Below are 71,046 nucleotides of genomic sequence, written 5' to 3'. Positions count from 1 at the left end.
GTTTTCTCGTGTCATTGAAAAGGGGGCGCTTTAGTTTGTAGAGTTAAACTCTCGTTTTTTAATTTCAGACAGTTTTCCTAATCAAGATGGGGTATTTGAGTTACTGTTTTTCTGGTTGTTGGTATGGGTCACTTGACAGTTGAGGACACTGAAGCCTAGGCAGGTGTACTTGCTTACTAGTTTTCACCCCCAAGCACGTAGGTTTCCTGAATAATTTCTGCCATAATGTCCTTGTTCCCTTTGGTGCAAGACTAGACTGATAAAAGATTGATTTGGAAGAACTCTGCAGGTTTTGGAAGGACACTTGTAGTATTGACTTACTATCTGAATTTAGTGTTGGTAACGGAAAACGACCTGTAAAACAAGAACCAGATACCCTGGAAGCCACCTTGCAGTGGGCAAGACTGGGTTTGGCTTCAGCTGTGCAACTTGGAGCGTTTTAGCTTTGTAACATAGATCCCCTTTAAGGTGAGTATTGGCTCTGAAATTTGGGTTGTACTGTTGCTGCTAGTAAGGTAAAATGATCAATGGTCTCAGACCAAAAGTTGATATAAAGTATATTTAAAAAATGCACTTGAATAACAAGGTTTAGCCTTAACTGAGATGTTACAGATTCTATCAGTGGAAACACATGGGTTGTAAGAACTTAGAGATTTTTGTTAGGCTGCTTCGAATGTTGAATTTTATTGATGGATTGGGGTTGTATCATTTGGGGAATAAAGTTTGATCTGGATAAGATAACTGCTTAATCACTACAGAGAGACTGCTGTTGGTAATCTTGGTCAATTCAGTCTTTGAATGGGATCTACTTTGCAGTATGGGCGTGAACAGGCATTTCATCTGTTATCACCCAGAGGTGGTCTTAAGTTTTAAATTCTGTATTAACGGTTGTTTTCTTTTCAGACTGCAAAATTCAAAATGGGGCTCAAGGTATTCGTTTCATCTACACCAGAGAAGGCAGACCGAGTGGAGAGGCTTTTGTTGAACTCGAATCAGAAGAGGACGTCAAATTGGCCCTGAAAAAAGACAGAGAAACTATGGGACACAGATATGTTGAAGGTTTGATTTATGTTACCCTAGTAACAGTAAAAACGTGAAACAGAGAGATTTATTTTACCCCTTCTGAATTTTAGGTATTTGACCGCATGGAAATGGTCACCTAAGGGAGTTTGTGGCAGCTCTTCCTAGATTATCTAAAGACCCAGGAAGTCTGAACTTTGTTCTCTAACTTTCCAAAATTGACTAATTCTAAGCACCTCTTTCAGTATTCAAGTCAAACAACGTTGAAATGGATTGGGTGTTGAAGCATACTGGTCCAATAGTCCTGACACGGCCAATGATGGCTTTGTGCGGCTTAGAGGACTCCCCTTTGGATGTAGCAAGGAAGAAATTGTTCAGTTCTTCTCAGGTATGTAGTCGTGTTTGTTGCTGAGCAGTGAATTTTGGCTAGCTCTGGCAACATGATTTAATAGACCTTAAAGTTGAATAGCTTAGATACTGAAATAGGTTGTAAGTATATACAGATGAATTAATGTTTTCTTCTTCCTGGAGACCTTCAAATAATTTATGCCCATCTTAATGGTGGAAATTAAATACTTCCAAAATGCTAACCTTGCCTATATTTAGAGTTGTAGTTCAGGGTAGATTTTTGAGGATTGTCCTAAACAGGTTAACTACTTTCCTCACAATGCCATTCAGCAAAGTACTTCAAGGTAAAGGTAAGATCCCTTAATATTAATTAGATCAGTGTGAGTTAGGTGATGTAGTTTGTTCCTGGCAGGTGTCTGTAATGTTAAGACACATTGAGTCCTGGGACTAGAAATGTCTCTAATGGTCTAATTTTCATGCAGAAAAACTGAAGGCAGCATCTGGTTTAGCCAGAGAATTCTAAACTTAATTGAAAGTCAAAGATCAGGTTGGATGTATAGTCTTAGTATCTGAAATACAGAAAGTATTTTAAAGTTATTCTGGGCCTAAAGTATTTGAATGTTTTTATGCTGAAGAGCTGGTAAAATTGTATGTCTAGTAGAATGTTCAGTAGTATATCTTAAGTACTATTACTTGATATTCATAATGTGATAAACTGAAATTAAGAACAAGAAATCTTTTCATGGTTTAGGGCAGTATGTATTAAAATTCTGACTGTTAGATATTTATCAAGTCCTAATATTTTGCCAGAATTTTTGAAATAAAGTTTGTTTTGATTGTTTTGTCTAAGTTGGTGAGAATTTAATGCTGTCAACGTTAAATATGAACATAATTTCATATCTTCTAGGAAAGTGCTTTAAGCCCTTTTTGTAAGCTTGGGAATGTATCCACGGAAAGGATTTTTCATAGACGGAATTTCCAGAAGTGAATCATGCTACTGTTAGAGCATAAGCTGCATGCCTGTGCTGTCTAGAGCAGTTGTTTGTTGCAAGTTTAGATCATGTTTGTCGATGATATATACTTAAGCAATGTTTCAATTTGTGTATAAAATGTTTAAATGTGTAAATTTAATAATTTTGAAGTTCCACTAACTTAAAACATTGAACTATAAATATAAAGTAAGGTAAAAGGTGTTTCTTGAATTTAGTAAAACTGTTGTATTTAATGCTTAAAACTTTCTTAAATTCTTGTATAACTTTCAACATTTAGATAAAAGTGTTTGTAATTGTTGAATTCTTGATGCATCCTGTGTTGAGCAAGTTTTTTTCTTAAATACTGTGCCATAAGGGTGTGTTAAGAATTGTTATACTTAGTAATAATGGAACTTCATATTACTGCAATGCATATTTTAAAAAGTACTTGTTGAAAGCATACCATTCACCTAAAGTTAAAATTCTGGTTTATTTAAAGCTATAAGAAGAATCATTTCTGGGCTTGTGATGTTAATATTGCCCCCCTACTGGGGTTATTTGTCCTTGGGTTGAAGGGTTGGAAATCGTGCCAAATGGGATAACATTGCCGGTGGACTTCCAGGGGAGGAGTACGGGGGAGGCCTTCGTGCAGTTTGCTTCACAGGAAATAGCTGAAAAGGCTCTAAAGAAACACAAGGAAAGAATAGGGCACAGGTGGGGATGGATGGTTGGTTGGATTTGTCACTTTTCTTATGGTAAACAATTAAATCCATATTCTCTCTGCTTAGAAGAAATTAATCTATTTTCTGGTCCTAATTAATTGATGTTTGGCCACAATTGTAAAAGTTTACCTATGTCAAAGTCCTGAAACGCATTCAGATTACATTTTAGGTTTTGAAATTGTCCTCAGTGAATTTGGTCTACTTCAATAATTCCTTCTTTAACCCCATGAATTTGGTCTACTTCAGTTTTATATAATTCCTTCTTAACCCCAGTCAATTGAGTTGAGAGACTATGGCTTTAAAAAAAAAATGTAATGCAAATGTGGCTTTAGCTGTAATAACACCCACATAGTAAATTAATATTACCATAAGAAAATGTGATACTTTCTGATCTTGTTTTTAAAGTTGAAATGCAACAATCTTTCTTGCTGTATAAATATTCTGCATATGTATTAATAAGCATAGCTTTCAAGAAATTGTCACAAAAGGTTTTATTATTCTCTTTGCTTGTGACTATTTTTCATTGAAGCATGCGCTTACCTATGCTGATTCCTACTAAAAGCATAGGCTCTGGGGTATTTATTGGCGAAAGGAAATGTGTAGTGTGGGCTAGACTGTTGGCGGAGGCTGACTTTTTAGCCTACTTGCTATACATGCTGCCAAAGGATTTTAAGACATGAAATGTTGAAAGTTGAGTGGAATTCTTTCCCTCCTAAAACATTTACAGTACTCCTCTCTTACCCCTAAGGGTGGGCTCTCTGCCACAGAGGAGTGAGTTTTCTATAAAGTTTACATGAAATCTTACAATTGAGTGAATTTTTGGTCATTGCCTATGCAAATATAAGAAATCTGGCTTTAAATATTAGTCAGTTTAATGGCTATGACTACATTGTTTTCTTGTGTAACTAAATACCTGTATGAGCAAACTAACGTTTTCTCTCCCCTCCCCATTCCCTCCCCTCGTGAACAATGCTTTAGGTATATCGAAATCTTTAAGAGCAGTCGAGCTGAAGTTAGAACTCACTATGATCCACCACGAAAACTTATGGCCATGCAGCGGCCAGGTCCCTATGACAGACCTGGGGCTGGCAGAGGGTATAACAGCATTGGCAGAGGAGCTGGCTTTGAAAGGATGAGACGTGGTGCTTATGGTGGAGGTATGTGAGAATATGCAGGTGTCACGGGGGTGGTTCTTTGTGATTTTTATTTGGTTTGATTGTGCTTTTTGTCTTTCAGGTTACGGAGGCTATGATGATTACAATGGCTATAATGATGGCTATGGTTTTGGGTCGGATAGATTTGGAAGAGGTAAGGTAAGAATTGAATTTCCAACTGAAGGATACTTACACTCTTTTTCATCTAGACCTCAATTATTGTTTTTCAGGAATGTCTGACCACAGATACGGGGATGGTGGCTCTACTTTCCAGAGCACAACTGGACACTGTGTACACATGCGGGGATTACCTTACAGAGCTACTGAAAATGACATTTATAATGTAAGTTAAATTCACAAGCTGGCTATTGGCATAGCAGTAAAAACTACGTCCTTATACTACTGTTCAAGTGAAATAGCATGTTACAGAAGAAATTTGTAACATTAGAAAGTTGACTTGATTCTCTGAAATACCTTGTATTTAGTTTTTTTCACCGCTCAACCCTGTGAGAGTACATATTGAAATTGGTCCTGATGGCAGAGTAACTGGTGAAGCAGATGTCGAGTTTGCAACTCATGAAGATGCTGTGGCAGCTATGTCAAAAGACAAAGCAAATATGCGTAAGTGTGATTTAAATTATCTTGGGGACTCTAATGGACTTGAGAGAGATAGACACGTCTCATTTGTTGTTTGACTTACTGATGCGTCCAGTGGTTGATTCTCATATGTGCCCTGACTGGGGATTGATCTTGCAACCTTGGTGTATCGGGACAGTGTTATAACTAACTGAGCTCTACCGAGCCTGGCCTTTTGGGGACTCTTTACAGGTGGTCAAGTGACTAACATTTATGATAGAGGAATAGTAAAGATGTGTGAGAAACGTTTCCTGATAATAGGTTAGCTCCTTGAGATGTGTTTAAAATTTTTTGGTGGATTTTTAAAATTACTTGACTGAAAAGGATTTGTGATACAAACATTGACTTGAATCATATACTTGAAAAATTTAAAGCAACTTAAGTGAATGTTTAAAACAAAAGGTTACTTTTTGGAAAAGCTGTATAGGTAATCACCCGAGTGAAGCAGCTAGTCTCTAATTAACCAAAAAAGTATTTGAAGTTCAGGTCTTGTTTAAGAATTTAGTGCTTATCTTTTTGTCTTTCACCAACAAACATTTTCAAACTTTTTTTTTCTCATTTCAGAACACAGATATGTAGAACTCTTCTTGAATTCTACAGCAGGAGCAAGCGGTGGTGCTTACGGTAGCCAAATGCTAGGAGGCATGGGTTTGTGTAAATATCACTTTAGTGTCTTTTTTTTTTTAAGCTAACCTTGTATACCTTTTCTCTCATTTCAGAACACAGATATGTAGAACTCTTCTTGAATTCTACAGCAGGAGCAAGCGGTGGTGCTTATGGTAGCCAAATGATGGGAGGCATGGGCTTGTGTAAATATCGTTAGTTTTTTTAAAAACCAAAACATTTGTATAAGTCAATTATATGTTAATTTATATTAATGTTTAGCATAATTAAGCAAAGAAAAGTTATTTGAATTTTGTGTCAGTTAAATCTTTGAGTTACATGAAACTGCTTAGAACAGATAACTAAATTAGTTTTTAAGTACTTTTGGGGGGAGGGATTACAGAACAAAACTAGTTGGGTTGTCTATATAAATCTAAACAGAAAGCACAGAATCAAAAAAAACTTAAATTTCTGGACAATAATTAGTTGGGCATAAATTAGGTGTACAGTGAATACCTGTGTATTGACATAGCTTTAATATACCAGATTATGGGGAACAACCCCACTAAATCCAGTTAAGTAGTTTCATAACGTTTTCTCAGAATGCCTCTGGAATGTGGATTTAGTCCTGCTGATGTGTATACTGTTGGCCAGTTGGTTTATAAATGTTTGACTAGTTGAAGTGATGGATAGAAAGGTAGTGTGTTCATAGAAAATAGGCAAAGGTTATAGTATAAGATTAAGACTGAAAATTGTAGATTTAGAACTACAAGCCCGGTACCACCAGGTACCACATTACATAGCAGATAAGATTCTAATGTTCTCTTAACTTGACAGCAAACCAGTCCAGTTACGGTGGCCCAGCCAGCCAGCAGCTGAGCGGTGGTTATGGAGGCGGCTATGGTGGCCAGAGCAGCATGAGTGGATATGGTAAGTGTGTACTTAATATACTTACAATAAGTTTTAGGTAGATTTCCTTAGTTGGGGGAATATGTAGGCTCTCCTTTTTTGTGAAATTGGGTTAAGTGTATGCTTTTGATCCTATTATAAAATCGGTTTTTAATAGTTTAATTTTCAGAACCAGTCATTGGGAGGGGGAAGTGTTCTATAAATTTAATATGCAACTTGGAATAATGTCAATCTGGAAAACATCTGCCTCCACTTATTAAAACACTATGTTGCTTTTTTTCTGCATTTTGGTTAGCATTAAATCCATTTTAGATGGAGGGAGAATTTAAAAGAGTAAAATGGTGGTTGGGTTTAGGACCGTATTTACTAGTCAGTTAACCTAGGATTGGTTTTATTTTTTTCAATTGGTCTAAAGAATGGTGATTTTGGTATTATAGTCTTACCCTACAAAATCCTTTTGCAGACCAAGTTTTACAGGAAAACTCCAGTGATTTTCAATCAAACATTGCATAGGTAAATATTTCCTCAAAAAATGTAATTTAAATTCCCAGTAGCAAATACTGATATGTTGTGCTAACACTATTTTCATAGCAGTCAATGGCTGTGACTTAACTCCATGGAGGCTGCCATTTGGGCACAGTGAGTTGCCGTTAGCCCCACGTTGTGTCTCACTCCTGCCCACCATGAATAGGGGAAGCAAGACACTGACTGCCCATGCTCCCTGTTCACACACATGCCATTTGACAGACACGTTGTGAATGTTTAAGTGCCTTGTTTAGTTTTAAAAATACGTAATTTTGCAATTTTTGAAAAACACTAGTTTTCCTTTAAACTTAATTTTCCATGTTGATCCTGAAGCATCTGTTCTAAATGGTAGCACAAGAGTCTGGCAAGTTGGTACTACAGAGAGAAGGGATTAATTGAGACTTGTTTGGAGTCGGGAGTCCCTTTTCCCAAACATGCTTCTCGCCACTTGGACGGCAGCCATTTGTACTCGTATATTTTTTAAAACTTTTTTCTGGAATATGCTGTATTTTATTTACTTGACTGATTATGTGGTACTTATCCTGACTTGTCAAAATGGTCTCTTTGCAGGCAGCCAAGGAGCAGTGAACAGCAGCTACTACAGTAACGGAAGCCGTGCATCTGTGGGAGTGAACGGAATGGGAGGGATGTCTAGCATGTCCAGTATGAGTGGTGGATGGGGAATGTAATCGATCCTTGTCGCTGACTCTTGGTCAATATTACTTTAATGGGGGAAAAAAACATGAAACAAGTTTAACAGTTTTGCGATACCAGCTTGTGATTTATGCTTTGAGTGGAAATCAGGATTGTTTTAAACTTAAGGTTCAGTATTTTTGAACACAAATATCATCTAGGATGTAACAACTAAGTTGAGTAAACTATAACTGTTAAACAATTTTTAGCTTTTCTCAAGTTAGTTCTATTGTAGGGTGTACTTAAGCAGTAAGTATATTTAGGTTAAAGCAGTTGAATTATGTTAAATGTTGCTCTTACATCACATTACCCTGGACACTGTTTGGAAGCATGTTGAAAGACATGCTTTTTTTGTAAAACTCAATATAGGAGCTGTCTCAACAATTAAAAGTGAAACATTTGGCATGTTTGTTAATTCTAGTTTTCATTTAATAACTTCTAAGGCACGTAAGGTTAAGCCTTTTTTTTTTTTCTTTTCTTTTTTAAGTTAATGGGGAAAATTTGAGACGCAATACCAGTACTTTAGGATTTTGGTCTTGGTGTTTGTATGAAATTCCAAGGCCTTGATTTAAGTCTTTCATTGCATTGTGAGTTCCTTTTAGGTGTATTGCGCTAAGTGAAACTTGTCAAATAAATCTTCCTTTAAAAACTGCACTTTGTCTTGTCTGTGCTTCAGTGTCATGTGGACTGTTCTTGGTGCTCTATTCCTGCCTGGGGGCGTAGGTGACATGGCTCAAGTCTCTGGCTGTGGCAGGAGAGGCTGTTGTGTAGATGTCTTCAGACCTCCCTCCAATACAACTGAAGGTAATTGTAGCTTTGGGTCCTGGCTGAGCCAACACTGGATAATGTATGCACCGCCCTTGACTGGCTAAGCACTTGGAAAGAGCAAAGGTGGACGTTGCCCTCACTGCATGCTGCATGTCCAGTGGAGGCCTTCCAGCATGGCTGAGCTGCGAGTGTTGCAGGCAAAGGGTGGCTGGAGCTGCCCTTCCCAGTTGGGTGTGGCTTTTTTTTTTTTTCTTTTTTTTTTTTAAGTGGTTTAAGAGAAACATTGATTTGTTGTTTCACTGGTTGATTTCTTGCATGTTCCCTGATAGGTTATCAGACCCACACAACCTTGGGGTGCTTTAACCAACTGAGTGCCTAGCCAGGGCTTCAATGACATCTTTTGAGTTCTAATACGAAGTGTCCCCTGGGAGCTAGATTTTTTTTTTTTTTTTAAGGGAGGGAGAAAAATAATGTGTGGTTGCCCTCTTGAGACACTCCCTATTGGGGACTTGGCCCCCAACCCAGGCATGTGCCCTGACTGGGAATCGAACTGGCAACTCTGGTTTGTAGGCCAGCACTCAGTCCACTGGGCCACACCAGCCTGGGCAGATGTTTTTATATTTTTGCTTCATTCCTAAAAATCCAATACCACTTAAGAGCAAAATTTCTTACAAAGTTCTGATTCTGAGGTGGAATACCACATATTTCTAAGTAAAAGTGACTATTTTAAGTCATTAAATATAATCTAGATTAGATTTCATATTGGTATTTGCTAGAAAATTAGTTTAAAGCCAAAAGTAGTTCAGAAAAAACCTTCCACAAGTACTTTCACTGCAGGTGAGACCCTCCATCTAGACGAGTGGTTTTCAGCCTTTTCCATCTCATGGCACATAGAACTAATTACTAAGATGTGCAGCACACCAAAATACAGAACTACCTGACAAAAGACAATTTGATTTATAAGAATAATGGTAATTACCATTTTGCTCCAAAGTGACTTAATCGGTTGCCTATGCTTGTATGTAAGGATTTCTAGATACCAAGAATAACCAGCAGATGCAAACTTACCTGAAACAACCAATAAGATACAACTCTCAATATGACATTTATGGTTCAAGAGAATGGGGTACTCATATTAGATAGCTGTTTAATTTGACAACCTAAGGAAAAAGAAGTTACTGCCCTTTGATGAATCTAGTATTGCATGTTACAAAATGGCATGTTACCAAGATTCATTGTTGGACTGAGGGTTTCAGCAGCATTGTCTAGGCTCACGCTGTGGATGTCTGGTGTTGCGTGCCTTGCTATGACAGTGCAGAAAGGTTTCTTCTTTGTCCTGGGTGAGGTCAGCATGGTGGGGCTACTCACTCCTGAGTCTGTGTGATGACACTGAAGGACATTGGTGCCTGCAGGCCCTGTGCCTCCTGCCGTGCTGCATGCCGCTGCTGGTGCTGAGATTCTCCACGCTGTCAGGACAGCCCTGTCGGTGCCAGGTGTTGTACTTGGAATGGATCGTGTTGCTTGTTTGGCAGTTTTCGGAGATGAATTAATTTTAGTGTGAGCACTGGTGTTCAGCTACAATCTAACTCTAGTGTGGCGCCTGTGATCTTGGCTGAGTTTTTAAACATCCATGGGTTGGAGACACTTGGTGTTGAGGAGTTTGAAGGAAGGCTCCTTCCCTGAGTCTTTCTCTAACTTGTTTTACATCAGGAACATTTTTGTTGAAAGACAAGGGGAAGGGAAGGCAGGGGACTAGAGCTAGAAACGTGGGGTAAGCTAATAAGCAAGCTAACCCAGCTAACCCAGAACATTCTGGTTCTTAGGAGCCTTGTGTTCTGTGGACTAGAACCCTGGGAGCTTGTTAGGGATGACCAGAGCCTCCAGGCACTGCACCTGCGTTTTAACACCAGCCCCTACCTCAACCGCAGGTAACGAACCCCTGCACTTACCCTTGCACATTCCCCTTGAGAAGGAAGCACTGTCTTAGAGCATTTGCCATCATTGCCCACGATGGGGAGGGTTTGTCTGGTTTGTTGGGTAAAAATTTGTGTTCTGTGCAGCTAAATATTGGACACTGGCAGAAGGATACTTTGTGAATGATGCTTGCTGAACCTTTGTTGCTTGGGAGTGGGGTAGGGGATGTGGTTGGGGGAGGAAATAGGTGTGATAAAGGGAAGAACGCTGAGTGTGGCACACTGGTGAGCAAGCCCTATACTCAGATGAGCATTGAGAGCAGTTCCAAAGTGTTTCCTTTTGTATGTGCAGATGCCCACTGAGGCTCAGAAGTGCAAGTGACGTGCCTAAGGGTCCCCACAAGCTGAGTCTAAACGGGTGCAGTGAAGACAAGGTACCTGTGTTTTAATGCCAGACGGACCAGTTGGACAGTGCAGCAAATGCCTCAGGAGGGTTGGTCCCTGATAGACTTTGAAGACCTGTAGCTTGAGAAAACAAGGCCGTGGAGTTTGGCTGCACGCATCCTGGGATCTAACCTCACGGTTCTCCTGTCTCCCACCCGTAACAAACATGTATTTAAGGGAGCAGCTGATTTGGAACCTGAGCCAGGCTGTGGGTGAGCCTTCTGCAGGGAAAGCCATCCCGGGAAAGGAGAGCCAGGGCCTCCGGCAAGGGCTGGCCAGCGGAGAGCAGTCTGGAGGGGCTGGTAGGAGATGGCAGGCAGGCAGTTGAGTAGAGTAGGTGAGTCCACCAAGGGTTGAGACCTAGACCAGGAATGGACGGGGTGCCTCTATCACTGTTCTTAGAACATCTGAGCCATTACCGCTGCATGTACTCTGAGGACAGCTATAAGCCCTTTGTCACAGCTCATGCCCTGACCTACCTGCCCCTGGAATTCAAAGCCCTGGGTGTCTCCATCTGTCTTTACCTGTATCACCAGCCCCTTAGTATGTAAAGGGGAACAACTTCTGAGCTTTGCTGAGAAGTTGCTTAAGGTCACTTCCTGTGCCACTAATGGACTTAGCTCACCTGGGCAGAGCATAGCCTGTATCCCAGAACCAACCCAGCAGGCTCCTGGGCTGTCACCCCAAACATAGCCACAAAAGGCCTTTTGTCCTAGAATGGGGGTTGCTCTGAGGCGCCCTCCAGAGGCCAACTCAAGTTGACACAAGTTCCTTCGATTTTTGCATGCAGGTGAAAAATCAGTGATTTTATTGCAGGGCCAACAGGGACAGACGCTCACAAGGGTGTGAAATGGCCCATTTCTTGACTCAAGCAGGGAAGGCACACAGGGCAGTGGGAGAGGAACCGAATGCTCACTACACTGGTATGACTGCTGCAAAATAGGTTAATTTTTGGAAAAGTGAAAAATGATAGTAGCAAAACCACCAAGTTAATCTGACCCTAAACCGGTGATGCAGCCCAGTGCCAGGGAAGTCTGGATCCAGAGTTCATACCGTCAAGCTCCGAAGGTGATGGGGCTCTCTGTCCCACAGCCAGTGGCCACGTGGGCGCAGTCCAAGGCCTCAGGAGCTGGTGGAGGAGGAACAGCGCTGCAGGAGCAGGGTGTGGCAGCTGTCGCACACGCGTACCGGCTTCGGGTAGGAGGGCAGGGCCAGCTCGTTGCCAGAGCAGGTGCTGCAGAAGATGTGGCCGCAGTTCCGGCAGTGGTGCTAGGGGACAGAGAGGGCTCTGGGGTGTGCTGCCTCTCACACTGCTTGCTCCCTGGCTGCACCCCAACTGAGATGCCTAGCCTTTCAGAGTTCACTTACTGTTTCTAGAGAATGGGCCAATTTGGGCCTTCAGTTTTACACGTTGGGTCCTGTAAAACCTGCAGGCGAGTGTGGGCCTAGGGGTGTGTACTCTGCCATGAGGTTCTCTCTAAGGCTCTGTTTCACCAGGCAACTTCCTGCGATCCTGGTGCTCTTCCTTTGTAAACAGAGCTGCCCCTCCCAGCTCTACACCACTAGTGCCAACTCGCACAGCCCATCAAGCTAGGAGGTGGGCCCCAACCTGGGGCCTGGAGGGCCTGGCCTGTGGAGCCCCACTCTCGAGCAGCAGCTTCAGGGTGGCTGCTGCTCATTCTGACAAGGATTTAGGGGTTTTGCTTATTTTCCAGAGAGGGTTTTAAGGAGGCAGATGAGAATGTGCACCCACATGGCAGCAGGGAAAGGGGAGGTGGCAGGTGCCCCCTGCCCCCGCCCAAGTAAGGACTCCCAGTTGTGCATGGGGTCTGTACCCTGTGCCTGTTCTGCCCAATTGGTCATTTAACGGTACTGTCAATCCTGGACCAATTTCTTAGAATCTGGAGGAAGGGCACAGGCAGAGGAGCAGGTTAGCTGGGGGCAGCCCCCAGTGGGCAAGTGCCCTGCCCAGGAGGCCTGTGAGCTGCTGATGCTACCAGGATACCTGCCCTAAGACCTGCTGCCATGTTTCCCCATAGATCCTGTTTCTTACTAACTTGGCCAGACTTCGGTCCTGTTGGATACAAAGAATTTTCAATGATGCATTCATGACCAGTTTTGTATGCAAGCAGCCCACCTCTCAAAGGAATGTACCAGCATAGAAAAGACCTTTGGGGACAAGGCCTATGACTGACTGACTAGCAGGGCGCCCCTAGCATGAGCGGTCTGTATGGGCTGGCACACCAGCAAGTGATCCCACAGTGCAGTGGGCCTAGTCCCAAACACTTCCCAGAACCTGAGGGGAGTCCCCACAGGGCACAGCCAGCCTCTGGGCGTGTGCTGCAGGCTCACCCACATACCTTCCTCCTTGAAATGGAGAACTCCTTCTCACACTGCTTGCAACGTGTGGCTTCGTCATCTTTCAGCCACGTGTGGCCCTAGGAGGAAAGAACGTGGATGGCTGGCTTCTGATGAACCTATAGCTCTTCCGGCTGCCCAGCGTCCTTTCAAGGGACCGGCTCACAGCTGGAACTCTGCTGCAGACCCTGCCTGCCCTCTGGCTCTGGCTTCCCAGCCTTTGCACACTGTCCCCTGGGCCTCAAGCCGGATTGTCCAGCCTCCCCTTAACCTCCTTTCGGCTGACGCCCTCTGGCTCAGGGTCTGGTGCTGGTGACCCCAGCCCTGACTGAAGCCCTCTAAGCCAGTGGACGGGAGAGGACCAACCCTGTCAGCCAGACAAAGAATTGGCCACACTGATGGGAAGTGGGACCCCCACATGCTCCCCAACCCTGATCCTCAGAATACTGCAGAGGTGGCACTTGAGGCTTTGAAATAGGCTCTCAGGTCCCAAGTCACCATTCTGGTGCTTTTTATCCCCTTTCTGGTGCTTAGCTTGAAAGCAGTGCAGGGGACAGACAGCTGCAGCAGTTATACACAAGCTTGTGACCCTTTGCCGCCTCTGACTAGCACGCCCTGGAGCTGAGATGCCCAGTTGTCAGACTTCTACGGCAGTGGACAGCAGACGGTCCCTTGAGCAGGCTGCCGGGCACTGCTGTCACCGCCACCAGTGGGCTGCCCCTTCTGCTCTGAACTGCTCTGGAAGGGGGAGGCAGTTGGGAGCATCTGCCCCTCCTCTCTCACTGTCCCCATGCCAGTAGGCCAGCCTGACACCTGCACTGGGGCACCTGGTCCACATGCTCCTGTTCAAGGGGTGTGTCATTTTGTTCTCCCCCAAAATGGTCCAGGTACTTGCCCCGTTCGGGATTTCAGTGGTCCCGACATGGCTTGGGCACTGCAGGGGTGCAGGGTGGCGTCTGGTCCCTCACTTGGAGGAGAAGGTCTCACTGTTACTGTCAAAAAACCAACCAACCAACCAGAAACCCCTGGCCCTAGCTGGAGCACCGTCGCCTGCACCACAGGTTGCAGGTTTGCTGGCCGGTCAGGGTGCACGCTGGTTGGTGGGTCCCATCCCCAATCAGGACGTGTGAGTACAGGAGGCACGTGATCAGTGTTTCTGTTAGTGGCACTGCTCCTCCCTTTCTCCTCCCCACCCCCCTCTCTAAAAATCAACAAACATCCGCAGGTGAGGACTAAAGAAAAAACCCCTGGACCTCTTTTGGCTACCTTTCCCTTCCTTCATCAGGGCACCTGTGGTGTAGGCCAACTGTCAGGCACAGCTGGTGGCAGAGGGATGGAAACTGCCGGCCTCGGTTCCAGCCAGGGCCTGTTGCTGCTCAGCACTGCTGCCTCAGGGGAGTGGCCTGGCTCCGAGCAGGGTCCGCTCTTTAGTAAATGAGTGATGACCACCTCGCCATACACTTCTCACGGGCTGTTGGGGGAAAGCCCAAGGAGCACGCAGTGTGAGCTAAGAGTCACAGGGGTGGCTCTCATGCTAGTACCTTCAGTGCCTTATTCACTTCTTTGATGTCTTCCATCTTCAGCTTGGACCTGAAAAGGAAAGATCATTCACAGCAGTGAGAAAGGCTCTGAAACGAATAAAGCAAACCCACAGGGTCTGGCTTTGCGAGGGGGATGACTCAGGAGTATAGTAACATAAGTTGTTAGAAAACTCTTTCCACCTTCCTTTTTTTGTTTGTCTTTCCACCTTCCTACAATCCTGGAGCCACCTCACTCCTGGATCACACAAGTCGAGGTCTGAGGCCAAGTCTGCGGCCCCAAAACAGACCACTGAGCCACAAGTGTTGAAGATGAGTTTGAAATCATTATAGTCATTTAAAAATTGAAAAGTATCCCACAGAAGCCCATGTTTCTGGCTTCTCGGGCAAACATTTTCCCACACATGTCTGGCATGTGTGTGGGGGTGCTCCTCTACCAAGTGGGGCTCCCTCCACCCCCAGGCAGGAGCCCACATCTGCAGGGCTCTCCCTGGCCTCTTTGCTGCCTGCAGGTTTACAGGGCACTCATTTGTTCTTGCTCCATTTTTGTTATAGTTTAAGAACAATTCTTAGATGTCCCCATAAGACACAACTGAAGATAGTCTAAAGTGAAACTAGAAAAAATAAAACACTATACTTTGGGGAGAATTGTCTGAGCCATTTCTTATAAGCTGAGATTAGCATAAACCAGCAATTTTTAACTAGTGCACTGCAAGAATTTTTAAAGGGTAGGGGCTCGAGGCAGTCCTGAGAGATGCCAGTGTTGGACATCCTGGTCAAGATGGCAGCCTGAGCACACAAGGGCTTCCCTGGGAAATACAACTCAGGAAGAATGCAGATGTCTCCACAGTAAATGGGTAACTGTCTGTAGCAGGTGGAGGGTCTGAGGACCAGCTCTCCCTGGTGTGGGCTTGCAACAAGAAAAAAGGGAGGAGACAGCACATGCCCTGCTCATGCCATGCGGCCTGGCTGCTGGCCAGGCAGGAACTGTGTGAGGCTGCCGAGTGCAGGGCTTTGCTCCCCATCCGGATCAGGGCCCATCTATGGGTCTGTGGCCTGAAGCCCCTAAAATAGGAGGGTGCTCTCTTGATTGCTTATGATCTGTCCAATGTGAGGAGGGCAGGCAGAGAGAAGAGGGTGCTAGCCACCTGAGAAGGGGTATGCAGGGGCACAGCAGGCTCTACCCAAGCTGTCCTTCCCACCTGCTCTCTGAGCACCAAAGAACCAGCTGTAAAGCAGCCTCCACCTCTGGTGCTTGTTACTCTCCTGGATATTCTCAGAGCTGCCTGTGCTCCAAGTGCAGGGTGGATACCACTGTTGCCCCCTGCCCAGGAGTGCCCTCAGGTTGGATAGGGCAAGTAGTGGCTGGGAGAGAGCAGTGCAGGGGACTCAGTAGAGAGGTGGCAGGCAGGCCTCTGGGTGGAAGGGATGATCAGCTGCCCTGAGTTGGTCCAGAAAAATAGGACAATTAGGGTAGAATCTGTGCCTCACATTCCCACTACAGCCATAACATTTCCCTCTTTACTTTTCTTTATACTATTGTGGGCCAGCCCAGAGCACTGCCTTATGTAGACTCGGCAACTTTCTAGACTGAGAAAACCCTAAGGTGGTGCCTGTCTGCGTCCTGCTTCAGTGTGTTTACAGTTCATTCTCATGTTGGTCCCACCTCTGGAGCTGTGGGGTCACAGCATGTTCGGTACTGGGCCTGAGCCTGGGGTGCTGGTCACAGGCCCTGTCTCTTTGGTGACTGTGCTGGTGTGAGGACTCAGGTGGGAACAGTGAGTCGACCTGGGGTCTCTGTGGGGATGCTGGAGGAGGGACTGAGTGTCAGTCTGCCCCAGTGGGCGCCAGGCCCACCCGTGAGTTGAGTGGCAGGATGGCAGAGGTGGAAGGCAGAGACTGATTCCTGACGGCCTTTTTTGCTTAGGCCAGTTTGAGTTGGATTTCTGTCACTTGCAACCAACTCCTGATTCATAAGGGGACAAAGCTGTCCCCTTGGGTTTGGAAATGTAAATTATCACACAAGTGGACAAGCCCCATGGTTTGCAGTGTGAGCCATCACTGTCCCACAGGAAAGGACACCAGGGAGAAAGGTTAAGTCAAAGAGGAGACAGAATCCCCAGGGTGTGCACCTCTGCAGCACCGCCCAGTGGGGACAGAGGGGCTCTGGTGGGCGTGAGGGATCCCCCTGGGGAAAGCAGTGCAGCCTGGCGGGCTAGGATGCTCTACTCCAGGGCTTCCTGGGATCTGACTGCAGCTGCGTTGATCAGACCTCTCAGCGCCCCTCATGCTCCCTGGGGACACGGATACTGCGTTAGTAAACGGGAGGGCTCTGTGCCCCCCCAAGGCCTGACTGCTGGGGCCTGCCCTGACTGTCTCTGCCTCTTCTGACAACAGGACACAGGTGTGGGACTCAGCCCTGTGGTGGGCAGGCCGGTGTGACTCTTCCTGGGGGCGGGGCGGGTTCTTACTGGCTGAGGTGAAGCCCCATTTCCTGGAGGGCTTGTTCTTGCTCTTTGCAAACCTTCTGGAGCTCCGTCTTCTCGTCCTGGAGCTCTCGCAGCTCCTAAAGCGAACAGAGCAGACACCGGGCACAGAAGTCAAAACCCTCCTTCATGAGGTTTAGTAATCACGGCAGCAAGCAGATAAGAATGGTTTTCAAGAGTAAAAGGCATTTTTGTTGTGTTAATCTCCTTCAAAACAGGGTGATTTCATGGGTTACCCTTCTTTGGCTTACTTCTCCAGAACTGGCAAATGGAAGGCGAGGAGCTGGCTCCGTGTGGGGACAGCAACATGGGACAGGAAGCAGCTCCTTTCATGAGGCACATTCAAAACAGTCACCCTCACAGGGCAAAGAAGGCTCTGCCTACCTAAGTTTCTATTAAAAGACTTAAAAATTTACAACTACCTCAGAAAATACACAGATGAACTCTGAACAAAATTATAGGAAGCTTGCAGTAGTGAATGCTCATTTGAACAAACTCTTTTTGGAAAGGGTTGGTCCAATTTCCTAAGAACACATAAGGCTAACGAAGGCTGAGCTCTGGAGGCTCATCATAGCTGGAGCACAGCCAGACTGCTGAGGGCCCCGACACTCCTTGAGGGAGCTATGCATGTGGGGGTGTGGCTCGTGAGGGGACAGCCTTGATGATGTGTGCCATTTGGGGCCTGTGCACCTGAATGACACAGGCTGATGAGAGCCAAAGACCCAGAAGAGTAACGTGGGCCTACCCCTGATCAGTGCGTGTGGCCCTGCAGTCGTCTCTGGGCTTTCGGTCCCAGAGCCTGGGGACATGGGCTTGCTGGCAATTTTGTTTCTTTGTGTGTGGGGGGTGGGGGGGCGGGGGGGGCGGGTGGAATTTAAAACTTTAAAAGTATTTTGAAGTGGAGTAAAAGAGGTATGTTTCATGACACAGAACTTTCTAGAAGTCCTATTTGCCCTTTGTTGTCTCTCTTCCCCTCTCTGAGTGGCTCTTAAAGAACCTCTCCCCTCCCTAATGATTCCCACCCCTGGCTTGACGGGCTTTGTCACAGAGGGTCTAGGCCAGAGGTGTCGAACTCATTTTCACTGGGGGCCACATCAGCCTCGAGGTTGCCTTCAAAGGGCCGAATGTGATTTTAGGACTGTATAAATGTAACTACCGTATTTTTTAGGACTATAAAACGCACCTAGGTTTTAGAGGAGGAAAATAGGAAAAAAAATTTTTGAAGCAAAAACATGTGGTAAAATATTTAATAACCTGTGACCCCGCTCCACCGCTCCCCTCAGCCCCCAGTGAGCCAGGTAAGCTACACTCGGACTATAAGACACACCCCCATTTTCCTCCCAAATTTGGGTGGGGGGAAGGAAAAAAATGCATCTTATAGTCTAAAAAACATGGTACTCCTTAATGGTTAGGCAAGAGCTCCGTGCTGCCGCCGTGCAGAAACAAGGTGCTGGGCCAATAAAACAAAGTGGAGGGCCGGACTAGCCCGCAGGTCTTATGTTTGCCACCTGTGGTCTGGACACTTTTAACAGAAATCGAAAGGGCTTTTCTTGGCTCAGACGGTCCAGCAGTACCCATCACCATGAAGCTGCCCCAGTCCCAAAGACCATCCTCCAGAGAAGGTGGGGAACGGGAAGGCCACCAAAGGCTTGTCAGTGCTGAGTCTGGCACCAGCCTTGGGTAGAAGTCCTGGAGGTGCGCCCAGCTCCCAGGTGGCAGCCAGCTCTGCCCAGGACTTCAGGCCCCTTCTGCCTTCCTGGGAGACACACGGAGACTGCACAGTAGGGAAAGCCTGTAGACTGCCTGAGCTTCAGGCCGGCCCCGTTCCACAATCAGATGATAGTGCCTGTGGCCCCTACTGACCTAGTCTCTGGAGCGTCCCCACACCTTCGGGTGAGGCGAGACCCCCAGAGAAAGATGAAGACTCAGGGGCAGACTTGACTCAGGTCTGGTCTGGGGAAGGGTTAGGGAGCTGGTTCAGTCAGCTTCCTGGGAAATGGCCGAGGACCTGTGACACCTGAACCTGGGCAGAGTGGCCGACCCACCTCTAGGGTGAAGATGTGGACTGGCATTCGCTGAAAATGTTTACTAGTTTTCTCTCTTGCAAGCTTACTACCCATTCTTCACGCAGTCGCTGGTGACAGTCTTAAAATGAAATGGATTGTGCCCCTCCAACAGCTTCTTAGTGTGCTCAGAATAAAACCCAAATTCATTTACACAGCTCTGAGCGCCCCCCCACACCCACCCCCAGGCCTCAGCTCAAGGCCCTTCTCCCCACCCTCTGCTCAGCCTGCCTCAGCTGCACTACCTTCTTTCTGCTTCCTCTCTATGACACACCCTCACACTGTTCTCTTCTTGTCTTTCAAGTCTCTGGTTACCTGTCATTCTTTTTCCAGACCACCCAGCCCCACTGTGGGGACAGTTTCCTATTATGTTCTCTTCCTAGCACTCATCGCTGAGTCTCTGGTTAGCTCACTGGCTTTCAATCTGTCTGGTCCTTTCCTCCCAGGGCAGAGGGCCTGAGGTTCAGGGACAGCGCCTCCCAGACCTGGTACCACTGGCATGCAGGAGGCCTGCTCTGCAGTGGCGGGGGGTCATGCAGGGGTCATACGGTGCTGGCAGGCGCTTTGGCAGGAGTTTCTGGAGATGCTAAAAGCTTCTTTCCTCCCGAGGGCTGTCCATCTTACCTTTTTTAAGCCTTCCATTTGTTGTAGCTCTGCTCGGAGGAGGGAGGAGTCGTCTTTCTCGCACTGTAATTCTCGCTGAAGAGCTTGTCTTTGCTCTTTTTCTGATTTCAACTCTTTCTCTAGACTTGAGCTGTTTTCCCAAAATGAATCTGAGTTAGTCTCAGTGGAAGATTTTCATGGAAAATCCACAATCCAACCCAAGATACCACAGAGGAAACGGAATTCAACAGGAAACTGAATTGACTCCAGCCTCTATACCCTTCAACCGAGCACAGAGACAAGCTCCATCTTCCCCGGAGCCAACTGCACACTCAGAGGCACACTGGGAACGTGCAGGAGGAAGCAAGTAGGCACCCTCTCCAGTCCAAGGATGGAGGAAAGGGGAGGAGTGCCCAGCAGAACCTGCGACCGAACCCTTGCTGGAGTGTCTCAGTGGATTGAGTGCCGGTCTACAAACCAAAGGATCCCTGGTTGGATTCCCAGTCAGGGCACAGGCCTGGGTTGCAGGCCAGGCCTCCAGTGGGGGCGCGCCAGAGGCGACCACACATTGATGTTTCTCTCCCTCTCTTTCTTCCTCCCTTCCCCTCTCTCTAGAAATAAATAAAATCTTTAAAAAGAAAAGAGAAAAAGAAAAGAAAAAGAACCCACAACCCAGATGGAGACTGGATTTTGCCTCTTCCCCCAGAGCCAGCTGCCGACAGCTGGCTCTTGGGGGGTTTGGGGGTGGAAAGGAGGCTGGCGATGATCAGGAGTGTGCCTCATCTACACAGCCTCAGGGAGGCATTTTCTCACTGGCCTTCGTACTTTTCTCCAGCACACCTGCTCCCATCCCAACTCCAGGCTTGCAGGGGTAAACCCTGAAGTGGGATACTGTCCACCTGAGCTGGAGCGCTTGCCCTCGCCCCTCCCCGCCGCCGGGGGCACCCACCATTGGCTGAGCAGCTGGGAAAGCCGCTCCTGCAGCGCTTCCGTCTTGCGGCCCAGATCCTGCTGCAGCTGCTGGCCCCGCCCCTCAGCATCCTGCCGTGCCTGCTCGGAGCGCTGCAACCTGGGCAAAGGAACCACAGCTGCGTAAGGCAAGGGTCAGAGCTCTGATCTGATGTGGGAAGTGTTTGTATTCTGGCTAGCTTGAGGTTTTCCTTTCATTTTAAATTAATATACAGTAAAACTGACTCGTGCGTCCAACAAGCACTTGTCAAGACCACGAAACCACCAAGGCCACCAGGACACAGGATGGTTCGACGGCCCTAGGCTCTCTGGCGTGGCCCCCTGAAGCCACATTGCCTCTTCCCACCCAACCCCTGGCAAAGCTGCGCTGACACCAGGGCTCCGTCTCTTTCATAATGTCGTAGCAATGCAATTTTTATACTTCGCACAACCTTCCGAGGCCGACTTCGTTCTCTCAGCCTAACATCTCTGGGGTCAGCGCAAGGCCCTGTGCAGCAGCAGCTCATTCCTTCCCATGGGTGACTAGTGTCTCAGTGCCAAGGGTGCCGGTCTGGTCACCCACTCCTGGAAGAGAGACGTCTGGGTCGCTTCTAGTGTTTGGCAATTAGGAACAGAGCTGCTATACATTTGTGTACAAGCTTTGTATGAACATAAGTTTTTATTTCTCTTAGGCAAGTAGCCAGGAGTGGGACTCTCAGGTGGTGCTGTAAGAGAACGTTCAGTTTTATTGTACGAAACTGTTTTACAAATTGGATGTGGCACTGTGTATTCCCACTGGTTATGTACAAGAGTTCCAGCCGCTCCACCACCTCGCCAAACACAGGGTGTGGTCATCAGTATCTGGCTATTCTAACAGGTGTGTGAAGGCACCTCCACGTGATCTGATGCGCACTTCCCTCAGTGCACCTTTGCCGTCTACATGTGCTCTTTTCTGAAGTTCTGTTCATCTTTTGTCCTTTTAAAAATAGGATTTTTTGTTGAGTTTTGAGAGTTTTTAAATATACACTGGACATCAGTGTTCTGTCAGATACAGGGGGGGACAGAAGCAGGCTTACAATTGAGTACATGAAACCCGGAGTTGATTCTTATATTTTATTTATTATTACATTATTTTCCATATGAATGACTATGAACCTACTTGTGCCCCACCTTGTATGTGATGTACAAATTTTCTCTCAATCTATAACTTGTCTCTTTATTCTCTTCACCGCATCTTTCACAGAACAAAAAATTTTAACTTTGGTAAAGTACAATTTACCAAATTTTCCTTCATGGAAGATGCTTTTATGTCACGTTGAAGATCTCTTTGTCCAACCCAAGGTCACAAGGCCTTTCTATATATTCTTCAAAAAGTGTTATAGTTTTATAAGTTTATGATCCATTTTGAGTTAATTTTTACATAAAGGTGTGAAGGTGTGAAATAACCTCTGTAGATTGAGGTTATTTTTTGCTTATAAATGTCTGTTTCAACATCATTTATCAAAAAGGCAGATAGCCAGGATATATCACTGCTGAACTGCCTTTGCAGTTTTGTAAAAACTCAGTCACACATATTTGTGTCAGTCTTTTCTCAGACTCTATTTTCATCCATTACTGACCTGATGTTTAAACGTGACAGTGATAAGGAGCACCCTGGAAAGTCCTGACCCCCTGAGAGGACGATGTGCTCCAATAGCCAAAAGGCTGACTGAGTGAATACATTGCTCCCCGCTTGCTAGGCAGGACTATGGGCGTGAAGGGCAGTCACCCCAACCCACCTGTACTTCTGAGAGAGTAGGTCCCCAGGCTCAGTGGGTGCCCAGCACTTTCTAGGGAATATCTTCCAGGGGGAAGTCATTACCTTTCTTCCATCTGTTTCATGCTGGACATAACTTGATTGATGTTTTCTTCAAAAGATGTGATGGCTTCATTCTTCTGCTGTAAACTGCTCTCTGTATCCTACAAAAGCAAGGCCAGGAGATCAGACTCTGCCTCTCCCTCACCCCTAGTCCAGCAGGGTTTGACTGTGCCCTTGGTACTTTCATAACACTTTCAAAAGTATTTCATTCATAGCTGCTCTTCTCCAGAGCCCTGGAAGGCACACTGCACCAAGGATCCCAGTGTTACCAACAAAAAAAGAGGCCAAGAGGGAGAGGCCAAGGCTCTGGTCAGGATATGATGAAGAACCAATCAATGAATGCATAGATAAGTGGGATAACAAATCGTGCTTCTCTTCAAACAATTAATCAATCAATCAAAAGTCCTACAACCAAGGATATATAAAGAAGCTGCCACACCAAAACTGGTGAGAGGGGCTGCCACACCAAAACTGGTGAGAGGGGCAGAGATGTGGAAGAGGCTTGTCCCACACACCTGTGGCAGATAAATATTGAGAGGGAAATCTCAGCTGTGAAGGTTTTCCTTGAGGAGTAAAGGGTCCCAGCCCCACATCATGGGCCCCAGCCCAGGGCTCCAGAGCCAGAAAGAGAAGGCCCTACGACTTCTATGAGAATCGACAGGGATTGAAGCTGAGTGAGATGGGGGCTGCTGCAATCTCAGGCAGTTCCTCTTAAAGGGCTCATGCAGACTAATTAGGACTCACTCCATCTGAGCTCCAGCAGTGTGCTAGCAGTGCAAAAAGTTCCAGGGACATGTGGGGAGGAACAGAATTGTCAGACATCAGGGCAAGAGCTGGAGGGGCAGCTTTCTCCAGGGAGAAGTGCTGGCAGAGGCCACTGTTCCTTTTCTGAGCCCTCCCTACACAGAACCAGCTGGCGGGCGACAAACCTGAGCCTCCGTCAGTTTGGCTAATGCTGCTCGCCCCACTCTGACAATTCCCTGAGACCCCACCCCACCAACTTACAGGCCCGTCCAAGCTGTTCACAGTGGCTCTCCCATACTAAGGGCACATCATAGCTTACGTTTCCGACGTCCCTAAAGTCTTTCACACAAGCAGCATCTGGCTTCAGGGTGCCCTGCACCTCTTGCTAAGTGGCCCTAAGCCTGGCACTAGCAGCAGCTGGCGTCAGTTCACAGCCTGGACTCTCCTGTGCAACTCTAAACCCAGCACAGGCAATAGCCATCTGCAGGTCGCTTTGTAGTTCAGGCAGGGTGGACCTGCGTAGAACACAGGTGGTGGCTGGCCTTGGCCTGCACCTCCTGGGAGGCCCCAGAGCCAGTGCACTCAGTGGACAGCTTCAGACCACACTGAAGCACCATTCAAGGGGCAGACTCTATACGTGACACACTCAAGGGGCAGACTCAGTGAGCACCAGAGCCCCCCTGAAGTAAGTCCTGCCCTGTGGGGTCAACCCCTGCACAGCTGATCCTCCACTGTAGTCAGTCCTTGCAGCCAGTCATCCTAGGAGTAATCCCTCCCATTGATGTGCCAACAGCAATCAAGGCCCAACTACAAGAGTAGGGTGTATTCCACCCCCATGGGGCCAGGGGGTGGGGCACCTGGAACTCCCAGCTTGGGTGACCAGAGTGTCTGAGCCACTGGGCCCTACAGGACACCTAATACATTAAGCCACTCTACCAAGCCAAGGAGATGTAGCAGCTCTAATATGTAGAAACAAACATAACGAGGCTTCCAAAATGAGGAGACAAAGAGACATGTTCCAAATGAAGGAACGGAACAAAACTCTAGAAAAAGAACTAAACCAAATGGAGACAAGCAATCTACTAGATGCAGAGTTCAAAATACTGGTTATAAGGATGCTCAAGGAACTTAGTGAGAACATCAACAGCATAAAACAGGACCAGTAAGAAATGAAGGGTACACTAACTAAAATGAAGAACAATTTACAGGGAAACAACAGTAGAGTAGATGAAGCAGAGGATTAAATCAGAGATTTAAAAGATAAAGAGGCAGAAAACAACAGATCAGAACAAGAAGAAAAAAATAATTAAAAAATACGAGGACAGTGTAAAAAGCTTCTGGGACAACTTCAAGCATAACAACATTCACATCATGGGGGTGCCAGCAGGAGGAGAGAGAGAAAGAAATTGAAAACCTACTTGAACAACTAATGACAAAAAAACTTCCCTAACTTGTGGAAGGAAATGGGCACACAAGTCCAGGAAGCACAGAGGGTCCCAAACAAAATGAACCAAAGAGGCCCACTCCAAGACACATCACAATTAAAAAGCAAAGGTTAAAGACAAAGAATCTTAAAAGCTGCAAGAGATAAGCAGTTAGTTACCTACAGGGGAGTTCCCGTAAGACTGTCAGCTGATTTCTCAACAGAAACTTTGCAGGCTAGAAGGGATTGGCAAGAAACACTCAAAGTGATGAAAAGAAGGGACCTAGAACCAAGATTACTCTATGCAGCAAAGCTATCATTTAGAATGGTAGAGTAGATAAAGAGCTTCCCAGACAAGAAAAAGCTAAAGGAGTTCATTACCACCAAACCATTATTATATGAAATGTTAAAGGGACTTATTTAAGAAGAAAAAAAGATAAAAATATGAATAGTATGTGGCAATAAATACATATCAATAATTAAATCTAAAAACCAAAATAGATGAACAGGCAGAACGGAGAAAAGATTCATGTCCACAAAATGGTACATGATTTGGAATGAGAAATATAAACATTTAGAATTTTAGCATGGCGGAAAGAGGACAGAAGTAAGGGAGGGGATAAGAGGAAATAAGAACACAAGAGAGGTGTCTAACTATACTGTGTCCCAAACTGAGCCCTGCGTGTCTGTACCTGGGGGGGAGGGGAGGGTGACAAGTGACAATGGCCACCAGGGGACATGGGGTGGTGTTGCCGTGGGAGATCCAGCACCTGCAGTGCTGCCTCGGCAGTCAGGGGTCTGGCCATGTGAAGCAGGTATTTCTAGCCAGAAAGGTGTGACCATTGTTAGTCATGGCAAACAGGTAGTAAACTGTCACTGGTCCAAACTTGGAAAACAGATCCCTGCCAGCCATGCTGCAGCTCCTGGGGAAGGGGCTGGGAAGAGCCAGGGTGTGAGCAGGCATGGGCAAGCGGGCGCGGCAGGGTCTGAACAGGCACTGTGAAAAGGGGTTTGTCCAGAGATGGTGGGAGCAGAGGGGCCAAAGGCAGGAAGGAGCCTTGTGGGTTAGAAAAGCCAGCTGCTTCTGACCAACGTAAGAGAGAGGAGACTAAAGACTGTGCAGCGGAGACCCTGGGACCCCCTGTGGGAAGGGTGAGGTTAGGGGCCTCCCTCACTGCTCGGTCAGCTGCTTTAGATGACTGGCCATTAACACGAGAGCGGGAGAGACACCGAAAGAGCAAAGAAATGAAGTGGGCACAGGAATGGTGTCAATGAATAAATCAACAAACTGGTCCCTCACATCCAGACTGAGAGGAGATAACAGAACAGAGGCTGTGGCTGTGGACACCTCCTTGTCAGAGAGCTCAGGAGTCAGGCCTGAAGAGCATCTGCAGCTGATCCCCAACATGACATCCAGGGCAAGCACACTGAGCCCACAACCTGGCCAGGAAAGCTGGTGGGTGCCTGCATAGGCATGCACCCCCGAGGCTGCTCACACGTGCTGCCACCGAGGGCAGACCTCTCAGGAGCTACAGGGAAGACTGCCAAGCTGTTTAGAAGCAGAAGCAATGGACAGACATGCTAAGAAGCTGTGCCCCTGCCCATTGGGCAGCCTTCACACTTTCTGCCCAGAAAATGTATGATTGCCTTGGGCCCCTTGCCCTGCTGCCCCTTCAAGATAGGCACTTCTCTGTGGCTGTCCTGTGTCTACTCCACCACTGCAGGCTGGGTGGGGTGGGCTAGCAGGAGGTGACAGTATGTCTTCTGGTACAAACACAGGCTGAGTGAGCTTGACGGAATGCTTGATGGAATGTAGTCCCTGCTCAGGGACTACAGGCCTAGAGGATCCAGGGACTGGGTGGCACTGCCTGGTTGGGACTCCCACATCCACCAACATCTGTCCCCCCCTTCATGTACCTTGTAGCTGAGACACAGCAGCCCCGGGTGCCCCTGCAGCCAAGCGGCCTTGCTGAGCAGCCCTTTTCTAGGTCTTTGCACAGAAAGACGTCTGCCACTTGTGTCTCAGGCTTGAGAGGAAACCTGATGCTGGACTTTGCCTTTTCCCCTACCTTCCACTAGCAAGAACAGTGACCTCTACAGTGGCCTTGAGAGCTGGAACTACCACTAGCCTGGGTCGCTGAGTGACTGTGCTGAGCAGAGCTGCTGGTCTGAGAGGTTCTCCTTGGAAATAACTGTATGTGACAAACATCCAAACTTCCGTATTTTTATGCCACTCTACTTTAGGTTCTGCTGTTATAGAAGTGGTTTACGCACTCCTAACACACAGGGTACATTAGAGCTCCACACTCCCCCAAACCAGATGAAAACATGAAAAAATGAAAATAGCCCTGGCTGGGTGGCTCAGGAGATTGGAATATCGTCCCATATACCAAAAGGTTGCAGGTTCGATCCCTGGTCAGGGCACATCCTTCTCTCTCTCTCTAAAATCAATGGAAGAAAAATATATCCTTGGGTGAGGACTAAGAGAAAAAAGAAAAAGTTAAAATAGACAACTTATTAGGAGAGTGAAATTCTTTTTCCCTTTTTCTTTTTTCACTGTTGCTATTACAATGATAATGCTGTGATAGTTTTAAAAAGACAGGACGAAATAACAGTTTCTCTGTACTGTCTGCTTTCACATTGTCTTTTACAAGTGAGCCTGAAACTGCATCCATGAGAACGCAAGTGGGGCTGCTTTGGCAATAAAATAGGAAAACAAAAAGTGTGGAGAAAGACCACAGAACGGTATCCTTCCAGAGAGCTTCTGGGCAAGGAAGCTTTATGACTTTAGACTCTGCCTGTCAGTCTGGTGTGACAGGTCCTCTCTGGGCTGGCTCCCTTGACCACCCTGAAGTGACAGGGGAGGTGAGCAGCTCGCGACGTGGCCTGGAGACTCACCGAGCTTTGAAAAGACAGCACCAGCTTCTGTCCTTAGCCAGCTTTCCCAACAATTAGCCATGGAAGCAGGAGGAGACAGACAGCAGGGGACAGTGCGGGAGCAGCAGGCACAGTTCAGGTGTCAGCTCTGCCGGTCAGCCACCGGGGGGTGGGGTCGGGGGATACTCAGCCATTCCATTCTGTCCTGTCACTGACATTTCCCCCATTTTATCAATTTTTCCCAGGGATCTCTGGGACTTAAACAAGATAAATGCAGTAACAGGTAACAGGGCCCAGGAACTGGCTGGTACATCCCGGGAGCTGGCAGACGTGGCTGCTGCCTCCCAGTGCAGGACAGCGGACGGAGAGGCTGTGTGCACACAGCAGCAGGAGACCGGGCTGCAGTGTGGACCCTGCCAGCTCCCACCTGAACTCTGTGGAACATCTGCAGATTGATGGCTTTGACTTCTTCCAGCTGCTGGCGCAGGGCGACCAGGGTGTCCTGCTTCTCATGAGTATCCTTTTCCAGCAACTTCATTGCAATTTCCATTTCGGTTTTCATGCCAATTTGTAACTCCAGTTCTTTCTCTAGTTCCTTAAAAGGATAGTAACAAGGAAAAGATTGATACTAAAGTAGAACACAGAAGTAAATTTAACTGAGGCTGTATCTTGGGCAATACATAAAATATAAACTCAAGGTCAGAATAGGTTAGGGAGATTTAGAAAAAGTCTATCTAGAGCATAACTAGGTTAAGTTTTCCCCTTTTTCTCATTTGACAATGAAAACTGGCTCTGCAAGTCCCCAGAATGCTGGCAGGTGGCAATATGTGCCTAGAGTTCTAGCAACCATGTTTTTCAAACCCTAAGATCAGAACGTAGGGTCTGAAAGATTGTCTGTGTCGCAGTGCTAAATCAACTCAATGTTGCCATGTTAGAACTTCCAGAATGATTTGCTAGTTTATGGCAACAAAGGTGAATCCATTTTGAAGTGGCTCTGTCTGGGGTAACTCAGGACATGCGTTCTCTACAGCCATGCAAAGCAGCAAAGAAACAAAGTGTAGCAGGTACAAGAACTATGTTTAATAAAGAATCAGCAGCCACTGACATTTAGATGAGATGGAAATAGACCAGAGGCTCTGAACAAAGGAAATGTATGTAAAGAATATACCTGTCTGGTTTCACAGCAATCCCTGAGAAAGTTTACAAAATTGGAAAATGTAAGTAACAATGCCAAGCTGGGTGGTAAATGCAACCTTCTTTTGTAAAGGGACAATTTTGGACTGTCTGTGTGTGTCACTAGGGTATGCACACAGGTGAAAAGTGCTGAAGAAATCACTCACTGGGCCTCTGGGGAATCCTTTCTGAAGACCCTCAGGCTTGCAACTCACCAGACGGACTTTCTTTTCCTCCTTCAGCTGCTTCCACACGTCGCTATACATCTCGTCCAGACCCTGCCGAGTCTGCCTGTAAGTCTCCAGCTCAACTTTTATGTCTTGTTTTGTTATCTGCACCCGACAAGAATACCGAGAGAAAAGGATGTTTACAGGAAGCCAGCCAACTATAAAGTATTTAAAAATATACCATAATTTTAATTTTTAAAAAGGATTTTTATTATTTATTTTTAGACAGAGGAGAAGGGGGGGCAGAAAGAGAGGGAGAGAAACATCAGTGTGTGGTTGCCTCTTGAGAGCCCCTTACTGAGGAGCTGGCCTGCAACCCAGGCACATGCCCTGACTGGGAATCAGAGCACCCTTTGGTTTGCAGGCCAGCACTCAGTCCACTGAGCCATACCAGTCAGGGCAAAATATACCATTTTTAAAATAATGTAGTGTAATTTCTATTTCTTAAGTATAATTCAGAAAGGTTAAAATGTTAAAGCTGCTCTGCCTGGTATGGCTCAGTATGCCAGCCTGCAAACTGAAAGGTCACTGGTTCGATTCCCAGTCAGGCATATGGCAGGGTTGCAGGACCGGTAACCAATTGGAGACATGAGATAGGCAACCAATCAATGTTTCTCTCGCACACCAGTGTTTCTTTCCCTCTTTCTCCCTCCCTCCTTTTCCCTCTCTCTAAAAATAAATAAAAACAAAATCTTTAAAAAGTATGTTAAAGCTATTTGAAATATCTGAACTTCAGGATGAGAACAAACCAACAGATTTTTAACTTTTTTAAAAAATCCTCACCAAAGGACATGTTTTTATTGATTTTACAGAGAGAGGAAGAGAAAAAAAACATCAATGTGTATGAGAGAGAAGTATCGACTGGCTGTCTCTCATATGCACCCAGACCGGGAATCAAACCACAACCCAGGCATGTGCCCTGACCGGGAATCAAACCCTCACCCTTTTGGTGAACAGGGCAATGCTTCAACTAACTGACCCACCTGTCCAGGGTAAACCAATAGATTTTTTAAAATAAAATTTAGGTTCAGAAAACAATTTAACTTTACTTTTTTTCAAAACAGAACAATTGTTTTTAGTGGGCAAGGCCCCAGTCAATCCACCATTCAGTATTTATCGAGCATGTTTTTAGCACTGGAAGAATTCTGAGATGGGTCAGATATGGTCTCTACCTTCAAATCATCAGGCAAGCAAGCCAGAGATTCTACAAAACAGCAAACAAATAAGGGTGGGAGGTGCAAAGACCTGTGGGGCCATGGGAGGAGGCTGAGGCCAACAGGCGGGTGCAGGGCATGGTGTCCCAGAGGAGCCGGCGTGGGAGCAGGAGTGGAAGAGGGAATGGGAGCATCTGTGTGCAAAGGCCCAGAGGTGAGGGAGCAGGTGCTCAGGAAACTCCACGTGGCTCACAGGCCTGAGGGTGCCAGGGAGGCGCAGCAGCAGGAGGCTCCCTGAGAGCAGGCTGTGGTTACACGATGAGTGAGAGCTGTGAGGGACCTGCTTGAGTGCGGAACGGCCATGAGGCCGAGCTCTTACCTCTACACTCTTCTCACTTCTTTCACGGATTAATTCATTTTGTTCTCTTAATTGCTGCTGTTCTTCTTGAAGTGAACAAATCCGGTCTGTTGCAGCTGAAAGCTGATTAAGAAAGGTTTTTGTATTTCTTAGTATCAGCATGAATTGTAAATTTCAAATTAAAGTCTAACATTTGGCATCTTTACAATCAATAATTTATTTTCACATACTTGATATTTTTATTTTATTTCACATACTTCATTTTTTTAAAAGATTTTATTTATTTAATTTTAGGAAGAGGAGAAGGGAGGGAGAAAGAGAGGTAGAGAAGCATCAATGTGCAAAAAAACAATCAGTTACCTCTCACATGCTCTGCACTGGGGACCTGGCCCACAACCCAGGCATGTGCCCTGACCAGGAATCCAACCAGCGACCTTTCAGTTCGCAGGCCAGCACTCAATCTACTGAGCCACACCAGCCAGGGCTGATATTTTATTTTTAACTTCATTTCCTGTTTTGAATAGATATTATATTCACATGGTACAATCAAAGATGTAACTGTATATAATAAAATCTTTCCCACTCCTGCCCTTAGCAATCTCTGCCCTCCCCCATTTTTCTCCTTTTATAGAAGTGATAGCATACTACATAATACAGGCAAAGATTTATGGATGCAAGACATTAGAAACAGCCTGACCATCCAATATTAGAGAAATGGTTTAGTAAATTACAGTGGAAGTATAAAATAGAAATATGTAATAATTTGAGAACAGTTATACTGCCAATATGAAAATAAAATAGGTTATATTGTTTGTATTTTCTCACTCCTTAATTTAAAAATTCAATTATGTTAAAAGTGCTTAAGAGAAGATGAGGGCTATAGACACCACATGGTAAAAGAGTTGTTACTTGGCCAAGGGATTATGAGCTTTTTTCTGATTCTTTATTCTTTTCAATTTTTCCAATGAGCAAAAGGATATTTTATAATGAGAGGAAGAATTAAAGCATTCTGGGGCAGGAATCACCACCTCACCATTAAAGTCCGCCCGGGGAAGGCACCTTCCTCTCCCTGAATGAGCTGTCACGGTTTGGAGAAAGGGGGACAGAAGCAGGGGACATTCACAGCCTGGCTGAGGAGAGGAGAGGGTGTCGGGAAAGGCAAGGGGGAGGGAGGGGGCAAGCTCACCAGCCAGCCTGCCTCATCCCACTTCTGAGCACAGCCTGAGAGGAGGAGGCTGGAGGAGAGAGCACAGCGGGGCCTCCGCCCTCGGCCCCTGGCCATGCTCCTAGCGCTTCTCACTAACGGGCCTTGAAGCACCCAGCCCTCCGCCTTCTCCCAGTCGGGAGAAGCCGAGTCCACCCAGACCCAGAATCCAGAACGGGGTTTCTACGTGGCACTGCCACCGCAAGGCAGGAAAGGCCAAGGCTTTACAGGAGGGACAAGTCTCCCCAAGGGGAGATACAGGCAAAAACCATAAGCTAACTCCCCTTTCAGAGCCTGAAAATACAGAGCACACACCAGGGACAGGGGCATACTTTTCTCTGAAGGACGTGTCTAACACGATACAATGGTTTCCTCTGAAGAAAGAATAAGTCAGTCGTTTAGGTTCACAAGCTGAATTAGACCCTCCCTGGAAGCGTGCCACCTTGTCCGGGAGAACACAATGAAAGTGCTTGTCCGACAACCAGCTCCCACAGCCTGAGTGCCCGCCACATGCCTGCTGTTGCCTGGGGCGCCGTTCGGTGAGACCAATTGAATGCAATCTTTATTCTAATTAGGATGACATTAATTAGAGTTTAACGTGTGAATCATCTCCACGTGGGAGATGAGAACTCAAGCACCTGCCATGTACGCTGAGGCCCCGAGGTCACCCCACTGAGGCGAAGCAAGCTCTTGGTCAGTTCTAGCTCCCACGGGGTCCAGGACTCTGCTGAGCTGTGTGTCGAAGGGCACCACCCTTGAATTTCCTCTCCTCCCACAGCCCCAAGCCCTTCTCCTAGAGGTGCAAGGTGCTGGCCCCGCAGGAGAGCGCAGTAAACTCCAGCGAACCTCCCTCCGGGTGCCCCCACCCAGAGGCGTGGCCGAGTCTCTCCCTCGGGTTGGGGCGGGGCGGGGCGGACTCGCCAGCTCCTCTCACAGTCCTCTGCCTCCCCGGAGGCAGCCAGGGGCTGCGACCTGCGGAGAGCCTGAGAGAGGCAAAGCTAGCAGGGGACAGGGCGAGTCCGCAGAGGAGACGGCAGCCACGGCAGCGAGCTTTGCTCCCAGGCTCAGCCCTCCTCCTCCAGTCCGTCATTGTACTTGCTCTCCCTAGTGAGAAAGCAGAGGAAGACCACGCTGTGGGAGGCTGATCCTCGAGGCCGCAGGGAGGGAGGCATGGGCGGGGCGCTTTCAGCTCACAACTTAGGGGAGGCCGGGAGAGGGAGGGCAGTGTGTCCGCTGGAATGCTGGAGACGCTACCAGCCCAGGTCACCCGGTGCTGGTGACCATGCGCAGCCCAGAAATGGAAGAACGCCTGTCGTCCCCCCCCACCCCACCCCCGCGCAGCTCCAGCTGCCGCTCCTCAGAACGCCTGCGACACCATTGCTCTCAACCGTGGGCTACTCACTTCTGAGTTTCAATAAGTTACAAACCTCTTCTTGAAGCTTTGAATTGGTCTTTTCCAAGCCATCTATCTTGGTTTGAAGATCCCCAACTGTGCAGCTATAGAAAATACAATATTAAGTAAACATGAAATGAAAGGGCTGTTTTCCAGACCCATACCATGAGCTACCGATTCCGAGACTGCCTCCGGGAAATGCAGTCAGTGTCTCCCATGAACTCTGGTGACGGTTCTATACACGTGTGTGCGTTTACCTTCACTGACCAGCTTGCGGTGTTTTCTCCCAAAAATATGCCACCCATTTTTTCCAGTCAACTGGTAAGAAAATAGTTTTTTTCCCCCAACATAATATATGGGAAACAAAATGTGTTGGCAGTCATGTATCTATAAAGTAATACTCATATCAAGATATTGGTCCTTTTGGGTAGTAGGATCAAAGGTGATTTATAAATCTTTTTATACTTTGCCCCATTTTTCAAATGTTCCTCAAATAATACCTACTCCTTTCGCACTGAAAACCACATGGCCTGCTGGAGTGGACTGAGTGAGCAGCCACAGCAGTACCTTTTCTCTCTGGGCCGCATGCCAGCCCATTTGCTTTGAGCCTTTTCAGTGCACCTGATGCTCCCACAACTCTGGAAGGTGAGTTGTATCACCTGTTTTACAGACAAGAGCCCCATATCTTTGTATTAAAAATCTCACTCACATTCACACTCCTACGGTGGGACAGCCTGGCTGAGCCTGGTGCTGTGGCCCCAGAGCCTGCACTTTTGGGGGAGGGGCCCTCCTGCCCACCCAGGACCCCTGTACCTGCAAGGAGCAGAGACACTCCTGGCCAGGCCAGAGAGTTGGGCGGGAGAGCTTTTCTGCCACAGGGAAGCTAGGGAGGCCCCAGCCTGGCCGAGGACGGTCCTTCCAGTCCTCTGACCTTCCCTCGAGTCCCCCTCAATGAAATGGCTTGATTCACTCTACTCCCCCAAAAATTGGGTGGAAGAAAAATAAAAACCAAGGGCATAAAATGAAAAAGAGAACAAAACAAAAGCTATGGAGGAAACTAAAAGTTCAAGAGTCTACAGTTGCCCCTTCTACACCAACTATACAACTTAGAAAACAGTGATGAAATTTGCATTTTCTCAGAAAACATAAATGACAAGAAAAGGCGGATCTTCCAGAAAAGAAGACAGAGATGAACTAGCAACTGAGAAACACTGAGGCACTGGCCAGATTCCGCCTCCATGCACTCTGAGCCTCAAACCAGACGAGGCCAGGCCTCTCAGCTCCCTGGGGAAGCTCAGAGCCCTGCTGCCAAGGCTGCTGGGGAAGGACTCTAGGATGGTCAGGTCAAGCCCCATGTTAAGAGAACAATTAAATTATTAAAAATAGGATCAAGCAGAGTTTGTTTCTGTGATTCAGGAAAGGCTCAGTGTAAAGAAGTCCATTCATAAACTAGATCACATCAACAGATTAATGGAGAAAAGTCACAATTACCTTACTGGATGCTAAAAGGCATTTGATAAAATTCAACATCCATTCCTTATAGAAACTCTCAATAAACTAGGAACTGATCAAGAATCTCTTTCAAAATAACAGCCAACATGGCACTCATGGAGAGCTGGAGCAGCACTTCTCTAGGTCTGTGGTATGTGCTGCGGGGAGTGCCAGCTCCTTTGCCTGCCACCCCAGCTCCTGGGGCCAGAGGGGTGGCTTTTGAGAAGCACTGCTACTGTGCACTGTACATTCTCCCAGGGGGTTCAGGCAGAGAACAATGTCACCCAAAGACAGGAAACAGAGACTCTGCCCACTGCCACCATATCTCCAGTGCCTGGTGTTTCATGAGATATAGAAGCAGCAGCTTTCCAATTAAAATGAAAAAAACAAGATAAGGATGTCACCTATGGCTACTGAATGCTCTTGGAGCTCTGGTCCCGTGGCTCTCCCCTGTCTTTTCCTGCCGCAATATGCTAGAGGGATGTGTGCTGATTCCTAGCAGCAACAGTGCTGCCCATGGCAGTGACTGCCAGCCCAGTGGCTGTGGGGTGAGGGCTGGAGAGGTAAGGTTTTATTTATGGGCTCTCTAAATTGTGTAACTGCACAGAGCAAAGAACTGAAGAATTCCCAAAAGCTCTTTATCAAGAGATCCAACTTCTCCAGTCTGCTCATGGGAACCTGGCACAAATACTTTTTTCTTGGTTGGGAAAAAATTTAGTTATAAATAAATAAATACATGGCAACTCTAAAAAGTCCTATGAAACAACTGTCAGGTACTGAGAATGAACTGCAATACTGGAGAAAGGAGGGAGCCCTACCTTAAGTGCCGGTTCAGTTCTTCCACATAATTTTTTTGATCAAGGACATCAGTAATTCTTTCATGCCTTTAAAAAAGAGCATAAAAAGTTCTTTTCTCTAAGAATTAACACTTTGTAACTTACCCCCAACCTTCCAATCACCCTGTAGGAGTACAAATGTCATCAGGAAACCAAGAGCAAAGAACTTAGGAAAGTCTGCAGGGCCCTGAGAGAAGAGACAGCAAGGCTGGTGGGCAGAAGTGGAAACAACTGGCCTGGAGAGCAGGTGCCCTGTGCAACCGGCTGGCTGCAGGCAAAAAGGAAAGCTGTGGCGTGCAAGGTAGGGACCCCAACCGCCATGTGCAAGTGGCTCCTGGGGCAGATGAACATGCCCTTGCTATACTGAAGGAGGGAGGCTGGCTGAGAAAAGGAGACCTTGACGTGTGGAAACACAAAGCTGATCAGTCTGCATTAAAAAAAAGACTTGAACATTTTAAAGTTAGCCAGCCCCATTTCTTTATATACACACGTGCACATGCACATAAATAGGACGTTACACCCAGGTTCACGCCACGGCACTGTACTTGTTTCTCAGTGAAGTCACTTTTCCCTTTTACCTGTTCTGCCCTTTACCTCACTCTCCCAGGTAACCCACATAACAGCCTGTTGAGCATCCTACATGCATATAACCATCATATCTATTTATCTACCTTGTATGTATGTGTACCATGCAATTAAAACATAAAACAAATAGCAGGGGCTTTTTGAGTTTGCTAAAAAAAAATGGCATATACAGGTATATATTGCCAGTATCATACTTTTCTCACTTAGTAATACCTTGTGGAAATCCCTCTACATCAACTATACCAATAGCCAACTCTATTCTGTATTTACTTATTTTTGGATTTTTTTTTTTTTGAGAGGGAGAGGAAGAAAGAAAGGGAGAGAAACATCAGTGTAAGAGAGAAGCATCAATCGGTTGGCTTCTGCATGTGCCCCCACTGGGGGCCAAACCTGCAACCCAGGCACGTGCCCTGACTGGGAATCAAACCAGAGACCTTCAGTTTGCGGGATGACGCCCAACCTACTGAGCCACACTGGTCAGGGCAAATCTGTTCTGTTTTTAGGTCTTCATGATATATCAGAGTGGAATATTATGGATGTTCCATAATTCATTCAATTATTCCCTTACTGAAGGATAATCCATTTATTTCCTGTTCTTTTTATATAAAGAACATGTTTTGTTTAAGCTTAAAGGAAGGTACATGAAGCATTAACAAGGTTCCTACTGGTCCCAAGGCGCTGAGATGGGGGCTCCTTGTCGGGAAGACGTTTGAATGACATGTGAAATGGTCCAATGCAACCCACTGGTGAGGGTTTCCAATGCCTCTCCCTTCTGCTGTTTTCACCAGCAGCGCTGTGAATCAGGTCTGCGTGCTACTCCACAAGCAGTCCATGCGTGTGGAAGCACAGCATACAAATAGGGGTATGTGTTGTTATCAGAACATAAATGGTACCAGGTTTTACACACTGTTTGCTTTCTTTCTCTTTTCTTTATTTGTTCCAGGGTAATTTTTTAAAAAATCCTGGAATGAAATCCTTTGTTTTTCCCCCTGGCAGTGGCAGTGGGATGGAGACGAGGGGACAGTGTGAACGGAGATATTTCACTGGTACCCTGTATTCTGTAGAGCTTAATTCCTCACACAATGGGAAAATTAATATATTACCTCTGTTATGAAAAATAGATACCCCTGGGTGGTATGGCTCAGTAGACAGAGCACTGGCATGTGAACCAAAGCGTCGCCGGTTTGATTCTCAGTCAGGGCCCATGCCTGGTTGTGGGCCAAGTCCCTGGCATGGGGGCACATGAGGGGCAACCACATACTGATGTTTCTCTCCCTCTCTTTCTCCCTCCTTTCCCCCTCCTTTCCCCATCTCTAGAAATAAATAAAATCTTAAAATTTTTTAAAATAAAAAATAGATAAATAAAAGCTAGAATTTCAAACAAAGCTAAAACAAATGTAGCATTCTTTGCTAGAATGTCATTAAAAATGTGAACAGCATACAATGCAGTACTTACTCTTTGCCACCATCAAGATCCTGCACATCCTTAAGGTAGAGGGAAAAATCGATCACTCCAACCTAATCAAAATAATATGTACAGGTTTAAATACAGAATCACTGTCCTGCTTTCCACATAGACCTTACAGTCTTAAAATTCTGGGTATTTATATTCCTGTCTCTTTCCTACAAATATTTATTTAGTTAGGGTAACCAGCTCTATAGAATAGCAATCAATCAAACATGATGGCAGAGGAGTAACAGAAACTACACTAACCTCTTCCCAGGACAAATCTGGAATTACAACTAAATTGTAGAGAAAGCATCCTGAGTAACTACTGAACACTAGCTGGAGAGAAGCCTTATAACAAAGGACAGGCAGAAGAAACCACTTTACCACAATGTGACTGGTATGGAGTGCAGAGGAGGCGAGAGAGGGCTGGCCTGGCTCCCAGAGACAGAAGCTGAAGTGCCAGAGGGATATTTCAGTGGGATCGGGGGTCCCCCTGAGAAGTGTGGGGTCTAAACTACAAGCTGGACTCCTCAGCCTATAGCACCAGAGCCTGAAAGGAGCCCAGATCACATCCGGCTGTGAAAAGCAGCAGGGTTTCTGTCTTCCAGGGAGAGATGGCCAGAGATACAGAAAGTCTCAAAAAGGGTTAATGCACAGAATTTCGTTTGGAGATACCCTGCACTCCATCAGAGGGAGGGCAGAGTGGACTAGAGATGCTTAGGCAGAGTCCGAGAAAACTGAAGGAACAGCTTCCAGGATCCCTGTGCTGAGTCATCCCCCACACTAGAGAGCCATCTTTCTCAGGCAGAGCACTCACCTTCAAGCAGCATCAGCCTGAGGGGAAGCAATAGCCCCAGCTGCGGAAATTACTCTGCCCCACCCTGTGGAGTTGAAGCTTTGACTGCTGATCACAGCTTGATTGGATTAACAACTGATCTGTTTGAAGGCTGATTAGTTTAACATCTAAGGTGGAAAATACAAAGAAGCACCCAAAATGGAAAGACAAAGAGAAAGACTCTAAATGGAAGAACAATTCTCCAGAAGAACTAGGTGAAATGGAGGCAGCCAATTTATCAGATAGAGAGTTTAGAATGATTTAAGGATACTTAATAACATGAAAAAAGACATAGAAACCATAAAAAAGGACCAGTCAGAAATAAAGAATCCCATATCTGAGATAAATAATACACCGGAAGGAATAAACAGTAGGTTAAATGAAGCAGAGGATCAAATCAGTATTTTGGGAGACAAGGCAGAAAAAAACACCTAGGCAGAGCAGCAAAAGGGAAAAAGCACTTAAAAAATTTAGGAGACCTGATGAAACATTTTGGACAACATGAAGCGTAACAATATCTGCATTATGGGAATACCAGAAAGAGAAGAGAGCGAGCAAGGGATCAAGAACCGATTTGAAGAAATAATGACTGAAAACTTCCCTAATCTGGTGAAGGAAAAAAGTCACACAAATCCAGGAAGCTCAGAGTCCCACACAAGTTGGACCCAAAGAGGCATACACCAAGACACATCATAATTAAAATGACAAGGCTTAAAGATAAGGAGAGAATCTTAAAACCCCCAAGAGAAAAGCAGGTAGTTACATACAAGGGAGCACAATCAGACTGTCATTTGATTACTCAAGAGAACTGTTTCAAGACAGAAGAAAGTGGCATGAAATACTCAAGGTGATGAAAAGCAAGGGCCTATAACCAAGGCTACTTTACCCAGCAAGGCTATCATTTAAAATTGAAGGAGAAATAAGGAGCTTCCAGACCAGTAAAAGCTAAAGGAGTTTTTAGCCAAACCAGTACTGCAACAAATGTTAAAGGGCCCGTTTTAAGAAGGAGAAGAGACTTCTGGCCAAGATGGAGGCATAGTCAGACACACTGCACCTCCTCGCACAACCAAAATAAGGACAACAATTTAAAAACAAAAAACAACCAGAACTGACAGAAATTGAACTGTATGGAAGTTTGACAACCAAGGAGTTAGAGAAGACACATTTATCCAGCCCAGTAGGAGGGGCAGAGATGGGCATCCGGGCAGAGAGGACTCCTCGCAAGGCAGCGGCTAGTGGACCCAGTGAGGCAGCGGATTGTGGAGTGGGGTGCTCAAGGTTGCAGCTGGCTGACAAGGCAGCAGCAGGAGGACCCAACCAGGCAGTGGCTTGCAGACTGGGCAATCCCACATTCACGTGCAGATACACTGGGAGGAACAACTGGGGAGCTGGACAGTCTGCTCAACTAAGGGTTCTAGCAGGGAAATAAAGCCTCAAACCTCTGAGTGAAAACACCTGTGGGGGTTGAGGTGGCAGCAGGAGAAACTCCCAGCCTCACAGGAGAATCCGTTGGAGAGATCCACAGGGTCCTAGAACGTACACAAACCCACCTATCAGGGAAGCAGCACCAGAAGGGCCCAATTTGCTTGTGGGTAGCGGGGGAAGTGACTGAAATCTAGCAGAAAGCAGAGCAAGCGCCATTATTCCCTCTCGGACCCTCCCCCACATACAGTGTCACATGAGTGACACCCCTTATACACCTCCACCCCTTATACGTAACAGGTGTACTGAGACAAAAAAAAAAAAAAAGGCCCAAATGAAAGAACAGATCAAAGCTCCAGAAAAAATATAACTAAGCAATGAAGAGATAGCCAACCTATCAGATGCACAGTTCAAAACCCTGGTGATCAGGATGCTCACAGAATTGGTGGACTTCGGTCATGAATTAGATGAACAAATGCAGACTACAATAAGAGAAACGAAGGAAAATGCACAGGGAACCAAGAGGGATGGAAAGGAAACTGGGACTCAAATCAATGGAGTGGACCAGAAGGAGGAAAGGAACAACCAACAGAAAAGAATGAAGAAACAAGAATTCAAAAAAATGAGGAGAGGCTTAGGGACCTCCAAGACATCTTTCAACGTTCCAACATCCGAATTATAGGGGTACCAGAAGGGGAAGAGGAAAAACAACAAGTGGAAAAGTTATTTGAACAAATAATAAAGGAGAACTTCCCCAATATGACAAGGGAAATAGACTTCCAGGAAGTCCAGGAAGCTCAGAGAGTCCCAAAGAGGTTGGACCCAAGGAGGAACACACCAAGGCACATCATAATTACATTAGCCAAGGTCAAAATGAAGGAGAGAATTTTAGAAACAGCAAGAGATAAGGGGACAGTAACCTACAAAGGAGTTCCCATCAGACTGTCAGCTGATTTCTCAAAAGAGACATTGTGGGCAAGAAGGGGCTGGAAAGAAGTATTCCAAATCATGAAAGGCAAGGACCTACATCCAAGATTGCTCTATCCAGCAAAGCTTTCATTTAGAATGGAAGGGGAGATAAAATGCTTCGCAGATAAGGCCAAGTTAAAGGAGTTCATCATCACCAAGCCCTTATTATATGAAATGTTAAAGGGACTTATCTAAGAAAAAGAAGATAAAAAATATGAACAGGAAAAAAAGACATCAAACTCACAGTTAGTAACAACCATACCTAAAACAAAAGCAAACTAAGCAAACAAAGAGAACAGGAGCAGAACCACAGAAATGCAGATCACATGGAGGGTTAGCAACAGGGAAGTGGGGGGGGGGGAGATATAGAGAATAAGTAGCATGGACAATAGGTAGAAAATAGACAGGGGGAGGGCAGAAATAGTGTGGGAAATGTAGAAGCTAAAGAACTTATGACACATGGATATGAACTAAAGGGGGGGAATGTGGGTGGGAGGGGGTGGGCAGGGTGGAGGGGAGTAAAGGGGGGAAATGGGACAACTGTAATAGCATAATCAAGAAAATATATTAAAAAAAAAATCTAACTTCACGCTTAAAGGAACCTGAGAAAGAACAAAGCCCAAAGTGAGCAAAAAGAAGGAAATAATAAAGATTAGAGCAGAAATAAATGAAATAGAGTCTAAAAAACCATTCAAAAGATCAATGAATCCAAGAGCTGGTTCTTTGAAAAGATAAATACCTTTAACCAGACTCATCAAGAAAGAAAGAGAAAGGACCCAAATAAATAAAATCAGATATGAAAGAGAGGAAATAACAACTGACACCAAAGAAATACAAAGGATTGTAAGAAAATATTATGAACAACCATATGCCACAAACTGGACCACCTGGATGAAATGGATAAATTCCTACAAACATACAATCTTCCAAAACTAAATCAGGAAGAACCAGAGAATCTGAATAGACAGATTACAGCTAATGAAAGTGAAGCAGTAATAAAAAAACTCCCAACAAACAAAAGCCCTTGACCAGATGGTATCAATGTGAATTTTACCAAACATTCTGAGGAGAATTAACACCTCTCCTTCTCAAACTATTTAATAAAATTCAAGAGTAGGGAAGCCTTCCACACTCATTTTAGGAGACCAGCAATTATCCTAATTCCAAAACCACAAAAGACACTACAAAGAGAAAATTATAGGCCAATATTCCTGATGAACATAGATGCTAAAATCCTCAACAAAATAATAGCAAATGGAATACAGCAATGCATCAAAAAGATCATACATCATGATCAAGTGGGATTTACTCCAAGAATGCAAGGTTGGTGTAACATTTGCAAATCAATAAATGTGATTCATCACATAAACTAAATGAGGAATAAAAAGCACATGATCATATCAATAGATGCAGAAAAAGCTTTTGATAAAATCCAGCACTCATTTATGATAAAAACTCTCAAGGGAATAGAGGGAACATACCTAAACATAACCAAAGCCACATATGACAAACCCACTGCCAACATCATACTCAATAGGCAAAAACTACAAGCATTTCCCTTAAGATCAGGAATAAGACAAGGGTGTCTACTTTCACCTCTCTTATTCCACATACTACTGGAACTCCTAGCCACAGCAATAAGACAAGAAGAAGAAATAAAAGGCATCCAAACTGGAAAGGGAGAAGTAAAACTGTATTTGCAGGTAACATGATACTAGAGATACACAGAGATACATAGATAACCACAAAGATTCCACCAAGAAACTACTATAACGGATTAATGAATTCAGTAAAGTAGAAGGATACAAAATTAATATCCAGAAATCAGTTGCATTTTTATATGCCAATAATGAACTAACAGAAAGGGAAAGTAAGAAAACAATCCCATTCACAATTGCTACAAAAAGAATAAAATACCAGAGGGGAGGGGGAGGGGATGGTGGGGGGAAGGGTTTTCAGGAATCCCACTATAAAGGACACATGGACAAAACCAAGGGGGAGGGTGGAGGCAAGGGAGGGAGGTGGGTTTGGCTGGGGTGGGGGGCAGTGGTAGGTGGAAAGGGCAGACAACTGTAATTGAACAACAATAAAATAATTTTTTAAAAAAGAATAAACTACCTATGAATAAACCTAACTAAAAATGTAAAAGACCTATACTTGGAAAATATAAGACACTGAAGAAAGAAATTGAAGATACAAGTAAGTAGAAGCACATACTGTGTTCATGGATTGGAAGAATTAACATCATTTAAATGTCCATACTACCCAAAGCAATGTACAGATTCAGTGCAATTCCTATCAAGATTCCAATGATGTATGTCACAGAACTAGAATATTTCAAAAATGTATACGGAACCACAATAGGCCCTGCATAGCAACAGTGATCTTGAGAAAGACCAAAGTTGGAGGAACCATGCTGTCTAATAACCAACTATACTATAAGCCCATAGTCATCAAAACAGCATGGTAGTGGCATAAAAATAGACATTTAGATCAATGGAATAGGAGAGAGAGCCCAGAAATAAACCCACACCTTTATAATCAATTGATACTTGACAGAGGAAGCAAGCACATACAATGGGTTAAAGAGAGTTTATTCAATAAATGGTGTTTAGAAAATTGGGCAGATACATGGAAAAAAGTGAAAGTAGACCACCTTTTTACACCACACACAAGAAAAAATTCAAAACAGATCAAAGACTTGAATGTTAGACCCCAAACCATAAAAATCATAGAAGATAACATAAGCAGCAAAATCTCTGACATTGCTTATAGTGATATTTTATCATATATATCTTCCCAGGCAAGGGACAAAAAAGAAAAAAAACAAATGGGACTACATCAAACTACATAGTTTTGTACAGCAAAGGAAATCACCAACAAAATAAAGACAACCCACAGGGTGGGAGAACATACTTGCTGATACATCTGATAAAGGGTTAATATCCAAAGTTTATGAAGCACTTATAAAACTCAACAGCAAAAAAGTGAACAACCCAATTGAAAAATGGAAAAAGAACCTGAATAGGCACTTCTCCAAAAAGGACATACAGATGGCCAATAGACATATGAAAAGATGCTCAATGTCACTAATCATCAGAGAGATGCAAATTAAAACCACGATGAGATGCCATCTCACACCTGCCAGAATAGCCATCATCAATAAATCAACAAACACCAAGTGCTGGTGAGGATGTGGAGAAAGGGGAACCCAAAAGGGTTCCAAAAGCACTGTTGGTGGGAATGCAGCCAATGTGGAAAGCTGTATGGAGATACCTCAGAAAATTAAAAATGGATCTGCCTTTTGACCCAGCAATTCCACTTTTGGGAATATATCCCAAGACACCCAAAACACCAATACAAAAGAATATATGCACCCCTATATTCCATAGCAGCATTATTTACAATCACCAAGACCTGGAAATAGCCCAAGTGTCCATCAATAGATGGGTGGATAAAACAACTACAGGACATTTAGCTCTGGCTGGTGTAGCTCAGTGGATTAAGCACAAGCTGTGAACCAAAGAGTCACCGGTTCGATTCCCAGTCAAGGCATATGCCTGGGTTGTGGCTCAGGTCTTCAGTGGGAGCCACATGAGAGGCAACCACACACTGATGTTTCTCTTCCACTCTTTCTCTCTCCCTTCCCTTCTCGCTATAAATAAATAAATAAATAAATAAATATTACAAAACACACTATGGGACATTTACACAATGGAATTCTACTCAGCCATAAAAAATAAAATTTTACCCTTTGAGACAATAAGGACGGACCTGGAGAACATTATGTTAAGTGAAATAAGGCAGTCAGAGAAAGACAAATACCACATGATTTCACTCATATGTGGAATCTAATGAACAAACTGAACTACCAAGCAAAATGGAGACAGACTCAAAGAGAGCAGATGACAGCTAGTGGGGGGTTGGTGAGGGAGTGGAGGGACTGAGCAAAAAGGAAAAGAACTCATGGACACTACAACAGAGTGGTGATTGTGGGAGGAGGAGGTATAAGGGGACCAAATGGTGATGGGGAAAAATACAATAAAGATTAAATTTTTAAAAATCGAACAAAGAAGCCAGAAAAAATAACCCCACCACCTTCTAGAAGAAAAACCTAGTAAATATCAGAAGGCAATATTTTGAATTTTTACCACCTAGTTAAGATAAGTTTTGTGTACTTAGTCAATAATCAAGTAGTTGACAAAGATCAACAAAGTTCTTTGGGTACAAAGTAATAAGGAAAAGGGGGAAACCTGGATATGGGGACTAAAGTGGTGGCCTTCAATGACACTCCAGCCCCATCTGTATTCCAGGGAAATTTCTCTGCTGCTGCAGGGATCCAGGGAGGACCAGGGCCCTCACAGATCCCACCGTCAAGGGCTCTGCCTGGAGACAAAGCACCTGAGAGAGAGGGACTGAGGGTTCCAGTCTGCCACCATCGCTTGAACTGCAAGCGACGCCATTCCCAATACATGAAGATTGGGTCCCTCAGTAGAGGAATGTTTAGAATCGTTTTACAGCCGCTCACAGAGCCCCAAGTGACCATAACAGAGGGCGGCAGGCGGGTGTGTGAGGATGTGGAGGAAAATCCAGGAAAGAACTGGAACACAAACGATGACAGGTACAGTGCGAACTCCTCATGGTAACCCAGTCCTGACAAAGCCATGGCTCTGGGGGATGATTTCTGCCTCTTTCCTGTGCGCCTCCCACTCACCTCCATCCTGACCCCGACCCCAGCAGTCTTGGTGCTGGTCCAGGAGAGGGAGACAGCAGCCCCCACCAGGCCCGGACTCCCGCAGCCCGGGGGCCCCATGAGGGCCAGGCACTCCCTGGCCTGGCGCCTCCTCGCTGGGCACAGGCCTTTGAAATTCCGAGCTGCCACGACACAAGGCCGGCCACCCTGAAGCCATCACGCTGGACACCAAATGCAGAGACCATGAGAGGACTGAGACCAAGAAGCCGCGGCTGTTCCAGGACCCATGCATGAAGCCCTCTGAGCCCAGCCCCCCTGCCGCCAGCCTCCTGCGGTCACAGGAGCTTCTGGAAGCGAGTGTGGCCTCTCAGGCTCCAGCTGTGACAGGTGCAACGACTGTCTACGTGTCCGTCCACTGTCACAGAAACAGAACCCCAGAGCAGACTGCACTCGAAACAAAACCTGTGTGGCCAGCAGTGTGCATGCGCAGGAAACGTCCTTTTTCCCGCCAATCCCTGCAGGTTAACTGTGGGCAGGAGAGAGGGATGGAGGGCAGAGGGGAGGAGAGCAGTTTCAATGTCACTTTTCATGCTTTTATATTAATTAATGTTTCTTCAAGAAGTATGCATTTCTTTTGAAATAAAAAATTAAGTAATAAAAATATATACGCAACTGAAAAAATAACAATAGAGAGAATGAGAAAGAATTAATACTTGAAGTAGAAATGAACGGATTAGAAAGCAAATAAAGGCTTCCTCCCAAAGCGGAGTTGACTAATATAAGCAAGAGTTACTTCCCCGAGTTCAGCAAAGTGGACTGGTCTCTGCTGAGCAGGATCAGTATTGAGCAAATGCACAAGGTTAGAGAGGAGGAAGGTGAGGCTTTTAGATGCCATACAAGAATATGCTCACATAACTAACCGACCTCAATGAAACACAAGACTTCTGGAAAAAGGAACAACCACAAAAACTGTCCTAAGACTTGGCAAACCAATGCACTGACCAAGGGCTATGAAAAAAAGAACTAGGACCAAAAAAGGCATAGCACTGAAGTTGTCACACCAGCAAGTTCTAACAAACCTTCAAAGAAAAAATAATTCCTGCTCTAATAAGTTGCTGTAGAAAACCAGAAAAGTGTATTACCCCACTTATTTTAAGAGATGAATACAATCCTGACATTGAAAAGTGACAAAGACGGTACAGAACAGACTTGGAACAGGGTCACTAGTCAGTGGAAATGTTACAGGGTGCAGCCAAGAGGGGGGCCCCAAATAGGCATTTAAATGGGGTCCAGAACTTAAGGTGTCCAGGAGATTTTGAGATGTCTCCATCCCCCGCCAACCCCGCCCTTCTCAATGAAGCAGGGCCACTGAGAGCTGTTTTGCATAGCAACAGCCTTGCAGCTAACCTCTGGGTTGGTCATTTAACATATCTATAGCCTTTGGCTGGTTGCATAGATATGTTAAGTAGCTGTGATCAGCTCTAAGACAGGGGAACAGAAGTAACTTCCCCACCCAGAAGTAACTTCCCCACCTAGATGTAACTGGGGGGGGGGGTGGGTCCCCTGAGTTACAGCGCCTGCGTGGGAGCTCAGAGAGGATTGGCTCCAGGACATGGGGCCACACCTGCCCAGCCTCAGGATGGCAGCCCAGTAAAGCTGGAAGAATACGAATTCTGGCATGTGAAGCTGAGTGTGGGAGGAGTCGGAAATGAGGCTGCAGAGGAAGATTGGCCGTGGGAATTTAAAAACCCAGATTGGGCGGCCATTGAGGAGAAGGAGAACTATGCTGCATTAGGAAGGAGAAGCACGCGGACTTGACGGAGTGGAGACTCCTGCAGCCCTGAGGGAGAGAACCACGTGCAACCCTGAGGAGGAGAGCCATGCGCAACCCTGAGAAGAGAACCACGCGGCAGCCCTGAGGAGAGAACCACGTGGCCTGGCAGAGTGGGGCCCCCGCAGCTTTAGAAGGGAGAACCACCACCTGGTTTTAGCAGAGATCCCGGCGACTCAGCCGAGGGTGCCAGGAACCCAGGGAGGTCTCCCAGTCGAGATCGAGTACTAACTGGGAAGAACCAGAGGACTACCTGAACCGTGGACTTCTATTTCCTTTCCTGAGATACGGTACTCTGGACTGGGCAAAGGGGGAAGGAAGGAAGGACTGTGTGTTTGTGGGTGTTTTAAGGGACTTTGGGATTTTGGTGAAGACATTAGGTTACTACTTTAAGTTTGTATAGCATTAAATAAACGTTTCCTTTCCTTTTCACAAATCTCTGGCATTGAGAGACGTCTTTCCTCTGGCGGCGGACATAACGGACCCGGGGCCTTCTTTCAATAATAGCATATCGTCCCAGGCCCCCCTTGTTGTGTTCTGTAACAGAAACAAAAATCCTAAACACAGCAGAGGCACCTTCCATCTCAGAACAGAGTCAGAGAGTGATGCCTGGTGGCGAGCAGGGCCTAGTTTAGCAAGCAGGCGTAATTCCACCACAGGAAACCTGCAAGCTACTTCAGTTATATTTCTGGGTTAAAAACAAATGTGACATTTCAATAGATGTCAAAGATATATCTGACATCATCCAATGTTCATTTTTAATAAAAGCACAACGTAAATTAGAATAAAACAGGAGTTTGTAAGCAAGCAACGGAGGACCCCGCACACATCAACAGCAAACACTCCTACTTTGCGGCGAACGATGAGAGAGGGATTGTGTTAAAGAACAGAGCAGGGGCTCAACCACATCTACTATTTAGTAAAATTCCCAATCTTTATTTTGTAATTGGGCAAAATGATATTCAGTTTCCGCCAGCAGGACAGCCTGAACCACATCGGAAAAAGAAGAGTAACAGCGGGCAAGAAGTGAACCGCCAGGATACTACCCATCGCGCCGCGGCCGGGGCTGAGGGTCGGCCTGCGGCGCAGGAACGAGGCCCGGGTACTGCAGAGAGTCCAGAGACACGCCTGCCTCCGAGTGCCTCGGACATCTTACTTGCTAAAGGTGGAATCTCAAATGAATAGGAAAACAGTGCATTGCACATGATGCTCAGAAAACCAGTTTACCACCTGGAAAGAAATCTAGACTCACACTGCACACTGTGTCCAACCAATAGCAGGCAGATTATTCACATGTTAAAAAACCCACAGTTGATTTAGAAAATTAACTTTTAGACTAGAAAGGACCTTCTAAGTACAATACCTTGAAATGTATAATGGTAAAGTCCACTAAATTTGATTGTCTCAAAAAAATTTCTATTGAGAAAATGCACCATGAGAAACCAGAAAAAAATTATAATGAAAAATTTTGGCAGTTAATATCCAAATCTGTAATAAGGTAGTGGAAAAGATGTAAAACTCAGGAAAATGAGCAAAAGATATGAATAGGGAGTCACAGAAACCGAACTAGCGATGGCAAACAACACAGGAAAAAAGCACTTGGCCTCCCCACTCTCAACACTGTGGACCTGAGGGCAGTTTTGTCTGTCGGATTGAAAAAGACTGAGGATGCTCACTGCCACACTGTAACGCTTGTGCAGAGTGTGCCAACTGTGACACAATGGCCCCCACATTCACCTCGGGGATCCGAGAGCGTTTACAGTGCGGCTGTCACCCGGCAGGGCAGCCAGGGTCAGTAAGTGCTGGTGAGGTAGCAGCGTACACACCACGTGGAGCATGTGCAGCCACTAGAACCACCGAGACCCCAGCAGCAGCCCCGGGGGCACCACACACTCTTCAAAGCAATTACAAAACAGTGCACTATAAATAATCATATTTTGGAACTTCCGACGTAGTTCTGGCCAAGGTGGAGGCATAGGCAGACATACTGTGCCTCCTCCCACAACCAAAAGAAGGACAACAATTTAAAACCAAAAACCAACCAGGACTGCCAGAAAATCAAACTGTGTGGAGGTCTGAAAACCAAGAAGTTAAAGAGGAAACACTCACCCAGACGGTAGAAGGGGCGGAGACAGGCAACCAGGCAGAGAGGACTCGAGGTGAGGCGGTGGCTGGTGGAGTGGGCAGCCCCACATTCACGCGCAGATAAACTGGGAGGTACAACTGGGGAGTGAGACAGACCCACAACCCAGGGTCCTAGAATGGAAGTAAAACCTCAAACCTCTGACGGAAAACACCTATGGGGGGTGAGGTGGCACTGGGAAAAACTCCCAGTCTCACAGGAGAGTCCGTTGGAGAGACCCACAGGGTCCTAGAATGTACACAAGTCCACCTACCTGGGAATCAGCACCAGAAGGGTCCAGTTTGCTTATGGGAAGTGGTGGAAGGGACTGAAATCAGGCAGAGAGAGGAGCAAGGACCACTGTTCTATCTCGGACCCTCCCCCACGTACAGCGTCACAATGCAGCCATGTGGGTTGTCCCACCCTGGTGAACACCTAAGGCTCCGCTCCTTACTACATAACAGGTCGCTGAGACAAAAAAGAAAAAAAAATGGCCCAAACAGAAGAACAGATCAAAGCTCCAGAAAACATACAACTAAGCAATGAAAAGATAGCCAACCTATCAGAAGCACAGTTCAAAACCCTGGTAATCAGGATGCTCACAGAATTGGCTGAGTATGGTCACAAATTAGAGGAAAAAATGAAAGCTATGATAAGTGAAATAAAGGAAAATGCATAGGGAACCAAGAGTGATGGAAAAGAAACTGGGACTCACATCAATGGTGTGGACCAGAAAGAAGAAGAAACATTCAACCAGAACAGATTGAAGAAACAAGATGTCCAAAAAATGAGGAAGGCTTAGGAACCTCCAGGACATCTTTAAACGTTCCAACATCCAAATTATAGGGGTGCCACAAGGAGAAGAGGAAGGGTAAGAAATTGAAAACTTATTTGAATAAATAATGAAGGAGAACTTCCTCAATCTGGCAAAGGAAATAGACTTCTAGGAAGTCCACAAAGCTCAGAGAGTACCAAAGAAATTGGACCCAAGGAGGAACACACTAAGGCACATCACAATTATATTTCCCAAGATTAAAAATGAGGAGGGAATCTTAAAAGCAGCAAGTCAAAAGGAGAGAGTTACCTATAAAGGAGTTCCCATCAGAATGTCAGCTGATTTCTCAAAAGAAATCTTACAGGCAAGAAGGGACTGGAAAGAAGTATTCCAAGTCATGAAAGGCAAGGACCTACATTCAAGATTGCTCTATACAGCAAAGCTTTTCTTTAGAATGAAGGGGAGATAAAGTGCTTCCCAGATAAGGTCAAGTTAAAGGAGTTCATCATCACCAAGCCCTTATATGAAATGGTAAAGGGACTTATCTAAGAAAAAGAAGATAAAAATATGAACAGTAAAATGACAACAAACTCACAACTATCAACAACTGAACATAAAAGAAATCAAAAGCAAACTAAGCAAACAATTAGAACAGGAACAGAATCACAGAAATGGAGATCACATGGAGGGTCATCAGCGGGGGAGGGAGAGGGGGAGAGGGGGAAAAGGTACAGAGAATAAGTAGCATAAACGGTAGGCAGAAAATAGACAGGGGGAGGTTAAGAATATTATAGGAAATGGAGAAGTCAAAGAACTTATATGTATGACCCATGGACATGAACTAAGGTGGGGGACTGCTGGTGGGAGGGGGGCGTGCAGGGCAGAGGGGAATAAAGGGAGAAAAAATGGGACAAGTGTAAAATAGCATAATCAATAAAATATATTTAAATAAGTAAATAAATAATCCATCATATTTTGGCTAAAAAATGCCTCCAAACACATTCTCTAATGCGCACGCACACACTCTGCTCACTCGTGTGCTGGAAGGGTATATGCCACAACATAACACTGAATTAGTTGGCTCTGAGTCATGCGATTCTGTGTCACATTTAGTTTCATTTTAAAAATACAACTCTGTATTTAAAAAGTTTTTTCAAAATGAAAAAACAACAAAACTGTTAGAAAAAAATAAAAGCTGACCTGGGCATAGAGGGATTGGGGAAGCTATAGATTCTTCAGGTCCAAACACACGGCTGGTGGAAGGCTGGGCAGTGGCCCAACCAGATACAGATGCCCTTCTTGCCCTGAGGAGGGGTCAGAGTGTCTGTCTCCCAGGGATACTGGGAGTTTAGGTCATCTGCTCTCATTGTAAGGGCTGCCCACTCCTCTGTACCTTACCACTTTCATTTGTACCCCATTTTACCACCTGACTTCCCAAATCTCTCCTGACTCTATGTCCCCAATCCTCATCCAACCTGTTGGGACTTCTAGACATGTCTGTTCAATGTTTTTGCTGTGTCCATTCATGGCCCCTTCTAGCTCATGACCTGGATTGATTGTTCGGGAACCTTGGCCTGAACATTTCATTGTACTGCTTAGAAACCTTCAAGAGCTTCTCAAAGCTCAGTGGACAACACGGAACCCTTGAGCATGGCACCAGCAGCCCAACACCTGAGTCTAGCCTTCACCTCACCTCCCTCATGGAGCTTCCTATGTTCTGGCCACCAACTGCTTCCTGTCCCCAAACACGCCACACTCTCTGTGTGCCTCTGTCCAGGCTCTTTCTTCACCCTTCCCCAGCTGCTTCCCCTGCTGTCCCTGTCTGGGCTTTGGCACTGTCTACAGATCCTGGGTAAAATCTCTGGCCTAGAGAAGTCATTCCACCTGGAGCCGAGTCCCCACTTTACCTGAGAATCCAAGTCTTCTCCTTTTAAGCAAAGATTGGCATCAAGAACATTGAGTCCTACCAGGAGACCGACGATCACCATCCCCTCTTCTTCCATCATTAAGGCCTCTGGCTCATAGAACTCACTGCAAGAGATGAGTGGCCACGGAGAGGCTCAGACATGCCCTCACCAGCTGCTTCTCCCCACTGTGCCCATCTGGCCACCTCTTGAATTGTGGCCTGGCTGCCAGATGCTCCCTTCGGTGAATTTCCTTCCGCCTTTCATTTCCCTCTCCTGATACAAGTGCTGCTGTTTCTTCTCTGGTCTCTCCTCTCTTCCAGTGGCTCAGAGAGGGCTCCTCCCACCTCTGGTCTATGGTGAACTCTGCCACTGGAACCTCAGACCCCAGCCCTTCTCATCTCACCTTGGCTCCTACACTCCTGACCCTCACTCTGGCCTTCCTGTCCCCACAGGCTCCTTCTTCCATGTTGCTGTGAATACCTCCTACAACTCACCCCCACCTCCAAGAATGAAATTCCTCCCTCTTCCAAGTGTCCCATGGGGCAACACTGGCTGCTTTTACTTCCTTATGCCGTCACCTCGGCCACTTGCAGGGGGCTTCACCTCATCTCTGACTGCTTCTGGCCACACTGATCTGCTAACGTACCATTATGTGTGTGCGCACGAGAACTCACTATCTTCAGGGTCAGTGTCTCGGACAAAACCTGTATCTGAAAGCTGGTGTGACTGCGCTCGAAGCTGGAAGGTCACAGCGTGTTTGAGATCAGTGTTCGCTGTGTAAGGTATATTAACAATATACCTTATACCTTACAATATACCTTATAACAATATGCCTTATAACAATATGCCTTATAACAATAAACCAGGACTTGAAAACAACAAAAAACTGAGGGTGGCAGGCCATACTATAAAAGGTATTTTTGTCTCAATTAGATTAAAAGTAACTCTAGAGAGATTCTTCCCTTATGAATCCTCATATTTTAGAGAAAGTTCCTTTCATAATGATTATTTTTGCTTATAGTTATATAAATATCAAATATGAACCAGTCATAATTTCAGAGATAGCCAGTTAGCCTTTACTGATGCTAAGAGATATAACTTTTTACAAACTGGATACAGAACCCTGAAATAGGTAATATATTACAAAAAGCATCTAGTTCTTAAGTCATTCTTTTCTGTTATCATCCAATCTAATAAATACAATTTTGTTGAAATTTAATGGAGTACACTGTCAGCTACCCAATCTTAGGTATTTTTGAAGAACGATCTTTTTATAAATAAAATGTAATATAAATCTTCATTCATTCATACCAGCTTTCAGATATCAGTGCTCAAAAAAATGAAATAGCACTATTTTAAATCTGTCTCAGGATATTTTTGATTAATAATAATTTTCATAAGAGCTCTGTACATCATAGACTCCTGTTTGAATTCAAAGCAAAAGACAAGCAAAGACAAGTAATGAAATACCTTAAGATGTGTTTATTGTCTATCAGCACCTTCAGATAATCTGCCAGTTTCTTTTGCATGAGGGCGAGATAAAGCCAAGCTCGGCCTCTTCCCACAGCTGTCCTGAATTCAAACAGAGAATCAAACTGTTACGGCTGAACAGTAACAACAAAAGACAAAACAACGAGACAAGTCAGCCCAACAGATATACACATTCGCGCTGTGAGTGCAGAGGACATCCCAAGAACAGCTGCTTTGAGGGCTGGGAGAGCACACTGCCTGGGAAGGCAATCAGCTCACTGCATACCTCTGGGTACTGTTTGAATTTTGTTATCATGGGCACGTGTTTTTTTCTATTTTGACAAAAGATGAGAATGTCTTAAGCCACAAAAATGTGATTCCTGGAACAAATAAAATCAGATAAAATCGCATATATTAATAAAATGTTGCAGGGAGCCAAGAAATATTAGATTAGCTTTGTATAGGGATAAATATTCTTTCAAAGATCATTAATGCTTAAAGTCTCAAGGTTTCTGAGGCATTAGATCAAAGGTGTAATTTTTTAAAAAACTGTGGTGAAAAAAATACCTTAACAAAATTCGCATTTTAAGTGTATTGCTCAGTATGTGTTTAGTGCATTACACTGTTATGCAACCAGTCTCAAAGGCACAAATTTGAAAAGGCCTGCTAGAAACAAGCAGAGTTGAGTGCATTTGTGACGAAGGCCTGAGTAGAGAGGCACTGCTGTACTCAGTGTCTGCACCAGAGGGCGCTCTCATGGCCCAGACTGGCTGGCACCCCTGACCTTAGCAGCAGGCCCATAGGGTTCATCTAACTTCATCTATATAAAAGACTTGAACACCACCCCACACCACCACAGATGATGGGGGTGAAAATCAGAGTGAAAAGGAAAGGAAGTAAAGTTGGGAAAAAGGTACTGAATGTTGGAGTGAGGTGGGAAATGAACACTGACAGGGGCTGCTCAGTGGGGTGTAAGTGGCACAGCTGCCCCAGCAGGCAGCTTGGTGACTGACTGCAGGCTCTCCAAGGCCCTACCAGGAGGAAGACATTGGAAGAAAATTATTGGGACGCACAAGAGGTACGTTTGGGGACAGTCACCACTGCGCTGCTTGCAGACTGAAGGTGGGAAGACAACTCCAAAGTCCAAAGGGCATTAAACAAATGAGTTCACAACAGGAGGCTGTGGAGGAGTATGTGATGCGGAAAAAAGTCTAAACCTAATCTGAGATGGAAAAAAGCCTACAGAGCAGTGTGTGTGGTTCAATACTTAATCTTCCTCTGGCTCCCCTTCCCCACACATTAATATAAATGTACTGTTTTTAGTTTAGGCTTACTTCCAAAACATTTTTATACACATGGGAACAAATATAAATTCTTATTTTTTCTCTTTTTTATTAAAAAAATGAATGTGTTATACATGCTGTCCCTCAACTTGCTTATTTCGCAGGGCTCTGCAGCGACAGGGCTTGGTGGGGTTTAGAGCAGGGGTGTCAAACTCATTTTCACCGAGGGCCACATCAGCCTGAGGTTGCCTGCAAAGGGCCAGATGCAATTTTAGGACTGTGTAAATGTAACTACTCCTTAACTAAGTGAGAGCTTGGCGCTGCTGCTGGGTAGAAACAAGGTGCTGCCAGATAGAACAAGGTAGAGAGGGCTGGATTCAGCCCTCAGGCCTTGTGTTTGCCGCCTGTGGACTAGAGGGTTTCATAAAACAGGCCTGTGCTCTCTTTCTGGCTGCCACTCACTTCTTGCCAAGGGACCTTGGGCAAGTTAGTCGCTCGCTCTGAGTCTCAATTTCCATGCCTCTGAGGATACCAACTGCTTTCCTAGAGGCTTGTTGAGGAAGATTAAATGAGGCAAGGAAATGTCCTTAGCATCACGCCTGGCACGTGGCATGCCCTTAGTAAATGGTGGCTGTTGTTACTGTCTGAAAATGGAGCAGACTAGCTCCACAGGAAGAGGGTGGGACACAGGATGGATGGTCCTGGGGCTCTTTTGCATCATGATGACACCTTGTTTGTGTTCTGTCCAGTTTTTAATTTTGAGCCTATGATAGGGATCCCAAGGGCAAATCCAGACGCAGCAAATGATTTGTTAGTCCCTGCCTTTTCACAAATATCCCTTGTCCTGGGACCTAAAATCTGGCCAGAGCTGTGTTATTAGAAAACTGCCCAGATGCACCTGAAGCTGTGACTCCAGGGGTGTGACAATGACTCCTTCCCCTTCTGCCACTGCTCCTCACATGACAGTGCCACCTCACCCTGTGTGAGCTTGTCTGACCAGCAGGAGTCACTGTCCCCAATTTAAGAAGGAAACTGAGGCTCAGAAAAGGGTAGATCTTGGTCAAGATCATGCAGAGAATGAGGAGCAGAGCTGGGACTAAAGTCTCAGTGTGGCTCATGCAATTTGTTCTAAATTAGAAAACATTTTATTAGCAAGGAATTGAGAAATGGGTAAATACAAGGGAGTTTTTTTTTAAACATCAAATCAATGTAATGACTTTGTACTCACTTTAATTCTGGCAGATTTCTGACACTGGTGGCTATATCTGATGCTTCTGGACAAAGCTTCTCCACCAGCTCCAAAGGACCAAAGAAAGATTTATTTTGGCCAATAAAACTCTTCTTGACTAAAAGGGAAAACAAAAGTGTTATTCATAAGAACAAGTTACAAAATGTCTTCAGGGGCCCACAGTCTCTCTTCCAAAAGCCAAATCAATGTTTCAGATTTAATCCTTCTACTTAGTTCTTCGGATTTAGCCTTGGGGACTGGGAGAGGTCAGGTAACAAATGAGCTCTCCCTTCAGGAGACACAGATTCTCTGACATACCTACCATGCTCTTTCTCCAAGTATTCGATATATAAAACAGTGCTTCACAGGCTCACTGTTGAAATCCTTCCCTTTCTTCAATACCTGACTGCAGACATCACCGCCTTCCTCACCTGAGCCGCTGCCACACCCTTCTCCTGAGCCCCTGCTCCTCAAACTGTCACCTCCCTGCCCTTGATGTCTGCGCTCCACAGAGCTGGGGCTCTTTTAAAAATGTAAGGCCCTGTTTTCCCCTTGCTTAAAATCCTCCAAATACTCTTAGAACAAAATCCGATTCTTCATCTGTCCTATAAATATAAAGGCTTACATGTCCCTGCCCTTCCCACCTCCCTCCCCTCAGTTACCTGGTGTCCTTCTCAAACTAAGGGTGGGCCCAGTCAGGGCCTTTGCACCTGTTCTGTTTTTTCTGTTTGTTTGTGATTTTTGCTTTCCCCAAATTTTCATGTGATTGACTCCTTCTCCTGTACATCTCAGCTCATGCTTCGCCTCCCCAGAACCACCTTCCCCTTTCACCCTGGCTAAAAGGTTTCCTCCTTGCCCTGGCTGATGTGGCTTAGTGGATGGAGCGTCGGCTTGCAAACTGAAAGGTTGCTGGTTCAACTCACAATCAGGGCATGTGCCTTGGTTATAGGCCAGATCCCCAGCTGGGGGTGTGCTAAGAGGTAACCAATCAATGTTTCTCTCCCCCTCTTTCTCCCTCCCTTCCCCTCTCTCTAAAAATTAGTTAATTAATTTAAAAACATAAAAGGCTTTTTCCTTGATTTTCTATCATTTAGCGCATTTTGCTTCCTTGAATTTGTAGCATTTTGTAAGTATGTTAGTTTGTTTCTGCCCTTATTGTCTGTATGTTCTCCTTTACAACTGTGCGGTCCAAGGTAGTCACTAGTCTCAAGTGTTACTGAGCACTTGAAAGACAGCCAGTGCAACTGAGACAGGCTGTAAAAGTAAAACACAGCGGACGTTTAAGCCTTAGTATAAAAAAGAATGCAAACTATTTCATTAATAGGGCTTTTTAATAGTGATTATGCATTAAAATTACAATACTGTATTTAGGATATATTCAATACAATAAGATATATCTTTACAACTAATTTCACTCATTTAATTTTTTTTAACATGGCTACAAGAACATTAAAAATTGAACATGAGGCTGTGGTGGGTGTGGCTCAGTGGCTGCGAAACAAAGGGTAGCCAATTCCATTCCCAGTCTAGGGCACATGCCTGGGTTGTGGGCCAGATACCCAGTGAGGGGCGCTGGAGAGGAATTTACACACTAATGTTTCTCTCCCTCTCTTTCTCCCTCCCTTCCCCTCTCTAAAAAATAAATAAATAAAATATTTTGAAAAATTGCACATATGGCTTGCATGGCAATTTCTATTGGACAGTGCTGCTGAAAAACGACACGTCTTGAGGGCAGGAGGTCGTGTTCTGTTCGTTGCTGTTATCGTTATTGCAGCAACCAGAACGACGTCAGCACTGGTGAAGGCACGCTGAGCCCCTGACGCCCTGGCTCACCTTTCAGCCCATGCTTAAGGCAGTGCTCCAACACCACGAAGAACTGCTGCAAGGGGGCGTGGTCCGCATCCAGGCTGCGGCCCAGGCTCAGGGCAGACTGGAGCAAGACCTTGATGCTAAGTTTCATCATGTGCATCAGGTTGGTACGCTCCTCCATCATCTGGCACTTGGAAGCTGTGGGAAAGAAGCAGGCACAGCTTCATCAGTGGACTGAGCATGCTCCCAGGTGAGGAGCTTGGTTGCGGGGCCACCGAGGCAAGACCCACCAGGAGGGAGGCAGGTGGTCTGCTCAGAGCGCAGACGCGTGGATAACTGGGGTCCTGGGGTCCGCCTGAGACTCCAGGCCTTTCCCAGGCGGCTCTGCGCGCTGCTAGGGTGACGGTCCTACCGAGACTCGCACCATCAGTCTCTCTCCCACACCCAGCATTCCATTTTCCGCCCACCAAAGCGAGTAAACGGTAGGGAGCCCCGCCCCCACTGGAGGACCTGCCTGTCCCCAGACATTTCTATTGGGCGAACCCAGAGAGGCCACGCCCCCAAGCGGTCAGGTGCCTTTTGGACCTTGGTGTCCCCTTCGCCAAGAGGGATTCCGGAACCTGCTCTACGTTGTGAAGGTGTCATCTGAGTTCATTCCGGGAAGCCACTCGGTTCCAGACTCACGTTTTCATTGTTGCAAACTATTCATCCACAATAAGTAGACAATTACGAATTACACACTTTTTTGATAAGTAAAGCCGTCAGAATAAAGCTCAGCTGTCTTTCCATTTCAGCTCCATTAACCTTGTCGCTTTCAGGGTAAAGAGTGTGTTCAAGCAGCATTAGCTAGCTATGCCAAATGTGCCCTCACACCCAGGAAACGCATTGCAGAAACTTTGTAAAAATGTCCAGCCCCCAACTCGAACAGTCTGGCCAGGAAACTGCCCTAAGGCCGGAAAGGGCCCCGGGGTGCCCGCCCCGCCCTAATCACCGCCCTCTGCCTTTCTAAGGGCCAGCTGGAGGGGGGCTGGGTTGTTTCATTTTGCAGTTGTCTGATTGGTACAGAGCTTAATCGTCAGGTTCATAATCTTCTAGTCTGTGAATTGCTTGTTAAATCTTCACTCGGATTGATATGTATATTTTGGATGTTAATCCTTTGTTTACCTGTTTTTATTTTATGAACCTTACTATGGACACATTAATGGAAGAGCATATGCATGTGTAGCTAAATTGAAAAGAACAATGTTATGACTGAATCTATAATAAAGATATTAGGTAAGTAAATATTATTGAGACTTGAGACAGTCTGGGTAGGGCTAAATATTCTCAATCCGCTCAGCAAAACCTAACACTAGCTGCTAGGAAAGGAAAACCCATCTAAATATTTCGTCTTGGTTGTGGAGAGAACAATGACTTAAGTAAAGTGTTTGGGTCGGGGTGATTTAATTATTTTAAATTTTGAGAGAATCCTATGTATTACATTTATAAATTTGAAAACTTTTAATGAATTGGATGATGGGTAAAAGAAAAAAATTATAAAACCTCATCAAGAGGAAGGTATAACCCTGAATAGACCAATAACCACAGAAGCAAAGATTGTAAAGATTTAACCTTAAAGTAGGCAGTGGTCTTCTGGTGGCAATACATGTCCAGGAAGTCTTGCAGAGGGCTAGGCAGGCCCAGGTGGTTTAAGGCAGTGACTCCCAGGCCTTCCTGTTCCACAGTCACCCTTTCTTCTCTCGTTCCCCAGAAGAATGTCACTTTACTCTCTACCTCCATATCTTCCTCTCAGTGCTGTGACCTGGGGTGCAGAAAGTCCCACACATGTCCTAACAGGAAGAGCTTCCAATCCCTTATTTACTGCACTTAGTTCAGGAAACCTGGTCTGCAGGAGGGGAATCACTTCTAGCCCTCTCCTGGGTATCCTAAATTTAGAAAGTTAAAAAAAATCACCCCCCCGCCCCTACCAAATATGTAATTATTTTCAGCCAGTCTCAAGACTCAATACCCTAGGATATGCCATTAACTTGATGGACATACTCCATAAATTAAATAAGCCAAATGCTTATTTGGCTCCAAGTTTTTAATGAAAATGGATTTAAAATACATATAAACTAAGTCTTTTTGTCAAAAAGATATTGTATCAGATAAGGTGTAATGAAATAAGCAATATTTAGATGTTCTCAGCCATTCTGAGTGTCCTGGGTTAAACAAGCTAATTAAATAAAACTATTACAAGCATAATTACCATTCGATAGGGCCTTTTTTGGGAAATGTCCCAAAGGTTGGGAAAATTTTTTAAAAGATTTTATTTATTTTTTTTAGAGAGAGGGGAAGAGAGAGAGAAAGGATGGAAGAGAAACATCCATCAGTTGCCTCTGTTGTGCACCAGGGGCTGAATCCGAAATCCAGGCATGTGCCCTGACTGGGAGCTGAACTGGCAAATTTTTACCTTGAGGGGTAATGCCCAACCAGCCAACCCACACTCACTGGTCAGGGGAGAAATTTCTCTTATATGACTAGGTTGCCTCCTTTCTTGCGAGTCAGGTGATTCTCATTTGCTCTGAACAAAAACTTTTTAAAAATTACTGACAGAAGATCTACATGATTTCGGGCACATAACTTAGCAGTTCAAAGACTTGGGCAACACTGCTCTTGCAGAACCGTCCGTTTGTATTTCCTATTTATATGAACCAGGTTTCTCAGGGATGACATCTGTAAGCAACCAAAAAACTGGAACAAAATCGATGCTGAGTCCTATCACATTTTATCAGTAAATCATATTCACACATCCATAGACATGTGCTCAATGAAAAAAACAAGACCATTTAGCTCCTCCCAGAAGCAGTTCCATGAAAAATTTATGTATAACTATGTATGAAATTGTACTTAAATTCCTTTTATCAATTTAGCATCACTAATAATTTTAATAGTAATTTGTTCCAGAAGAAAAAACATTTATAAACTTAGAGTGTTAGCCACAAGAAAAGTTTATTAAATTTTTATTTACATAGTTTTGTCTGAGACATATGATAGGATGAACAATAAAAATTATAGAGCATACGGAAACGGAATGGAAATTCAAGTTCAAGGAATTAAAGAAAGGAAAAATGTAAAATTTTCAAATATTAAATAACTTATTTACTTCTAAGATGAATACTAGTGCTTATCAAATCATGAAGGCATTTGCACACCACTTGATACACTTACTAGTGATGTAACAGTTTTATTTCAAAAAGTCAATATTTAAGCCCTGATCAGGAGCTCAGCTGGTTAGAATGTTGTCCTGATATGCCAAAGTTCCAGGTTTGATCTCCCGTCAGGTCCCATACAAGAAGCAACCAATGGCCCTGGCTGGTGTGGCTCAGTGGATTGAGTGCCAGCCTGTGAATCAAAGGGCTGTGGGTTCGATTCCCAGTCAGGGCACAGGCCTAGGTTATGGGCCAGGTCCCCAGTTGGGGGCACATGAGAGGCAACCACACATTGACGTTTCTCTCCCTCTGTTTCTGCCTCCCTTCCCCCCTCTCTCTAAAAATAAATAAATAAATGAAATCTTTTAAAAGAGCAACCAATGAACGCATAAATAAGCAGAACAACAAATTGATGTTTCTCTGTCACAAATCAATAAAAAAAGAATAAAGTCAATATTTACAATGAGCCAGAAAATGTAATCTAAACTTTAAAATTATGACAAAGAATTTTACATGTCAACTTCAAAAGCTGAAGCTTTCTTAGTGGGTCATGTCAGCCAAAAATGTGAAGACTAGTGTTTCAGGTGGTCAGTGCTGGTGGTGGCAATGACTCTCACCACTGACCCTCTGAAGGGGCCCTGCACTGCAGCCATCTCATCTGCCACACCCTGCTCTGCAAGTCACCTATTCCCATTCGTGCTCAGTGTAGACGTATGAAAAGTTTGAGCTGGGAGGATCTTTTAAGCCAGTTCATCTCTGTTTTACTGTGGTCAGCAGTTAGAGAGACAAGAGCAGAGCAAGGATGGTAGGCCAGGTACAGAAGGTCACCAGGATGGAAAGCCCCAGGTGCCTAGCAACAGACAAAACTGGGAAAGCAGGTACCTCGCCCCTAGGTTGGCCTTTCCTCCCCTAGCATATTGCTGAGGCAGGAGATAGTTAGGAAGGCGGAAACTCCAGAGGACACAGACCCTGTTCTAAGACTGGTTGTTCCGCTTTCTGGAAAAGCACTGAATCAGGTTGATTCATGAATGCAACTGTGCAGAAGATGCTACATGACCCCTGCTTCATTATAATAACATTATAATAAATCAGCATTGTGCAACCCCCTTCCCTGGTGGCCAGTCAAGGAAGATCATAGGAGATCACATGCACATGCACAATAGCTTTAAAGTAATAACAACCACTTGTGCCTGTACAAGAAAAGCCCACCAAAACTCAGGAAGGATCTGCCCTATAAGAACAGAATCCCTCCAGCCCCTGAGGTCAGACTCTGTTCAGAGTCAGCCCACTCCCATGTTCTGTGGAGTGTACTATCGCTTAATGAGTCTGCTCTCTCTCTGCTATAAATTCTCTGTGTGTTTGGTTCAATTCTTTGTCTGCAATCACCAAGAACCTGGTTACCTGTGCCTACCTATGACATTGCTGGCTGGCCCTGCAGTTTAGACCCCCTGACCTTTCATATTGCTGGTCACATGGTTCAGACCCTCCCCTGACCTCTCCTCCCCAGCATGTCCCTAGTCATGTGGGTTGGACTCCTTAAATGGGGACACAAAAGGAGGCTGAGGAACAGCCTTTAAGCAGTGAGCCCCCAGGATGGTAAGGTTCTGACCCGATCAAATGCATCTAGGCCTCAGTTGTGTTTCAGCTCCAGGCCCAGAAAAGCAGGAAACCAGACAAATGACACCATGGCTGCCTCAGGACCCCCTGCCCTAGCACCCGCCAGTCAGTAGAGACCACGACCAGTGCCCACACACCAGGACACTGAGGACTGTTGTATTGGCATTCTCCCTGGGACCTCCCAGAAAATCTCCACCCTTAAAAGCCCTGAGGACGGAGCACCCAGTGCTACCAGGAGTATAACAGGGTCCCCAAAACCTCCAACACAGCTGGAGGAAGGGGAAGCAGAGTGGGGCAGAGAGTTACTTTGCATATCTAAAGAACTTGGCCATTGTTTCAGTAATACTGATAGTTGTGCCTGCCTCCCTTGAAGCCAGGGAGATGGGTGTAACTCTAATCCCTGAAGCAGTGGGGACGTGGTTCCCTGTTGGTTCCCTGTTGCTGCCCATGGGAGCAGCTTGGAATTGGTTCCTACTGCTGGGGCGGGGAAGGTGGTGGCAGCGGGGACCCTGCCCAGACTAACAATGGCAGCCAAGAAAGGCCGAAGAAACCAGAGTACTGGCAGGTGTAACCCTTTGTGGGAGGAGTCGGAAATGGAGTTCTAGAGAAAGATTGCGCTGGGATTTAAACCCAAGTGGGGGGGGGCAACTATGCTCTTAGAGATATGGTGGTCTCAGCCCCACAGCTTAGAAAGGAGCAGAAAAGCAGGATGTAGCAGCCATGCAGGGGTCTTGGCCACAAGGTTTGCAGAGGGTCCCCACCGACCCACCATGAGGAGGGGCCATGCGGTTTTGGATTAAGAGGGAGAGTCCAGCCAAGCACCGATGACTGGGAGAAGCTGAACAGGAACCTGTCCAGCTGAGCTCCAGACTTCTGTTTCTTTTCCTGAGACAGCACCCCTGACTGGCCTGGTTTGGCAAGGGGAGGCAGGACTGTGTGTGTCTCTGGGTATTTCTTTTGTTTTTAAGGGAATGGGGCTTAATGGAAAAATTCCACCATTGTTTTAATTCTGTGTAAGTTTTGAATAAATAGTTCCTTTCCTTTTCATAAGACTCTGGCTTTGGGAGTCACGGGGTTTCTTTTCCAGCAGCCCGCAATAGAGCCCAGAGTGGTTCTGTTTCAGGAGCATGTCCGTCTGTACCTCTCCCAACCCCAGGTGTGTTACCATTACCTTCCTCTCTCCTGAGCCCCAAAGTCACTTCTTTTGTTTCCTGAGCCCATTCCTTCTACTGTTGTGACTTTCTACATAAACTTTCTCTTACAGCTGGAGTCTTGGCTCTGAATTCTTTCCCAGCCAGCACTCAAGTAACTGAGGTTGGTGAACTCAGGTCCGGTCTGACTCAATTGGTCTAACACCCGGTGCAGTTCTTAACTCTGCCAAGATTACTAGCTATGTGAACTTGGATCCATCCCTAAGGTTCATTAATAGTTCAACACAACACAGAGTGTCACAAAATTCTACACTTATGAAATTGGTAAATAAATGGTCTGTCAGTGATCTCGACCTTGACCCTGTTAGGAGGCAGGGGCTTAACCTTCATGAACCTGGCAGAGACAGGTGGAGTTGCAGATAACATGCAGCCGCCACCTTCTTGCTAGAAGAATGTTGTCAATAGTTTTCAGAAGCTGATGATTTGAATTTTTCTGTAAAACCTAATTGCCTAAAAAATTTTTTTAAATGCTTTTATATTTGCAAGATAGGAAAAAATGCAACTACCAGCCACAATCAGCTCAAAGGGCTGCTAGTTTGTTGTAACATCTAGTATAGAGAATAAGTATTCAGGAGGGGGAGTGGGCTGTACAGGGTTTTTTGTTGCATTTTTTTTAAGATTTTATTTATTTATTTTTTAGAGAGGGAAGGGAGGGAGAGAGAGAGAGAGAGAAACATCAATGTGTGGTTGCTGGGGGCCGTGGCCTGCAACCCAGGCATGTGCCCTGACTGGGAATCGAACCTGTGATGCTTTGGTTCGCAGCCCTCGCTCAATCCACTGAGCTACGCCAGCCAAGATATTTTGTTGGATTCTGAATTACATAGAAGTGACAAGATTCTTAGTAGATTTTAGTTTTGAGTAGATCTTTGATTTCTTAGAAGATTTTATCATAGAGTATGGTGTCATCCTATACTGATAAGAAAGAAAACCGCACCGTGAAGTGGGAGAAGTTACCAAGCTTCCTTTTGGAAGGAGTTTGCACCACAAAATAAACTTTGCTGTGGAAGAAGACAGAGAAAGGCATACCCACCACCTACCTAATGGTACATGTAGAATCAAAGAATGCCTTCTTCAGTGAGTGCCCGTGTGAGAGACGCCGTGCTGGGCACGGGGAACTCGTGTGTTTTGCTACTCCTCCTTTAGGTGGAGGCAGCACACCACAGTGCAGGTGTGGAAGCATGTGTGTGTATGTGTGTGTGTGTGCACGCGCGCACGTGTGCGCATCCTGTGTGCAGAGATAAAAGGACGGGTCACAGGCACAGATCTCTCAGAAGGGTTGGAACAGTTTCTGGGATGGAGGACTTCTGCACTGAGTCTTCTTTTGCATGTTGTGTTTGGTTTGGTTTTGCCATGCACATTTATTACCCTAAAAAAGAAAACACCCAAAACGAGGCAGCTCTGAGTGAGATCACGGTAGCATGCTGTGCTCCCAGACCCCACATGGGATGGCACTGCAAAACAAACATGCAGAGAATTCTACAACATTCTGCAGCATTTCCTTTTAACCTCTATTACCCAAAACTTTTTCTTTCTTTTTTTTAAAGATTTTATTTATTTTTAGAGAAGAAAAGGAAGGAGAGACAGACAGACAGACAGACAGACATATCAATGTGCGGTTGCTGGGGGTCATGGCCTGCAACCCAGGCATGTGCCCTGACTGGGAATTGAACCTGCGATGCTTGGTTCGCAGTCTATGCTCAATCCACTGAGTATGCCAGCCAGGGCTACCCAAAACTTTTTCTCTGGCAAGAGTGCCATGGAAGCAGATCACTGATGGGGAACAGATCAGTGGGCAAGTGGAATGAGCAGGCCCTGGCTGAAGGGTGGGGGTTGGGGGCTCTCTTTTCCAAACCTGCTTTTTTTTTAAACATCAATGTGTGGTTGCCTCTCATGCTCCCCACACAGGGGACCTGGCCCGCAACCCAGGCATGTGCCCCAAACAAGGAATCAAACGAGCAACTCTTTGGTTCACAGTCCAGCGCTCAGTCCACTGAGCCACAACAGCCAGAGCCTAACCTGCTTTTCCTGTCCTACTGGCTGGCTTCAAATCCAGGTCACCTTTGGGGATCAGCCACATAGCTCATCCCAGCTGCCCCTGAGTTTCAGCCCTTGGTGAGCCATGCTCACAGTTTTTGCCAGGTCTGAATGGCAGTTATTCACTGAATATTCTCTATAAATTGTCCAATTAAAAATCCATGTGTACATCTTATGGCGTTTTGCTTATAAAATCAGAGGCGTCGAGGCATCAAGGTGTCGTAACTGAGCATGGCCTTGAGAGGCAAATGTCTCTGTTCCACTATTGCCTCTGCCATTTCTAAATAACTGGGTCAAGTTACTTCTCTTGAATTCAGTTTCCCTCTGTATAAAGCAGGGATAATAATGGTACCTATTACAAGGGGCTGGCTACTTGGGAGGAGGCAAGGAAGTCAATCTCCCCTTCGAGGGTCCTAAGGCAACACTCCTTCCTGCAGAGATGCAGTGTGTATCTATCTGGTTGGGGTGGGGGAGAGGCCCCTGCCCAATTGCCTCCTAGTGTGCTGTGGTGCTGTCAGCCAGAGTGTTCTATCCTGGGCTTCACCAGGTGTGACCCCCAACCCTCCCTAGGCCAGCAGTGGTCATGGAGTTGGGTCAGGGAGGGGTAGGGAGAAGCCCCAGGGCAGGCCTAGTGGGTCAGGGAGGCCAGGAATTTGTTTCAAGGAGGCAGTGGAAGGTAGGACCCCCATGGGTCAGGCTCCGAGGTCCCTCCTTCCCTACATGCTCCTTTGTTCCACTGGACTCCACGTACAAAACACAGACTCAGGGGTACAATTACTAAAAATTTCCAGTGTAGGCACTTCTCAGTGCCTGGTCCTGGGCGACCACGATGATTACACAGTGACTACACATGAAGAAGCCAGTCCTGCTATTCCATAGTATTGTGAAGGTACAATGAATTCATGCTGGTGATCTAAAACTAACATCTGGCATGATATAACTATTGGATATTATTCACAGCACTACCATAAATGAAAAACAAGTATTTTTCAAATACAGTGTGGGGCAAAAGTAGGTTTACAGCTGTATGTGAAAGTTTATTCACGCATTACTTATTACTTATTGTGTTACTTTCCATATGAACAACTGTAAACCTATTTTTCCCCCACCCCTATATGCATTTGTGTGCTAGGCACTGTTCTAGGCACTGGCACATTTTATTGATCAGTGAACAGCTAACATTTATTATTTGCTTACTACGTGCCACGAACTATCTGAGAGACCTCCCGAAGACCCCCGGCCCTGGCTCTGGACTGACTGTCAGTGGGTTGGTGTACAGACAACCTGTGACATGTACAAAGGTGGCAGGCTGTGGTCTTGTAGACCTACTTTTTATTGCCAGAACCTCAAAGTCAGATTTCAAAATTTACTCCATTTTTTTTAACCACTGAAATCTTCACAGTTCATTATTCTGGTGTCCATGCTGACTTCCACAACAAATTTACCAGTGGACAAGACAGAAGCAAGAAACCTTCGAGGCACACTAACGCTTCTTAGGGGGGGCACTGCCATCTTTGGTCAGCTCTAATCCGCAGCACTTTCTATGAAAAAAATGCTCGCACTGCGCTATGCAATAGGTAGCCACTAGTCACATGTAGGCTAGAAAGTCACACATTTAATGTTTCCATTCTTCTCACAAATGTGCTGAAACTCTTTCTAGATGGCAAAGGGCTGTAAAGGATTGGAAGACATCATCTGGTCAATCAAACAAACCGCCACTTTACTAGCAGGGCGAAGTGTGGTGTTGGGTCCAGCACACAGCGAGGCAGGTGGTGGTGGAGCTCAGGAGCTCAGGAGCTCAGGCCTCACACCTGCACCCGCACCTCCTGCCTTCCACTTTGGTGCGGTGAGTCCTCCGGGACTGTAGAGGCACTATCACACCTGCAGGTGTGAGCCGGGCTGGCATTTTGCGATTTACAACAGAGAACACTCCTGAATTCACATAAGTATTTAAAAAACTTATACAGATAACCTAAACTCAAATTCGTACATTTTCCTAAAGTCCACCAATGAAAATAAGGACGTTGTCTGGGGAATGAAAGTGGGAGTCAATCCCCCAAGCCCACGTGCTCATTGGGGCGTGGCCACAGGGGGTACAGAAAAGAGAGGGCAACACAGGCATGTGAACTCGTTGGCTTTTTACAACTCTTCTCGCTGCCTGGCTTCCCGCCGCCTGAGTCCCGCCTGGGGCCCGCCACGCGGCTTCCACAGTCCAGGGCCGCAAGTCCCGCTGGGAGCATCCCGGGGGACACACGCAGGACCTACCTGTGCGCGCCGCGCCCTCCGTCCCGTCCGCGCCGCCGAGCCCGGCGGCTGCGCGTAGCGCGCTCCCGCAGCTAGCCGACAAGTTGCCCGTGGCCCTGCGCGCCAGGGTGAGGATGGGCGCGGACCAGCCCTCCGCCGCCGCCCGCCACCTGGCCGCACTCTGCAGGTCCCCCGGGCCAGGCAGCTGGCTCCGGTCCACGATCTCAAACTCTTCTCCCGGCTCTGGACCCGGCCCGCGCCCAACCGGGCAGCCGTCGCCCCCGTCGGCGGCCATTTTGGCCGCGTCACGTGGCCTGGCGGCGGCGAGCTCACGCCGCCGGCGGTCGCGCTCCGCACTCGCGGTCACTCTTTCCAGCCCCCGGGTCCTTCTCTGTTCACCCCTTTCCTTTCCTTCTTTCGTTCCACTCTAGGTGGGTTCGGGAAGGCACCAGTCAGAACCAAGCCTCGGGTTTCAGGGCGTCACCCTTGGCTTGCCTGCTCCCCGCTCTCAGGCGCGCTCAGCGCAGCCTGGAATGGAGCCTCGTGGCCTCTTCGGTGTGACACTAGTTCCTCTTTTTAGTTTCCATTTCCTATTTTAGTTTTACTACTTAGTCATTTTTCTGCAGAAGTCTTCACGACAAGCCCTAAAAAGGGCAGGAAAGGAAATTCTGAGACAGGAAATAGTACTTTTTAAAAAATTTCTGAATAATAGTTTAGCAGGAAAGAACACATGGCAGTGGATTGGAAGCCAGAAGGCCTGGATTCTTGCTATTGAAACCGGAAAAGGGGCGTTGAGTTGCCTGTCACCTACCAGACCCAATATGCAGGGACAAGGATTGAATCTTTTTTTTCTAAGAGATTTTATTTATTTTTAGAGGGGAGGGATAAAGAGAGGGAGAGAAACATCAATGTGTGATTGCCTCTGGAGCGCCCCCTATAAGGCACCTGGCCTGCAACCCAGCCATGTTGGCTGACTGAGAATCCAATCCGTGACCCTTTGGTTTGCCAGCTGGTGCTCAATCCACTGAACCACACCAGCCAGGGCAAGCTCAAATCTGTATGGGCACGTTATTCAGATGGCCAGTGATCTGAGAAGACGGCGGGTTTGTACCCTCACAGACCGTCTTCCCTTCGCTTTCAAGACAGCCTTATTAAGGGGCAAAAGTGCAGGTGAGGGATTTGGAATTCAGGAAAGAGGTGAGTCAGATGAAAGCTGCAGTCTGGCACCTTCCCTGACATATTTTCACCCAGTCACTGGTCACTTTCTTCATCTGTGTTCTGGGCGGTGGACTGTCTGTCCCTGGAACACAGTGGCTGGGACACCACCTTGGTTGCTTCTGGTCTCTTCTGGAGCACAAAGGTCAATCGCCTGTGGTCTCCTGAAGGCAGGGGTGGGGGGCTGTACCTGCAGTTCCTGAAACAATAGCTTTTCACATGCGTTAACTACTAGGCTTATTAACTATTACCTAAAACTAAAATTTTCCCCCTCTTCAGTCCCCCCTCATTATTAGTTAAATGTGACAGTCACAGAACTTACCTCCTCATTCAACAAGGTTTTGCAGTAAGGAGCACGGGGCAAACGTTAGCAATTGTGATGACTGCTACCCAGTCGTCTGGCTTGGGCAAGGCACTATGCACTTGTGAGGAGTTACAGCCTCTTTCTGTCACTTAGGAAGGAAGGGGATTTGACAAAGTAGAAACCCAAATGTTGCAGCACTTGGCACTTTGTTTGCATAGTGCTGCATGTGGGCCTCATCAAACCAGAGCTGTTTGGTTTGACTCCCAGAATATTTAAATTTTAAATTCAGATTTTTTTAGTTGTTGGGAGATACTGAGAAATCAAAAATATTTTGCATAAAACTCTGGACTTTGGCCTTCTCTTGAAACATCAGATTTGGCAACTCAGTGTTCCTGAGGGCAACAAACTGGCAGAGTGGACAATGGCTTTCCCTTTGGAAGTCTGGGAACCTTGGTCCAGCCCTTCTCTAGTTTTTCATGATCTGTCTGGTCCCTGAAGTCCTGTTGTTTTCACTGGGGTGGGGAATGCGTAGAGAACGATTGAGGAGTGGGGGACACTGGGGTGTGAGGTGGTTCGTAATGACAAACAGTTGTCCATGCTCTTTCAGGACTCCCCGATCCTGAGACAGTCACGTAACAGAAAGCTTATAATGATCAGAGCCTAGAGCCTAATTCCATTTTGCAGAAAAACAAACTTTTGGTGGGTAGCAGTCTTAATGTGGTGTCAGGCTATGCTTCAGCAAGAACCCCAAATCTCAGCGGCTTAACATAACAGGAATTTGTTTCTCTCTGTACTTCACTTGGGCACCTGGGCTTTTGCAGGTCCCATCACTTGGAGCAGAGTTTTACATCAACACTAGATGCCCCAGCCCAACGTGACAGACACCACTCACACACATTTCATTGTCCAAAGCAAGTCACCTGCCACCTCTAAGGTCAAGGGAGTTAGAAAGTTCAATCCAACTAGGATCTGGGAAAAGGAGAAGGGAATATTGGCAAGCAGAATATTGACTACCATGAACGTGCCCTGAATCTTACCAGAATGCAACTAAATTGATTTGTTCAGAAACTAAGAGTTATTCACCATTTCAGAACATCCCATTGCCCACAACAATGTTGCTTTTGGTATCTGAGATGTTAAGAGAATGCCCGTGCTGTCACAGTCATGGGTGTTTTACACAAAAGTGCCAATGTTCAGTTACAGTATCTGTGTCAGTGGTGGTTGCACCTCACTGACACACTGAACTGTATATGATAGATCCCTTTCTCTTATATTACAATTAGGACACTAGTTGTTTGAAATTTTAAGTGTTGGTAGGCTGAGTGTCTATGAATTTAATTTCAAAATTGTAAATGGGGCATTACAAAATATGTATTCCCGATAGGGTAGGCAGTTGAGTGTGCTGGTAATG

General features: G+C 45.8%; 2 protein-coding genes across 2 annotated transcripts in view; one reads left to right on the top strand and one right to left on the bottom strand.

Annotated features, from left to right (window-relative positions):
* Positions 1–8,233, top strand: part of HNRNPH1 (heterogeneous nuclear ribonucleoprotein H1) — a 9,326-nt gene extending 1,093 nt beyond the window's left edge. The window contains 12 exon segments of the mRNA XM_036014400.1: positions 904–1,059; positions 1,266–1,316; positions 1,319–1,408; positions 2,915–3,053; positions 4,040–4,218; positions 4,298–4,369; positions 4,425–4,558; positions 4,701–4,836; positions 5,416–5,475; positions 5,571–5,630; positions 6,292–6,384; positions 7,459–8,233. Coding sequence (XP_035870293.1) covers positions 904–1,059; positions 1,266–1,316; positions 1,319–1,408; positions 2,915–3,053; positions 4,040–4,218; positions 4,298–4,369; positions 4,425–4,558; positions 4,701–4,836; positions 5,416–5,475; positions 5,571–5,630; positions 6,292–6,384; positions 7,459–7,577 — 1,289 coding nt within the window. The 3' untranslated portion in view covers positions 7,578–8,233.
* Positions 8,234–11,487: 3,254 nt separating this feature from the next.
* On the bottom strand, positions 11,488–68,636 carry RUFY1 (RUN and FYVE domain containing 1). The gene is made up of 18 exons (XM_028528663.2): positions 68,138–68,636; positions 57,844–58,017; positions 56,011–56,128; positions 53,500–53,601; positions 52,030–52,153; positions 37,482–37,543; positions 35,423–35,488; positions 33,148–33,217; positions 30,538–30,639; positions 28,993–29,109; positions 28,032–28,199; positions 22,564–22,661; positions 20,704–20,823; positions 19,776–19,905; positions 17,074–17,168; positions 14,606–14,654; positions 13,067–13,144; positions 11,488–11,975 (listed from the first exon to the last, which is right to left on the bottom strand). The coding sequence occupies exons 1-18, from the start codon at positions 68,409–68,411 to the stop codon at positions 11,829–11,831; spliced, it is 2,094 nt and encodes a 697-aa protein (XP_028384464.2). The 5' UTR covers positions 68,412–68,636; the 3' UTR covers positions 11,488–11,828.
* Between the last annotated feature and the right edge of the window lie 2,410 nt (positions 68,637–71,046).

This window comes from Phyllostomus discolor, chromosome 13 (genome assembly GCF_004126475.2).
Source record: "Phyllostomus discolor isolate MPI-MPIP mPhyDis1 chromosome 13, mPhyDis1.pri.v3, whole genome shotgun sequence".
In the NCBI taxonomy this organism is placed as follows: domain Eukaryota; kingdom Metazoa; phylum Chordata; class Mammalia; order Chiroptera; family Phyllostomidae; genus Phyllostomus; species Phyllostomus discolor.
The sequence above is the reverse complement of the archived record's forward strand: the minus strand, read 5'-3'. Positions and strand labels throughout refer to the sequence as shown.

Bases quoted from the DNA above. Each gene is read 5' to 3' on its own strand.
- RUFY1 (XM_028528663.2), bottom strand. From the start codon at position 68,411: ATGGCCGCCGACGGGGGCGACGGCTGCCCGGTTGGGCGCGGGCCGGGT. The intron at 30,640-33,147 runs GTTTGTAACTTA...TTTCTTAATCAG, and splicing joins ATTCAAAGCTTCAAGAAGAG to CTTTCAGCTGCAACAGACCG. The intron at 17,169-19,775 runs GTAAGATGGACA...TGTTCGCTTTAG, and splicing joins AAATGGAAGGCTTAAAAAAG to GAGCTGCGAGAGCTCCAGGA.